The 72,089-nt window shown below is 46.6% G+C and overlaps 1 long non-coding RNA gene across 1 annotated transcript; it reads right to left on the bottom strand.

Moving 5' to 3' along the window:
* Positions 1 to 28,533: 28,533 nt before the first annotated feature.
* On the bottom strand, positions 28,534 to 63,338 carry LOC142766915 (uncharacterized). Its single transcript, XR_012884658.1, has 4 exons — positions 63,219 to 63,338; positions 45,908 to 46,059; positions 37,098 to 37,171; positions 28,534 to 28,620 (listed from the first exon to the last, which is right to left on the bottom strand). It is a non-coding gene; the product is annotated as an uncharacterized LOC142766915 (long non-coding RNA).
* Positions 63,339 to 72,089: the final 8,751 nt, after the last annotated feature.

The raw sequence follows: 72,089 nt of genomic DNA, 5'->3' as shown, positions 1-72,089 counted from the left end.
GTTTTGTACCGAAGGAACGCAGAAAAACCGCAGAATGTGTTAGAAGTATTATTCAAGATAGAAAATTGATTGTGAAATCTTGCGTACACAATTGTGTATGGCGTGCCCCAAGCGGCTCAGACCGACTGCTGGAGTTTCTCGTAGTTGGTAATTTTCTAATAAATATTTGGGTGTTTCGCCATTTCAGACTTGAGAAATCATGCGATAAACCGAGGGAGGCTTGATTCTGAGAGGGCTGAAAGGCTGCTGCCCCAAATTGCTGATGGCAACACGTCGGACATTGATCTGTCTGACGACGACGATGAGGAAGAAGGACATACAAATCAGCTGGTGAGTGTAGAAATGCTGTGGCTTCGTTTTTTTTCTATCCCAATTCATTACTTACCTTACTCTACGTTGCTTCGCTCTTGTACTGTGCTGCTTAGTTGGGTTTCAAAAAAAGTATTCGTTTTTGCGGCCAGTAACCCTAGAGTAGGTATGAGCTATTCTTTTGTGGATCAGTGGCAAAATGATAGGCGCGGATGGGAGTGCAACCCATTTTTCAGGGCAGTAATCAAATATTTGTCTTTTGCAGGCTGGTACCACAGGCAGTGATGCTCATCCGTCCGGATTAGTGAACAGTGATGAACAAGCAGAAGTAATCAGTCGACAAAAAAGGAAAGTGGTTTGGACAACTGCGGAATTTGACCGGCCCCCCACAACATTTCATCGCTCCATTGACACTGATGTCAATCTTGTGAGTGAACCACCTGAGTACTTCTTACGGTACTTCGCAGACGACATTTTTGAAGATATTGCGCGTTGTACGAACATCTACTCACTGCAGACAGGAGGAGCCATCCTGGGAACAACTCCAGAAGAAGCGAAAACGTTTTTCGGGATGCTAATGATAATGGGAACCCTGAAATTCCCACGCATCAGAATGTATTGTAATCCTGCCACGCAAATACAGAGCGTGTTGGAAGCCATGAGCGTGAACAGATTTTTCAGGTTGCGGTCAGCGTTGCACGTCACAGAGCCAGATGCGAACCATACTGGTACAGACAAGTTTTGGAAGGTACGACCGCTACTTGATGCTGTAATGAAGAGGTGCTTAGAGTTACCTGCGACTGAAAAAAACAGCATCGTTGAGCAAATGATCCCCTTCACGGGAAAAGTTGCGGCCAAACAATTTGTTCGGAACAAGCCAAACCCCGAAGGTGTGAAAGTGTTTCTTTGGTGCAGCTCCAGTGGGGTAGCACACGACTTAGAGATTTATCAAGGCAAAGGTACTGGCACATCAGCCGAGCACAAGCATCTTGGGCTTGGTGGCTCTATTTTCATGAGGTTGGTAGAAGGTCTCCGTAAACAATAGAACTTCAAATTGTATTTTGACAACTATTTTACATCTATTCCGCTGCTCCAGGAGCTTAAAAGAAATGGGCATTTGGGCCATTGGCACTACCGCAACAACAGATTGCAGGGATGCCCATTGAAGCCTGACAAAGTGTTAAAAAAGGAAGGACGCGGCAGTATGGATGCCAGGGTCACTCAAGGAGGTGATTTAACAGTTGTAAGGTGGCAGGACAATGGCATCGTGAATGTTGCGTCAACGTTTGTGGGTGTTGGGGAGGCAACAACTGTGAAGCGGTGGAGGGAGTGCACAAAGCAGCATGTTGACATACCACGCCCAGAAATTATCACCAAGTACAACGAATCGATGGGCGGAGTCGACAAGATGGATTTCTTGCTGTCCTTGAACCCACTAAAACAACGAACAAGAAAGTGGCCAGTGCGAGTAATTTCTCACTTTACATCATTCGCTCTTGTATATAGCTGGCAAGAATACCTGACCGACGCGAATGACAACTCCATCCCACGCAGGAAAGTCCTGGACTTTTTAACTTTTCAGAACAACGTGGGATTGGCGCTAATCATCTCTCCCAAGGATGGTGCCAAGAAACGCGGTCGACCAAGCAACGAAGCCAAGGAGCCACCGAGAAAAGTGCACAATGCTGAGCTTCGGCTTGTAAATGACGTACGGTATGATGGCCTACACCACTGGCCAGCACACACAGGCAATAGTTTTGCTCAGTTTTGCAAGTTGGAAAGCTGCAGGTCAAGGACGCGAGTCCGGTGCAGGAAATGCAATGTCTTCTTGTGTCTTTCGGCGATGAATGACTGTTTCTATACTTTCCACAACAAGTGAGACAATGTCTTCATCTTAATGGTCTCGTGCAAGGACAGCATGTGCTAATAACATCATTTTCTGTATGAAATAAACCAATTCATTGTCTGAGACATGCATTTGCGCCTCCTGTCTTGTGAGCTGACTGTGTCACAATGTACACATATGTGTACGCGTGCTAAAACTTAGGCAAAAGTGAAAACCTTTTTTTTGCTTTATTTGTGTCCCTTGGACATTCATTTGCAGAAAAAATATATGTGGGAATTTTTCTGCACTTAGTAAAATGTATGACTGAAGGGGATACATACTGAGCAAAAAAAAACAGACGAAAACGCGAAAGGAGAGAAAAGGACAGACAAGCGTCTGAGTCATGCGTCAGTGTTTTCTCTGTGGCCATAAATTATAAAGAGTTAAGCTTTCTTGGTTTTGTATGACGTGCGTGCTATTTCTGATATCACCTAGGTTTTTTTATTTGGTTTCTTGAGCCTTTTTTCTCTTCCCCTGTTGTCCTTCCTTGCTTTCTATTTTTTCCTTCATATATTGTCTCAATTTTGCAATAAAGCTTCAGTTAATAGCTGCGCTTGTCTGTCCTTTCTCTCTTTTTGTGTTTCCGTCAGTTTTTTTTCGCAGTATATTATGGATCATTACCGACTTGCTTAACTAGTCATTCTGCTGTTTGCTACACTTAATTGATAGCTTGTTACATGTGTAAAGAGGTTCATTGGGCGAACCGAACGGGCAGGTGGAAGATTCGAGATAGCGACAGGACGAGGAAGATGGAGGAGCTCGAGCGCCGATCTCGTGGTGCCTTACTTTGCGATGGTGCTTGTTGTTCCCTTTTGTTGTCACCATTCCTTCATTATAATTGCCCCCGTCGAAAAAGATCAAGCCATCCTGGCGATCTAACAGGTGGGAACGAGCGGGTGGAAGTACGGCTTCAAGCGGTCCACGTGAACAATGTCGTGTCCACGCCGACGATGGTCACCGAGTGGCTTAAGCGGTTAAATAGCGTAATTGACGGGCTATGTGCGCTCTACCACGCGGTATGGACCATGGTAATTTGAAAGTAGCTTGGTAGACAAACCAGGTGCACAGGATGGTACAAACAGCCATACAAGGGTTCCAGGGGCGAACTTTGCGGCGGGTGGGTGGTCGTCATCGCGGGCCTTTTTCTGGCGTTGCTGGTCAGCCGTAGTAAACTGCTTCGCTAGTTGGTGGAAGTTTTTGGCATGACAGGCAGATTCGGACACGGTTGTGCACTCGTATGCATCTGGTGCGTATGGCAGCAAAGTGTCAATTGTGTGCGATGGTTCACGTCCGTATAGAAGGAAGAATGGGGAAAAGCCGGTTGTGACTTGGACAGCGGTATTGTACGCGTAGGTCGCAAACGGAAGAACCAGGTCCCAGTTCGTTTGGTCAGATGCCACATGCGTTGCGAGCATGTCACCCAGTGTCCGATTAAACCGCTCAGTAAGGCCATTCGTCTGAGGGTGGTAAGCAGTACTCATCCGGTGTACAATATGGCACTGCGGGGAAGTGCTTGGATTACGTCGGATAGAAATACACGGCCCCGGTCACTGAGGAGCTTGTGAGGAGGGCCATGACACAACACAAACCGATGGAGGATGAAAAATGCGACGTCCTGAGCGGTCGCCGTAGGAGGAGCAGTGGTTTTGGCGTACCGTGTCAGGTAATCTACAGCAACGATAGCCCACCAGTTACCTGCTGTGGTCAACGGCAGTGGTCCATTGTCACAGGTCCCGTTAATTCGGGAGGCGATGCCGGGCTAATTCCAAGGGCCGAAGTATCGGCCCCCCGAACCGCACCACGAAAGCGTGGACAATTTAGAAGTGGTCCTTTTTGGCGCGCCAGCGGACGCCGGCTGTAGCCCAAAGAACAAGTCAGTGCCGAGAGTTGATAAACAAAACAAAATTATATTCTCAATAATGGCAGATCAAAAAATACACAAGTATGCACACTCCACAATAGTTGCATACAATATGTCACCAATCAAACAACGTACTACACAGTACAATCAGCCACACTCGAAACCACGGACACAGACAACAATACGCACTACAATGCAGTCGAATGCATTGAACAACCAAGACACTTAAGGACTAAAGAGATAGAAAACCTATTCAGTCCAAAGTCCTTGGAACAAAAGTCTGAATGATACTCTTCCGAGAATCACTCACTCAAAGTCCAGCGTTGTTGTTGTTCCGCTGCCCCCGAAGTTGCTCTTACAGGAAACCTCGCCGAAGTTTCTCTTCCAGGAAGCCTTGCGTCTTCAATCGGCCACTCTCCAAGCTTCAAACTTCTTCGCCGGAAACGCGTCGGCTTCACACACGCAGCTGTTGCCACGCGTGTTCACTCGATAGCGGTAGACACACGCTCTTGCCTGTAGCTCGAGCCTTCACCCCTCAGGGGGAAATCCTCTTCTTCTCCTGCTTTGTCACTACGGACAAAACCTTCGCCGACTACACGGCGGAATCCCTACGCGCTCTGGCGCTAACTTCCGTCTTCTCCTGATCTCCCATCTCGGCTGCTCGATCAAATACCTTCCGCGCAAGATTCCAGAAAGTTATCATTTCGTCGGTGCGATGCTAAACGAAGGCTGGGGGAAAGGGCGAGACGATATGGGGGCCGTCCGCGACGGATGACTCAACCCGGCATCACCACGCCCCTTTCCATCGAGAAATTTCGAGGGCTTGCTCGGCCGCCGATGTGGGGTGAGGAGGTTCGTCGGCGAACCAACGCTTCCGAGGGGAGAGGGACGCGTGCCCGGGGAGTCTTTGGATGCTTGTTTTCTTTTTTCTATCGTTGACCTCGCGGCGTCACTCCGGCGTTTCGTCGCGAGAATTCGGCGGCGCGCCCTTTTTGAGCGCTCGTTTTGTGACATCCATAAAGGTATATTCCGACGTAATCGAATGGGCGGTGAAGGCACGCAAGCGGCTGTAGTGGAGCTGCTTCTGCACTCGATGCCTGTTTTCGTCGCTGACACTCGTGGCAGCCACGAATAAACTGTCGAACAAAAGTAAACATCCCACGCCAGTAGTACCGCTTCCATAAACGTTCGTAGGTCTTAAAGACACCGGCGTGAGCGCATTGTGAATTGGATTGAGATGATGCACAGATTGTAGAGCGCAGCTTTCGTAGAATAACGAGTGGCCACTTCCTGCCGTCTGGTGAGAAATTGCGTCGGTACAAGAGGCCACCTCGAATGGTGAAGTGCGAAGCCTGGCGTCGCATTGCTCGAGTGGTAGGAAGTGTCGGTACCCCAGATAAGACGTCGAGAAGCGAAGTTATCCATGGATCGTCGTGCTGTGCAGAGGACATTGTGTCGATGTCAACAGCTGACAGCGCGTGTTCTATAGAAAATATAGAGGCAGCCTCAGTGGACAGTGGTGGTCGCGAGAGCGCATCAGCATCGGCATGTTGGCGGCCGAAACGGTACACGACGCGGATGTCATATTCTTGAAGTCGCAGAGCCCAATGATCAAGGCGACCTGATGGATCCTTCAGCGATGACAACCAACATAAGGCATGATGGTCGGTAAATACAGCAAATGTGCGGCCATATAAGTATGGGTGAAACTTGACAATCGCCGAAAGTATGGCTAAGCACTCTTTTTCGGTAACACTGTAGTTTACCTGAGCTTTGTTGAGCGTTCTGCTGGCGTAGGCGACGACATATTCAGGGGATCCAGGCTTGCGTTGAATGAGAACCGCACCGAGACCGACACTGCTGGCGTCTTTATGGATATCAGTTGCAGCCTTGGGATCATAGTGGCGCAATATAGGCGGTGATGTCAGGAGACCGCGAAGAGTGGTAAATGCGTGATCACACTTTGAAGATCATGACGAGATGTCGTTGGCACTGCTTAAAAGTTGGGTCAAAGGGGAAATTATGCAGGCAAAGTTGCGCACAAACGGACGAAAGTAAGAGCACAATCCTACGAAGCTGCGTAACTGTTTTACAGTCGTTGGTTAGAGGAATTCAGCGACAGCGCGTAGTTTAGCCGGGTCAGGAAGAACGCCATCATTTGATGCGACGTAACCGAGAATGGTGAGAGCCCGAGCAGCGAAGTGGCATTTCTTAAGATTCAGTTGGAGCTGCAACTCATATAGCCCGCTTGGTGTTACGAAGACTGTTTTTGGATGATTGGCATCTGCTAAGGGCACCTTTCAATACCCCAAACGCAAATCTGACGACGAAAAAACCTCAGCACCTTGTGAGCACTCAAGGGCGTCATCAATCCTGGGCAAAGGGTATACGTCTTTGCGAGTGAACTTATTTAGGAGCCTGTAATGAACGCAGAAGCGTATTGTACCATCCTTCTTAACAAGAACGACAAGTGATGCCGATAGACTTTGGAAAGGTCGGATAACGTCGCGCTTGAACATATCCTCAACCTGTTTGCTGATAACCTGACGTTCTGCGGCGGAAACACGGTAAGGTCGCTGTCCTATTTGCGCGTTGGAACCGGTGTCAATGCAGTGAAAAAGAACTGGGAGTTCGGCCAAGGGTGGGTTGAACAACGTCTAAGGATTCACGGAACTTGTAGAGCAGCTGAAGAAGCTCGAATGATTCAGATGGCGATAGCCGTCGGCGATCGATGAATCGAAAAGCTCGGAAGGTGGTACATTGGAAGGGTTGAGGGCCCCGATGGCGTCGTAGTCACCGGAACAATCTGGCGGCATGGTAAAAATTTGTTCTTTTTCAATGGCATGCGAAAATTGGCAGATCTCACGTACAGTGGGAATCGATGATATGCGAGGCACGAATCATAAATGTTGATATGTCACTTTGAAATCAGCACAACGTTACGACGTGGAGGTAAATGATGCCATACATGAATTCTGTGTCATGATTATCATGTTTGGATGTGTCGCTTACCTTCGTCATTCCTTCACGTCAAGTGATACTAAATTTAGTAGATGTGGAGCTAGCGAAACGGCCGTGAGCACGCTATGAGCGTAGTCTGTTGTCATGTTCTTACATGACACGCGTGTCAGGATTATCATGTATGCATTACTCATATGTTTTGTCATCCATTGACGTTCCGTAGCACTTAATTTGGCATATGTGGAGTTAGCAAAACTGCCACGAGCGCATCATGAAGGCTCCAATATACTCCATTGTGGTGTTGACGGGCGTGCACCCTGGGCACAGCGACACAACGTTCGCCAAACGCGAGCACTCAATCGTCTGACATCAGGCGCGGCCAGCGTCCGTCGGGCTGTCGGTGCAAAATGTGACATCCTACATTTTGCGCCGATGCGTTACCCAGACAACACTGGGGCTTTTCGATTTTCAGGCCTCCGGCAGCTCTCTGAAAGCCAGAGCTAGCTAGAGGGCCAGTCAGCTAGTTCCGGTCTTGACAGGAAACTGCGTCGTGGTCACGTGTGTGGGGAACCCGAGACCACCCGAAGCTGCCCGACGATCGCAAAATCGAACGCTGGGACAGCCAGCGTAAACGTAGACAATAACTGCCGTCGTGGCAGCAAACGAAACAATGCGCCGCGAGCGTATTGGTTTTTTACTGTATTGTCCGCTTGAAAATACGTAGCTAAGCTCGCCAAAAAGCTGAAATATTATCCTAGAGCGTACGCATTTAGGGTACGACTTCATACGCTCGCACGATCACTCGCCGTGTCGCGAATGAAACAGCCAGGGGGAGAACGCTGCCTCCAGAACGACGCAAAGTGAGCTGCCGCGATGCTGACGGCTTAACAAGCTCACGTCTCTTTAGTACATGTATAAGTCACTGCACAACACGACACAAAATCACGCGAAAGTGATCGTGTTCTCAAAAGAGCTCGAGGATATATAGCTGTTCAGCTATTGCGTTTTATAAGTCTCAAACACATGTTGACCAACTTACGTTTTTATCTAAAGTTTAGACATCCGCAGGTACCCGAGCCACTAGTGTGCGTCATATATAAGATAAACATCTGCATGACACGTTTTCCACCCATTTCAGAACTCGCCTTGGCCTGTTTTCCAGTCCTAAGTGGCACTTAACAAATGTTATGTATGTCAGCTTTGCCTTGACCTTCTATGTCATAGTAGAGTGTACTAGACTAGTACACTCTAGTGGAATAGTACACTATAGTCATAGTACATACGGCGCGGCATTATTTCGAAGAGGTGAAAAAAGACAAAGCCAACGATGGAATGGGCAACGAAAGGATGCACACATTTCTGAATCTTATTTTTTTCTCGCGTCGTATAGTATATGATCATACCACATATGCTGGATCAAAGTTGGTTCGCACGCCGTTTACTGCCAGCGAGCATCAACAACAGTCGCGATTTCGAGCCTTCTATCATCATCGAAGATCAATCATGTAATCAGGAGAGAGAGTCTAAAAGGTTCACGTACGCAAACATACGACGGAGCGAGCTATTTCGATCACAATCGTCTTCGCTAAGTGCACAGAAAGCAGGCAAGGGTCCACAAACGACTACTACGAAAAAAATCAACTCCAAAGTTGTCGTCATGCGTGCGTAAGAATGTGTAGTATACAACTATTGAGGCATGTGTGCGACGCAGTAAGCAGGCAACAGTTCGCCCCGTTGACCATAGGAAGTAGCTTCACGGGAAACATAATGAAACCGGTGAACAAGTAGCTTCAAGCACTCGCCGCCACTCGTAATCGCCTCATCTCGCAATGTGGAACAGGCTTTAGAAGATAACGCCACGCGTATTGACAAGAAAAGGCGCAGTCCTCAAGCTCCCACATTGCAATCCATCGAGTCCTCACAAAGATGGCGGCGAGCGCGCATCGTACCTTTTCGGTGTCTGCCAGCCTAAAACCTGCCCCAAACCTTTCAGAAAGCTTCCATGACTAAAATGTCCTGGAAGCGTCTGGCGACCCTCGGGCTCAATGCGGGTCGCCAGAACCGTCCAACCCGAGAAAAACGAACACCAACCGCAAGTGCGCCTCGGAAAGGGGGGGGGGGGTGATTGAGCAGCCAGAGAAAAACGAGCGCGCTCTGGCTGGCTTTGGCAGCCCGTGGGTAGCCAGAAGTGGAAAATCGAAGAGCCCCACTGCTTCTCCCTCTTTTCGTGATGGAGGGACGTCGGACGTGCTGGGGCGCTGGCGTCGATCGACGGGAGCGGTCGCATACCACGTCGGCTCTATGAAATATCGCAACTATTTGCGTCACATCAAGTCGTTCTCCTGCAAGCCTTCCACCACCGTCTCCAAGAACGTCAGCCGCAACCGTAGACATCACGTCTTGTCAAGGTGGGCCGTCTTCTGACCCCTTTTCGGTCACTTGAAGCTTTCGCCAAACCACCGTGGAGTTAAGCCTAACTGCAGTAAGGGCCACGCTGGCCCTGCCCGGGGTTTCTCCGGTAATGGCGACTCCAAATTAAGTCACCGGGTACGATCCAGAGTCCCTACAGATCATACAGATGGATACCGCTCAAACCGAGACACCTCTACCAACCGAGGAAGAGTACCTCAAGCACATGCTCCGCGTCTGGCGCGGAAGGAAGAACGCAGCAGTGGAGTTGAGAGACGCCAAGGCTCCTGCAGCCAAACAACAAGCAGCGTCTCGCCCTCAGCAAGTGCAGGGCAAGAACGCGCCGAGCGTCACCTCGCAGCGCGCCAAGCAACTCCAGTGGTGGCCGAAGAACATGCCGTGCATCAAAAGAGACGACATCATAGTGGCGCTGAAACCGCGTGAGACGCTCGACCTCAAGGCCACGTTTGGTCCTGGACAAGCCGGCGCTGCAGTGCGCAGCATCCTCGGAGCCGACGCAAGTGTGGGACTTGTGGTGTGGCCCCTCTGGGATCAAAATGTACTTGTGTGCACGCTCAAATCACTGGACGCCGCCGAGAGACTCCTCCGGAACATTAAGCTGCCAGTCGGTGGCCGCCAGCTAACATTCCGGGGACATCCCAAACTCTCCGGTGAGTTCTGTCGGGGCGTCGTGCATGTCTCTCAAGACGAAACGTCCGAAACTGTGAAAAGCAACCTCAGTGCTGAGCCAAATGTAGTGTCTGTGCGCAAGCTTGGGGACACCCCGGTTGCGGTGATCACCTTTGCGGGGACCAAGGTGCCACGGAGGGTGTTATACAACTGCGAGCGGCTCCCTGTTCGCTTGTATAAGAAGACAGTGCCTGCATGCCCACTCTGTGGCACAGTGGGCCATCGAGCAGATACTTGCCCGCGCCAGCAGCCCGGCAGCTGCACAAGCTGCGGCATTCAGGTACCTGCTGCTACTCCTGACGGCCCCACGGAACACCAGTGCATTCCGAGCTGCCTCCTCTGCGGCGGTGGCCACAAGACTGGAGCTCCCGGTTGTGCTGGACGGTACCGGCAGCCGGTCAAGTCGGGATCCCCACGCGGATCCAAGCCAAGAACAACGGGGGGGGGGGCACAAACAGGCTCTGACTCCCAAGACTGGCCCCAAGAAAGCACCAGCCGCGAAGTCGAATAAGCCAGAACCCAAGAAGACCAACACCGGGCACTCCACCAATGTAGAGTCTGGGACCCCGCCGGAACCTCCTGTCTTGGTCAAGGACTTCCCACCCTTGACACCCGTCCAAGCACAGGTGAGCTGTTGGGGTGGGGCAGTCTCCGGATCTTCCCCTTCTCCCTCCCCTACCGAAACCGCCCTACAGCAGCAGATAGGCGAGCTCAGGCACCAGAACCAAATTCTTGCGCGCAAAATTCAGGAATTAGAAGCCAAGCAGGTCGGGTCATCCGAGCCAGTGCAGGAAGCCGAGGCAGAGGACGGGGATGACGGCTCTTCCGTCACATCCCGCCTCACTAGCGTCTCGTGGCAGGACGCGGACACGGTAGTTGGACCAGCTTCCATTACCGGATCCATCGGTCGCATCGAGTCCCTAGAGCGTAAAACCAAGCAATTAGAGGCGAGCGTGACAGCCCTCCCCACTCAAATCATGTCGGCAGTCCGCGAGTCCTTTCAGGACAAGTTCACGGCAGCCTGAACGCAAGCACTTCCCGAAATTGTGGCGCAGGTCTCTAACTCAGTCCTTAAAGCCGTGCAGCCCTGGGTTATCGCCCAAATAAAAACACCACTCAGAGCGACTCCCCGCAAGTTTAACGCAAGCCGGTCTCCCGTCAGGCAGCAGAAGAAGGCTTTTCGGGGCCGGCTCCAGGTCCGGACCGGTCCTCTGTACCGTAAATAAATACTAAAAGATGACTAGCCGATCTAACAAACAAGCTAAATATCTACAAAAATTTTAGATTATAAATACAACTGCGGGGTTTTTAGAGCCTGGAAAAAACGGTCGCACTTCCAGCTCTACTTGCAGTCCCTCGGAAACATGCCCGCCTTGCTTGCTTTGCAGGAGCCTGGTTTGGACGTTAAATTCTCTGGCTATAGCACTTTCCAGGGGGGGGGGGGGGGGGGGGCTCGTCATGCATCCTGGTGAACAAGGCATATACCACGATTCAGGTCGATTTAAACTTATGTACTGAACAAGAATACACAATGGTCAGAGTACTGCCTCTCAGACGTCGCGATCAGTCAATACACATCCTAAATATATACAGCCCCCCGCATAAGCCACGCGTAACTTTTAGCGAAATCTTCCTCCGGGCGATCAAGTTGGCAGACAAGGACCCCTTAGTGATCGTGGGAGACTTCAATCCTCCCAGCCTTCACTGGGGCTATCACTACGAGAAGGCCAAAGGAGGTAAGCTGGCGGAGCTTATCTCCACGCTTCGCCTCACGCTGCTCACGGATCCGGCGTACCCCACTCGAGTGGGGAACTCGGTAACCCGTGACACGTGTCTGGACCTTTCTCTCGTAAAAAATGCTAAGGATGCTACCTGGGAGAACTTGGGCGATTCTCTAGGCAGTGATCACTGCCTTCTCCGGGTCACACTCCTGGAAAAGTCAGCTCATAAAAAATGCGGTCAAGCCAAGCTGACCGATTGGACCCGATTTCGCAATCAGACTATCCCTCCCGTACTATTTTCTGTAGGCTATGCAGAATGGGCTCAACACGTAAACAACATTCAGAAAAGACTTGTTACTACCCTCCAAACCAACGAAGAAATCCCCGCAGTTGACACTCACCTCCTACACTTGTGGGAGGCGCGCCGAAGCTTAACAAATTTTTGGAAAAAGCAGAAGACTAATCACAAATTACGTATCCGCATAGCCCAACTCACGGAACAAGCTGCAGCGTATGCTGCCCAACTCTCACATTCAAATTGGATAGCCCGCTGCGACGCCGCAGCTCGTCAGATGAGCTCGAAGGGGACATGGCGTCTCTTTCGCAGTCTCATGGACCCCTCTCAAACGAGAGGGGAGGCGCAAAAGCAGCTCCGGCGAGCTCTGCAAGGGTACCGAGGCACTCCGGCACAGCTTGCGGATGCTCTGTGCGATAGGTATCTCTGTCGTACGGAGGACCCGCCTGGGCCGGCGTACAGGTACTCTGGTAAGCGTAATCACCAACTCGATGCCCGTTTTGAGTTGCATGAACTTAAAGCGGCTATAGCTAAAATGCGCAGGGGTACGGCTCCGGGGCTGGACCGCATAACAGTAAAGCTGTTGGCAAACCTCCCTGACACAGCCTACCTCCATTTATTGGAATACATGAACGAGATCTGGGACGGCCATGCGCTCCCTTCCGAATGGAAAACGTCACTTGTGACTTTTATCCCCAAAGCACGCAAGGCCGTGAATACGGAAAATCTGAGACCCATATCACTGACTTCCAGTGCAGGCAAGCTTATGGAGGCGATGGTACGGGATCGCCTCTCCCCATACCATGAGGGCAAGGGCTTCTTTGCAGACACCATGTTTGGGTTTCGCCCACACATGTCTGCACAGGACGTCCTTCTCCAACACCATAGGGCCGTCATACAGCCCATAACTATGCAACACAATGATAAAGCCATCCTCGTCCTTGATCTGAAGGGGGCTTTCGACAATGTTAAACACAGCGGCATCCTGGCTAACTTGAGTTCCACCGATTGCGGGGCTAAGGTCTTTGCATATGTCAGAGATTTTCTCTCTAAACGCCAGGCACTTCTTCGGATCGAGGACGAGGAATATGGCCCATACATTATGGGAACACGGGGTACCCCACAGAGAGCAGTGTTATTACCGCTCCTTTTCAACATTGCTATGATGCGCCTTCCAAGCGAATTGGCCAGGGTGGAAGGCACACAACACGCAGTATATGCCGATGACATTGCAATCTGGACCACTGAAGGGAGCCTTGGTGAAATGCAGGAACGCCTTCAGCAGGCCGCATCCATAGTCGAGGCGTATGCCAACGATTGTGGACTCCAATGTGCTCCAAACAAATCAGAGCTTCTGCACATTAGAGCGAAGCCAAGAGACAAGTCAGCCATACACATCTTCCTGTCTGAGGTTCCCATCAGAGAGGTTGAGGAGCTCCGGATTCTGGGCCTGTTCATTCACCACAGACTCAGACCGGACTCCACTATAGCGAAACTCAAGAGAATAGGCGAACAGGTAGGGCGCATGATCCACCGCGTTTCCAACAAGCGGTATGGTGTGCGGGGCGGGGACGCGGTTTGGCTCGCCCATGCCTTCGTGACTAGCCGGATCCTCTACGCCGTCCCATACCTTCGCACTAACAAGCAAGAAAACGAAAGAATAGATGCCATCATTCGTAAGGCTACTAAACGAGCTCTAGATCTCCCGGTGGCCACTTCCAACGCCAAACTGAGGGCGTTAGGTGTGCTCAACTCCTACCAGAATTTGCGGAAGGCCCACCTTATGAATCAATATACGCGGCTCGTGCAGACGGCTCCCGGGCGCCGCCTGCTGAACCACTTATATATACAGCACACTTGCACTGCAGAGGAGGCGGAGCGTATTCCGGAACTGTGGCGGCATATGCTCTCGGTCTCTCCACTCCCCAGTAACATGGATAAGCACACGCACGAAAGCAGAAGACAGGCGCGGGCTCGGATACTTGAGAGGCAACACGGCTCCCGACATGGTGTATTCTACGTAGATATAGCAGGGCCTTCGCCCACGGGATTTTACACAGCCTGTGTAGTTCACCGGGAAAAGCATGTCAATGAGCTCTCGTTCCGAGCACAAAATCCAGAGCGCGCTGAGGAAGTCGCGATAGCGCTTGCTGCTGCGGACCCCAACTCGAAAGTTATCATCACGAACTCCCGGAAAGCATGTGCTCATTACTTGGTAGGAGAGATATCCCCCCTAGCCAGCCAAATTCTAAATCGGGCTCTCGCTGATCCAGCCACGACACGCATAATATGCGCGCCTGGCCATCAGGGCTTACGAGGTAATGAGGCCGCTGACGCGGCCGCCCGAGCGCTTACCCACCGGGCTCCTCACCTTGGCTCTTAAGACTCGGAGGCCAATACACCGCTGCTGCGGTTCAAAGAAATTCCGACCTATTATCGCGACACTCACCACCTTTACCCGGCTCCTGCAAAGGGGCTGAGTAAGGCGGAAGAGCGAACTCTAAGGCGCCTGCAGACAGGTACTCTAATCTGTCCTGCAATCCTAAAACATTTCGATGCGAACACAGATGGGTGGTGCCCACACTGTGGGGAAACGTGTGATATCTTCCAAATGGTATGGGCATGTCAGAAAAATCCCCACCTACCCCCTTACCCTACCCCTTCCCGAGAGGCATGGGAGACTGCCCTTCTCAACTGCTCATCACTAGAGTCTCAACGGGCTCTGGTGAGACGGGCGCGAGTAGAGGCCTCGTCATGCGGTGGCTCGGACTAAGGACGCCGACCATGTAGTGGGGTCATGCTTTGGCCCCGCACCTCTCTCTTTTATAATAAATGTTTTTTCATCATCATCATCATCATCGGACGTGCTGAAACGCGCATGCGTCAAAGCAACGCAGCGCGGCGCGCGCCTGCGGGTATATGGGAGGACTCGCGTCTGACGTGGCAACGCCGGCGTAACGCTACGAAATGAACGCCGGCGAGCTCTCGCACCGCGTCACGTCGAAATGTATTATCGTGACATGTACCGTGACATCTAATGTTTTACCGTGGCATGTAGTCATGTTCTCACATGACACGCATCTCATGATACTCGCACCAGTCACATACCTTCGTCATCCATTGGCATAAAGTAATAACGAATTTGGCACATGTCAAGCTAGCGAAACGGCCGCAAGGGCATCATCAGTGTGGCACGCAGTCATGTTGTTACTTGGCACACATGCCGTGATTATCAAGTTTGGATGTGTCATTTACCTATGTCGTCCATTCGCGCCGCGTAATACCGAGTTTGGAACGTGTGATGCTAGCGAAACAGCCGCGAGCGAATCATGAGCGTAACATCTAGTCATGGTAATACATGACACGCATCTCATGTTTATCATGTTTGCGCACCAGCATCATTCCTTCGTCATACACTCGAGTCCCATAATACCAAATTTGGTATATGTGAAGCTAGCGAAACGGCCGACAGCTCATCATTAGCGTGGCCTCTAGTCATATTGTTACATGACATGCATCTCATGATTGTCATGTTTGCACCGGTCACATACCTTCTTGTTGCATTCACGTACAGTATTACCAAATTAGGTATATGTGACGCTACCGAAACGGCCGCGAGCGCATCATGAACGTGGCTTGTAGTTATGTTGTTACATGACACGTATATCATGATTTTCACGTTAAGGTCTCTCGCTTGTGTTCGCCATGCAATCATGCCCTACTATACCAGTTTTGCAACATGCCGTGTGAACAAAACCACCGCAACAGCTGCAGGACCACGAACTGTTAATCATGACATTCATGACCTACTTCTCATAATTTTCATGTTATGACTAGTCAAATATGTTCTTCAAACAGTCATGTTATGCCATACTAAGTTTGGTATTGACACCATTATTGAAACGGCCAGGAGAGCTAAATGTCGTGGGCGGCTAGATAGATAGATAGATAGATAGATAGATAGATAGATAAGATAGATAGATAGATAGATAGATAGATAGATAGATAGATAGATAGATAGATAGATAGATAGATAGATAGATAGATAGATAGATACGCTCAAAGTCGCCAAAGTTCGCTAAGAAATGCTTCGCATTTAACAGTTCGACGGGATACTGAAGAATATTGATGAGGCAATGAGCATAGTTTCCTTCAGAAATGCAGAGGATTGAATTTAGGGCAGAAGACTTCATCTTCGACTAAGGAAGAGGCTTGATGGTTCAAAGAAAGCAGCTTCGTCCCTAATGCCGTCACAGAAGACGGGGAGCAACACAGCTGCTGTTGGAGGAATTGCAGTGCCTTCTTTGACGAAGAGTTTGTGTGCGGCGGGCTGAATGCGGTTGGTTGGTTGATCGTAAAACGAGAAGAGTTCAAGTTCCGATCTTGTACAATAAATAACGGCGTGGTCACGCGATAAAAATTCCCATCCAAATATGATGTCATGTGACCATGACGAAAGGACAATAAACGCAACAGTGTAGTGGTCCTTCGAGATGATCAGTCGGACAGTACAGGCGGCTACAGGCTGAACCGGGTCCCCATTAGCTGTTTGCAAGGACATCATATCAAGAGGCATAGTCACTTTTCGGAGATCGCGGCAAAGTTTAGCACCTATTACGGAAACGTCAGCACCGGTATCAACTAGAGCATATGCTCGAGTACCTTCTACAAAAACTCTGGAGCGGTGGAGGCTGCTGTAGATGCTGCTTCTTGAGGGCCTCAGCGTAAGTAGGAGGCTCGGTGACGGGAGACTGCTGCAAGGGCGCCGGCATAGCCTCGGAATACTGCTCCTGGACCACATGTCGGAGCATGGAAGCCAATGGTGGTGGGGGTCGCAGTGGCTGTTGCTGTGAGAGCTCCTGGCGTTGAGCAAAAGGCAGTAGAGAAAGCTGCCGAGCCACTTCCTCTCGCACGAAGTCTTTGATTTGTGCGAGAAGGTTTGTCTTGTCAGTAATGATATCAAGTGCAGTCACTGGTTGGATTGTCTGGAATGAGCGGCGCGTCTGAGCTCGTTGCCTCCGCAATTCACCATAGCTCTGACACAAAGTCACTACTTCAGCCATGGTGCTAGCAGAATTCGCTAGAAGCCTCTGAAAAACGTCATCATCGACGCCCTTCATAATGTGCTGTATCTTTACCCTCTCGCTCATGGAACCATCGACGCACCGGCAGAGATCGATCACATTTTCCATGTATGAGGTGATAGCTTTATCTGGCTCCTGTGCCCGTGTGCGCAGACGTAGTTCGGCACGTAGCTTCCATAAGGCTGGGCGACCAAAAATGGCACATATCACCTCCTTGAAGGCGGACCAGTTCGCGAACTTAGTTTCGTGGTTCGTATACCACAAGTTTAGCCACGTTGGTGAGATGAAAATTGGCAGTGCCCAAATTAGCAGCGTCATCCCACCTGTTGGGTTCAATGACTTTCTCGTATGACGACAGCCAGTCCTCGACATCCTGGTCTTCGGTGCCCGCAAAGATCGCCGGGTCTCGCTGGTGAACCAGGCTGAGGCAAGTAGCGGCCGCGAGAGGTACTGTTTGTTCGGCAGCGTCAACTTGCATGGTCGATGGCAGGGTGCAGCATTTTAGTTCCAGGGTGTAGCAGATGTGGTTACCCAGTAAGATCCACCAAATATAAAGAGGTTTATTGAGCGAACCTAACGGGCAGGTGGAAGATTCAAAATAGTGTCAGGACGAGGAAGGTGGTGGAGATCGAGCACCGATCTCGTGGTGCCTTAATCTGCGATGATGCTTGTTGTTTCCTGGTGTTGTCATCATTCCTTCATTATACTAGTCGCAATTTTCTTAAGAACCAACGTGGCGACTTTCGGGTAGTGTGTATTTGATATCGTGTAGTAGCCACTCAGTTTAACTGGCTTATTATCAACTTCTTGTAAACAAATGACATCAGGTTTGACTGGCACCGTATCAAGAAATTGTTGTAGAGCAGCCGCATGTTTGCAGAAGGTGCGGCAATTTCATTACCAAATTTTGAGATACTTGGTGCACGCTCGTGTTTTACTCGCCAAAGACAGTGCTATTGCTCTCCAAGGCTGGGAGTTGTTTGAAACGACGGATAGATGGAGACCCAGGCTGCTTTAAGGTCGTTTAAGAGTAGCGGTCCTTATGCTGGTGAAATATTCATCGACATACGGTTTTAAGTTCTGCGATTCGGCATACATTTGCTGCAGTAAGCTTTGCATGCTTTGCTATTGCTGCATTACATCTTGTAATGTTCCTTCCATAGAATTTGATTCGATCGTAACCTGACCAGATGAGCCGGTTGCTTCAGAAAGTGTTTTTTTTGCTAGATTCCGTACCGCGGTTAGCTTCTAGAAAGACCAACTCTCATTTTATATCTGCCATGCTCTCACAGAGGAGTTTGTTGTCCCTAATAATTTTTGATATTCCAGATTAGCAGTTATAGGAGCAGTGGGAGAAGCAAATCGTGCATTGCTCACCTCGTCGTGTTCGGGCGCTTCCTTGATCGCATAGCCTGGAGCCCCGGAATCAGGTGGTTTGTGTGAGTGCGAATGGGGAAGGGTCACGCGAGTAGAGTACTTCAGGGTATGCATCTGGATCTAGATCTGTACCCAGAGCTGAACATTGGGCAACTCCGGCAACTCTGGACAGTGGTCCAGTGCAGAGTGTTCATTATCAGAACTAAACCAGCGGGGCTGTTGAGGTGGCTTCGGTGAAGTGTCGTTCAGAGTAGGCTGGTGCACGCTAGCTAATGAGGTTTATTTCTGTGGAGGTTTCAGCCGTTTCCTGCAACTTCGGTCACCTGTAAAATGAGCCCCACCACAAGCTGCACACTTCGGAGAGTACTCGTGTCCGGCTGCAGGGTCCCGTTGTCCGCAAACGTGACACACTCGAGTGCCCGGCTGAGAGCAGACGTCCAAACGAGCACCAACCTGGTGGAACACTTCGCACAGCTAGGTCGTGACCTTGTATGAGTAGCAAGCAAGTCCTCCGCCTTTGTAATAAGCGTACCGAAGTGTAATTCCTCAAAAATTGTTATAATGGCCATCTTGATGTTTTTACACGTACGTGCTTGTAGAATTTCAACCCCTTGTGTGCGTATGCGGAGATTGGCTTTTAGCGCTTCAGGCGTCGTTTGGGGGGACTAGGCCATGAATAACGCCCTTAGTTGTCCCCTCGTTTGTCGCTACGTAGAAATTGACTGAGCGTGACTGGACGTTGATCTTTAGGGTGGTGATCCGCCTCACGTTGTCCACCACCGTTTGGTGTGGCGTCGAAACAATGAAGATGTTGGAACCTGGCTTGACTCTGAGCGAAAATTGTTCACCGAATATTTGTCCCTTGCAAGCTGCTATCACGGCATCTGCCATTAGTGGACTAGTCTGGTTCTTGACCGGTAGCTCTTGGTGGGGTCGCACCACTATCTTGAAGTCTTTTTTGGGAAAAGGGGTAGCAGCCTGTAGGCTGGCCTGTATTTAGATTTTTCCCTTGCTTCAGCAGTGAACAATTGTTGGTGGTTCGAGGTCTTCGAAAAATTCATGTATATAGCCTTCTTCTGTTTCAAGAGGGCTTTTTTCTGCCGCAGAGTGAGCACCGTTCACCAGGCTCCATCCCCTTAGTTTTGGCTGTCGGTCCCGGCGTTCTGATCGCTGGGTCCATTTGGCGATGAGATGAGTGCGCATACGATTTCTACTTGTGTTTACTCTGCATTACATCCGTTTGCCTCGTAACGTTGTGCTTGCTTTAAAGTGACATATCAACTTTCCTCATTCGTGCTTCGCATATCCTTGAATCCCCCGGTACGTGGTATCTACCAATTTTTATGTTACCATCTGCGTTATATTGCATTTGATACGAATCTAATTTTAAATGTGGTATTGTGTGCTTTTAGTGGAAGATAGCCAGCTACGACTGCAACTAGGGATTCTAATTACCACCCGTTCTCTAGTAGCAATGGGTGTACATATAAGGGGGAAGTCTAGAAAACACGTGAACAACAAAAATACAGGTGTTTTTTGTCAATGTTTGTTCGCATTGCTTTTGAGTGAGAAAAACTCATAGCGTTATTGTTTTCAATAGTTAGAATCATGCGTCTTTATTTCGCCCTTTTTTATATTAGGACACTCTTTAGTAACTAGTTTAATCTCAGGCTTTCCTTGTCCACATATCTTCTCATACTTTTTATCAAAGGTGGCCGAAAAAGAACTGTTTTTGAGTGCTTCTCTAACAGCGAGGCCTTGTACGTGGAGCTCGCACCAAGGTTCCACTGCAACAGAAAGTAAAAAAAAATGTTTAGCCTCGTAACCTACAGCCATTGTTCCGTATTTCAGTACTTTGTCTGAACTGCCACAATCACAGTTAAGTTAACCACATGCTCTGGAAGTGCACAAGAAAAATGAAGAATTTTCTAAAAAAGCTTTTCATTTTATGCTCACGAGTCCGTCTTCATACAACAACTCAAGGCTGTCCCGAAGGCCCATGATGCGACGGTGGGGCTAGGCCTCCCCGTCCTATACGCGAGATCCCCCTATAAAACGGGGATAGCATCGTTCAAAACACCAATAAAATTTTTCTTTCATCAATAGAGGAGTGGGCCCACGTTTTAATACAACTTCAGAGTAGCTAGTCAGGCTGCTGTTACGTTTAGCATTGTCAAGAATGACAAGAAGAAGAAAAGAGGAAGAGAAAGAAGTTGTCTTGAAAAGGTAATATAAAATGCTGGAATGGGGGAGAAGAAGAAAAAAAAAGAAGAGGGCGCGAGGCGAGTGAGGAACGTGAGAGCCGATCTTGATGTCATTTTCTTCCCCCGGCCAAGGGCACTCCCCTTGGTTAGCTTCCACTCCCGCCAAGGATTGGCCGATAGACTATTTGTTACGCAGTGGGGCGAGAAGTGTCCCTGTGGCGCTGGTGCCTACAGATGGGGGCAGTATTCCGATGAAGAACCCAAAGACGTTTCAAGTGGAGCTCCGGAAAGCCACTTCGCATTTTCAGGAGATAACTGAGGTCCGCCAGTTTGGTCGCGGAGGCATCCTGTGCTGTTCCACAGATCAGGAATGCATTCGTGAGCTCCTTCAATGTTCCGAATTCGCAGCGCATCCGGTAAGCCCATTTATTCCAGCACACCTCGCATGCTCGAAAGGATTAGTCCGCAGTGTAGACACAAGCCTGACACCTGCAGAAGTGCTCGATTTGTTTTTGGCGGCGGGTGTAATTTCAGTATACAGATGCACCCGTACAATTGACAACATAACATCCCCAACGGAATCGGTGATAGTGACCTTTTTAGGAACACTCCAACCTTCCGAAATTAAGGCATGGCCACTGACCTATAAGGTAGAGCCCCTTTCCCCCAAACCCCTGCAGTGTTTCAAGTGTTGGCGATATGAACATAGCGCCAGAGGGTGCCGATCAGTTCTTAGATGCCGTCTGTGTGGTGAAAATCATGACAGCCGCGAGTGCAGCTCTGAGAAAGAGAGGTGCTGCTTATGTAATGTGGCGCACCCTGCAGGCCGGTCGATCGCAAAAAGTGTAGTAGCGCTTTAAGTGCCTTCTTTTGTGAAGTTACATCTTGTCGATATTGTAGAATTCCTTGCTCCGACAGAGGTTGATTATCTAATTTACTGAGTTCCTTGCGAAGGCATAGTCGTTGTTAACTATACGTTAGGCAGTCACAAAGAATATGTTGGATCGTTTTTTCTTTGCCACAGTGGCCACAGGCTGCGTTGTCGGCCATCCCAATGCGGAAAGCGTAGGCGTTGGTAAAAGCAACGCCCAACCACAGCCTACATAACAGGGTCTGGTCTGCTCGGCAAAGCCTCGACGGGAATTGAAGACTTTGCGTAGGGTCAAGCGAGTACAGTGAGGCATGCTTGAAGTGTGGCTGATTTCATTGTGATGTGGATTGCTGGCGAGCAAGCGTGCGGAGCTTTCGTGCAGCATCTGTCCTAGAAAGTAGTAGTCGTAGTTTATGATCTTCTGTGTGGACTGAGCGGGCACCTTGATCGGCCCGTTCATTGCCGATGATTCGGCAGTGACTGAGCATCCACTGAAATGTAATTTGGCGCCCTTTCTCAGTCAGGTGGCGTATAACCTCTGCTATCTCTAGTACCAGCTGCTCGTGTGGTCAACGGCGTAAGGCTGACATTAGAGACTGCAGTGTCGCCTTCGAGTCACAGAAAATAGTTTACTTGCGTGTAGGTTGATCGACTACAAATTGCAACGCGGCACGAAGTGCTGCCGATTCCGTTGCCGTTGATGTTGTTGCGTGAGGTATCTTGAATTTAATTGTCGTGGCCAACATTGGTATCACTACTGCTCGTGTAGAGCTCTCCGGCTGAACTATATCCGCCAGTGCATATATATGTGAAGTCTTGGTATTTCTCATACAAGAGAAGTAGTGTGAGCTGTTTAAGAGCCGGTGACGACAAATGGACCCTTTTCTCGACTCCAGGTATGTTAAGATTAATCATTGGTTGAGTGAGGCACCATGGCGGAGTCACAGGTCTAGCCGCAGAAGAGAACGAAGTTGGGATCGACTCACCATGTGCGGTCACTGCTCTGCAGTAAGATGTGCGTGGTTGGACCACTGGTAGAGAGGCTAGGTGATGTCGAGGAGTTCGAGCAACGTGTCGTATATGTGTCCTCAGCACTTCCACTTTATTGTGGGTCTTGATGAGGTGGTCCCTTGTGATGATGATAGCTGCCGCTGTTGATTCACTTTAGGGCAAGCCTAAACATATCCGGAGTGCTTGAGCCTAGACACTTTGAAGCATTCGTATACTTCTTTTACTTGCGTTGGTTAACACAGGTAGGCTGTACCGGCACTAGCCAGTAAAATTTCTAGGCGCTGTAGTCATACTTTCACACTGGGCTTAAAGGGGTGGTGCCATCAAATTTGTGGCATGCATGTTCTTTGCTGTAAGCGTTCCCTTCAGATCCAGGAAATATGCTACACACGAAAATTCGTGTATTTTTGCTACTGTAACTGGAATGTGATCCGCTTCATCCGGATATCACATTTTGGCACATGGGTTCCTTCTACGTCTCCTACGGGCGATTTACGTGTCGACCACGCCAGCAGTGTCGTTAGGCTTAGTGACTATGACAACTCCCAGTAAACAGACGGCCGGCTTCACACCACACTTGCAACCGCGGTGGACACCCAAACTGAATATGATCCTCACACAATGGTGTGGACCAGCGTCCTGTCTTAGGAGAGTCGACAAGAGCTGCCCAAATTTTTCAAGAGCACCGAACTTGCTACCGCGGTCGCTCGCCAAGAGTAGGCGAGCAACGCACTCACGGTGGCCTCCGCTGACGCGGCGTCCCTGGCCGCAGCTGCTAACGCGGACGCAAGCGCCTGCTCCCCAATACTTCCGATGCCTGCGCCGCGCTCAGTGGGCCAACAGCGGGAGCACCGAAAGCCTTCGTGGTGGCCTCGACCCCGGCCGAAGCCGAAAGCAACGGTCTTCGTCGTCGTGCTGAAACCCCAAACTCCGCTGTCCCTCGCTGACGCGTTCCCCGTGAACGCGGCCGGACGTGCGCTCATCGCCCACCTCGGAGCGACTGCAACAAGGCTAATCACTGTTGTGATGGGGCGGGAACAAAATCTGATCCTAGTCTACACCTAGAACCCGCACATAGCGGACAAACGTATTGGCGAGCTTGCGGTTCCCTCACCGGCCGGACTAGTGCCCCTGTTTGGGTACTTGCACGCGTACACTCAAGACTCATGTAATGGTGTAGTGACAGTGCGAAGCTCCGACACCGAATATGTTCTTCGTGAGAACCTTTATTGGCCCGAAGGCGACGTTCTACTCGTGTCGTGACTGGGCACCTCGAATAAGGTGCGCCTCACCTTTTCCAGCAAGGTGAAGCCGAAGTACGTTGCTTACGATGCCCTGCTCATCTCACTGCAACCGTACAAAAAATTTACCCCATATCTGCATGTAAACTGCAAATGTCGTTGAAGACGATAGTCTTGCGTATGGAGAGAGTGAACAAAACATTTATTTCATGTTCTGCGCAAGAAAATTGGTGAGTGGTATTCTGGAGGCGATGCGTTAGAGTGCCTCGAGCGTGCAGTGGAGGCGAGCGAGCGCATCAAGTCACGTCGCACGTGAGACATGAGCGCCATCTGGCAGTTTTCTTGGGAAACGAAGCGCGTGGCTCTGAGACGGTTGTGCGCGGCCGTCTCAGAGATGATAAGGTGTAGAACGCAAGCCATTGTCTCGTCTTGCGTTGAAAACACTCGCCTTTTCGTGCAAGCGTTGCATGGTCAGTGCAGCGTGATAAGCGCTACGGTCCTTGAAATTACCTATGCATATCTTTTATAGTAAAATACGCACATGCAAAATATGTACGTGTTGTTATAGAGCCCCAGACATGCGCAATAATTGCTTTTTAAGTGGCCATTGCACAAGTATGATCGCTAAACCTTGAGCAACATCGGTGGGCCCTGCGGATGGGGTCGGCTGTTTGAAGTACCCGGTGCCGTTAACAGTGAACAACCATACAAATGTACAGACAGACAGACAGACAGACAGACAGACGGACAGACAGGTAGGTAGGTAGGTAGGTAGGTAGGTAGGTAGGTAGGTAGGTAGGTAGGTAGGTAGGTAGGTAGGTAGGTAGGTAGGTAGCTAAGTAGGTGTGTAGGTAGGTAGGTAGGTAGGTAGGTAGGTAGGTAGACAGACAGACAGACAGACAGACAGACAGACAGACAGACAGACAGACAGACAGACAGACAGACAGACCAAAATTTCTGCGTTGAAGGTCCCCAAGAAAGATTATCGTCTTTAAAGAACTGTTCCAGCCTGCGATCAGTGCGGCTCCGTTGGACATTGACTTGACGCCTGTCCCAGCCCCAAACCAGACTTTTGTGACAGCTGGTGAAAGGCGGTGCCATTCACGGATGTCGCCCGTGCTTCTCATGAGTGTACGCCCCGGTGCACTCTCTGTGCTGGGTCCCACATCACCGGGGAGCAGCGTTGTAAAGAACGTTACAGGGCGCCGCCATTCAAGCCACCCCCTCCTTCATTGGTTGGTCAAGCTGCCCGGAAGAACAGAAGACGTCGGCGCCGACAGAAATCAGGTTCTCGGTCATCACCACAGGTTGCTCAGCCTACTGCCATCAACCCTGCCCCGCTTCCACTCCTTGGCGCGGTGGCCCTGGGAGTTCCACGAGGAGGCATAACTACAGACGGACCTCCAGCCAGGAGGTCTACATTTGGGCAGCCCTTGCCCGCCCCACCCCAACCGAAACCGTTGTTGCATGGACTCAAACCCGCAGCCCAGGGAGATCCGTCGTGGGCCGACCGCGTCTGACAAGGATCTGAGGTGAGCGGCTCGGGCGGGGGAGCCTTTCCGCCTACACCCTCGGGAATCTCCCAACCTAAACCACCAACCCTTCCGCGACCGCGCGGAACGAAATTGAATTCCATAGTTGTCAAGCCAAGTTGCCTCTTTAACACAGGCGGTGGAGGCGCTTGCAAACCGCTCGTCCTCACCTAATCCGACTCACGTTGGGCAGGTGCCAGATGCGATGATAGTACTACGTCCGAGCGCATGGACACCGCGGCATGTTGACGTTCGCTTCTCACCTGGTTCTCTCTTTCTCCTGTGGTGCCCAGTTCATCGAGTTGGCTTATCAAAGAAGTTGTTGTCTAACAACATGGGTCCTTACCTTATCATCCGCCAGGTAACCGACGTCACCTATGAGATCATTCCTGCATCTGAGACCACGAGCCTGCCTGCAACCACACCCAGTGATGTTGTGCACGTCATCAGGCTAAAACCTTACCACCAGCCTACTGAAGACCGTAATTCACATGCACCGAGACGGCGCCTTTACAGCCGGGGGGGGGGGGTAATGCTACGTAGCTGACATATCAGCGGTCGGAAGACGACAACAAGGAAGTGGTCAGTCGGTTGTGCGCGATGTTTTTCATCTTAGTCGATGCTATACGCATCAGTGTGAATATAGATTCTGAATAGACACAGCTCGTGTCATATTTACGTAACAATATCATACGTGTTTGTTGTGTCTGACTCGTTGTGTGGAGAGTCCTTGCATTCAGAGCGAACCCACAGCAGGCTTGTGATAGCCTCGAAATTTGGTCTCACCATCCCTTTAAATTCATAAGAGCCTGCCCACCACAGGTAGACCAAGCCTAATGAAATTCATGAAATCAGGAAAGCAAGAAAGACAGCTGCAGTGTCATGAAACGCACACAGTTTTTCAGATAGGTAATTTCTAAAGTAAGTCAAAGCTCACACCATTTCCTTTTTGGTGCACAATGACATAAAAATCAAATTACTGCGCTTTTTGAACATACGTAAACACCGACAAGCTTTGTAGTTTGGCGGGATACTTCAGCTACGACGCAAAAACCTAGTTACAGTTTTTGCAGAATATTACAGAATGTTTCAACCCACAGCAACGTCTGATGATGCAGCACCCAGGGTGCGATGGAACAGAACATCCATTTCTGTTTGCCAATGAGCATCGCGTCATGGCTCAATATGTGGTACCGTACTGTAGGCCATTACTAACAACCACAAGGACTATAGGCCATCTTTGACAGTAACTTGAAAAACGCGAAAAAACGCACCATCACGTTTTCACCACATCTTCACCTTAGGTGAGCGCTGTCTGAACTTTATTTTCCTAAATAAACGCACAGTTTGCTCATGACTCCGAGGTTTCGAAAGAGCAGCTTTTTTTTACATTTCCAAACGGCAAAGGAAATGGAACAATAACAATCACGGTAGTGAATTCGAAAGTGTGCAATCGCTTTGCGCACACTGCAAAAATCTTCCTTCAAGGATTGATTAGGGCATGATATTAACAAAGAAATACAATTAGACAACGCAAAAATAAAAAATAAAACCCTAAATGAATTATAGATGAACATAGTATATTGGCACATAAATGTGTTGGTGTTTGAACCACCAAAAACGCCAGATTTGAAAATTAGCATTGCCTCAAGTCTCAGCTGCTAAATGTGCATGGGGCTGTTGACGAAAGAGTGTAATTATTTTGTACCGAAAAAAAAAAAACGCCAGGCCTGTGCGGTAAGTGCAGCACAGTCACAGCGAAAGGTAGAAGAGCGGCCTTTCAGAACCTTTAAAAACAATCATTGGGTAATTGCTGCAAGTACACTTGGTTGGTACCCACTAAGGCATTAATAATAAACATTTGGGTAGAAGGCGGGCATTCGCTATGCTATTTCTGGTCATTCTTCTGAGAATTGTGGTATTTGTTAAACACTCGCAAGAAATTTTGTGCAAAGTTTACATGCAGTGGCTGACGACGATGAGGAGTTATGGCTGAAGTGGGTATGTATGCGCCACAGTTATCTGGGGAACAAGAAAAAGCTTTATAATGAGTTGGAGCATTAAACAGCCCACTCATTACAATAATCGCATTTGTCGACGACTGGTTGTTCAGTCGCTGTTATAAAACGCTTTATAGGTCGTATTAACGTGATTGCTTTCCCGACATCAATCCTTCCTAAGGCAAGTTTGGCAAGTCACAAGCACCAGTGTAGCTCAGTGGTAGAATATTGGGCTGGCACACAGCGTACCCTGGTTCCAGCCCCACTGTGCCATTGGTCCTAGGTCAAGCCGGCCTAAAGCAAGTTTGCCAACAAGTTACAAGCCCCGGCGTAAATCAGTGGAAGAATATTGCTGGCACCCAGCGGACCCGGGTTCAAGCCCCACTGTGTCATTGGTGCAAGGTTCGTTTTATATTTTGTGTGATGTGGTTATTCACACCGGTGACGGTGGCGGCGGTGGCAGACATCAACTGCGCGTGACCCGGAAAGTGATCTCATAACAGCGTTCGCTGTCAAAAATGAATCCACCAGGCGGGTTGGCTTGTTGAGAGCACTTCACATCAATAAATACCTTTAGATACGAGATGGCAAGCGTTCAACACCACTTTCTTAGGATGCTTTATAGATTCTAATAATTTTGAAAGTAAAGGTATAACGTCATTATAATATCCAAGCCTTTTTTGCAGCCCCAAGAATCACCGGGAGTGAAGTAGCTGTAACCCTAAATTAAAATCCCATATAAAAATTGATCTCAAGATCCTATTAGTTAAAGTACAGTAGCGTGATCAGTGCGTATGTGTCAAGCAATCTACGAAATATTTATTGACCATTACTCGCTGCACAGGAAAACTTCTAAGCACTAATTTTGAGTCCTCACTCTTTTCTTACACTCCACTGAGCACTTACTTCAGTGTTTGGGAGTTAAACTTGTTTTAAAGAGCTAAATCTTTTTCGCGGGTAATGTTATGTTCAGTAGTAAAGTAGTTTGCTTTACATAAACGGTTGACTAGTCTTCAATGCATGCCATGCTACTTACTTGAACTATATAGTTGACACTTTATAATATATAAAGTTATACTTGCAAGTTTCGGCGTCCACAAGGTGCACCCAAAAAATGGCAAGCCAAAGAAATCTATTATAGTACTTGAGCTCTTTCATTACGTGCTCCCCTGAAAAATGTCAGAAAATACAGCCTATTACAACTCCCAGAGCATACATTAGGCTACAGCACGGTGACGTGCCATTGTGGCCACCAGTTTCTATGAGGTTTGAGGAGACGTAACGAAGACTCAAGCTCACTGATGACAAAGACTGCGGTATCACAATGCTAGAGGACTGGTCATGCTATTCGAATGTTGCTGGCTCGGTCCCTGCTAACGGTAAGTTTTCCTTTGCACTACTTTTCCTATATTTTACATTTGCATTTTAATTACTTCCTAAAATATCCCCTAAAATTTTCTTGGCATCTCTCTATTAGTTTCCATTATTATTGTGTCTAACAAAGAATACCAAACCTTTAATCTGACATTTTTTACTTCACATTATCTATCTATCTATCTATCTATCTATTTATCTATCTATCTATCTATCTATCTATCTATCTATCTATCTATCTATCTATCTATCTGTCTGTCTGTCTGTCATCTATCTATCTATCTATCTATCTATCTATCTATCTATCTATCTATCTGTCTGCCTGTCTGTCATCTATCTATCTATCTATCTATCTATCTATTTATCTATCTATCTATCTATCTGTCTATCTATCTATCTGTCTGTCTGTCTGTCTGTCATCTATCTATCTATCTATCTATCTATCTATCTATCTATCTATCTATCTATCTATCTGCCTGTCTGCCTGCCTGCCTGTCTGTCTGTCTGTCTGTCTGTCTGTCTATCCGTCCGCCCGCCCGTCCGTCCGTCCGTCTGTCTGTCTGTCTGTCCGTATGTCTTTTGCTAAAAAAACATTAGTAATCGGAACATACATAAACAGTTGAAGAATAACAGCACTCGTTAGCAGTATTTAAGACAGTCACACTCATGTAAAGATGTATTTGTTTAAACAGCAAGCTCAGTATATAAGTATATAGAACGGTTCAAACGTTGTTGACGTATCACTGCCTCGCTTCTAGGTGGTTTTTTGAGCACAGCAATTTTTCAGCAGGACAGCGAGCTGGCGTTTTGATGAGACTGTTGCCGCAGCAGATACCACACTTTAGTCAGTTGAAGAATGTTTTGAAATCGCCTGAGTCACGTTAATGTCTGATGAATGTTATGCACGCAAGAGTTCCTGGGCAGGTAAGTTAGAACCGCAGGGAGGGAATGCAACGGAAGCGTCTGATGCAAAGGTATGCCTTGTGACAGTATCTCTGCTTTCTATGCTGTCAGTTACATATTGAGCAGTTGCCGCATGTGTTGATGATCCGTACATAAGGGGAAGAATGCGCGTTGCTGTACGCGGTTTTGTGCTTCTGTCACATAAACTTCGTGTCGTTCCGCCATTCTTTCTTTTGTCACATATAGTGCGAGCACATAGCTTCGGGCTCCTTCAATGATTGATTGTGGCTGTACAAGGCATCTGCTTTTCAACATGCTGTACACATCTTATCATCTCTTTACCTCAAATGCAGCAGAGGTTGTAGTTACGTAAGCAAAATTATTGCAAAAAACGCCAGGCCTACGTGGTAGGCACAGCACAGTCACAGTGAAAGCTAGAAGAACGGCCTTTCAGAGCCCTTTAAAACACCAATCGGGGAACTACTACAAGCACACTTACTTGGTACCTACTAGGCCAATAGTAATAAAATTTGTGGGTAGTAGGCCGGTATTCGTTATGCTGTTTTTGTCATACTTCTGAGAAGCGCGATATCCTCTAAACACATGCTAGGAATTTCGTGCCAATTTTTCATGCAGTGGCTGACAACGATCAGGAGTCATGGCTGAAGTGGGTATGCACCATAGTTCATAGGGAAACAAGAACAACCTTTTGTAATGGGTTGGAGCATTGGATGGCCTACTCATTACGCTAATCGCATTGTGCGATGACTGGTTGTTCTTTCGCTGCTGTAAAATGCTTTATAAGTCGCTATAATGCGATTGCTGTCCTGACATGAAGCCTGCCTAAGGCAAGTTTGACAACCGGTTACAAGCACCGGCGTAACTCAGTGGTAGAATACTGAGCTGACACCCAGCGGTCCAGGGTTCAAGCCCCACTGTGTCATTGGGGCAAAGCTTTTTTTTCTAATTTCGCGTGACGTTGTTACGGACACCGGCGCCGGTGGCGGTGAACAAGATGCAACTGCGCATGACTGGAGTTGTGATCTCATAACAGCTTTCGCTGTAAAATGAGGTACAAATGAACTGCATAAATGTGACCGGGACTCTGCAGAAAGACCCACAATTTCCTTTCATGCACATGATATGCTTCCCAGAGACATAGGTGTCTCTGGTTACGTTGCTTTCTATGATGATGAGCTCTTTATTGCAGATGATTGACATCATTGCTCAGTAGTAAAAATCTCTATCTAACTGCTTAGTGTAGTCGTTCGTAGCTTTTATATGTGTAAACAAAGCTCGCTGAACCTAACAAAACAGGGTTAAGCACCTTTCGTAAGGGAAGCAAACGTATATAAACAAACGAAGCAAGCGCAATCTTAATTTATTAGAAGTAGCACAGCAAGTATGTATAAGTTATCAATGGCATACGTAAGTTCGTTTCAAGTATGATACGCGAATGCGGGTTCTAGTTCTTGCTCTACTTGTGTGAAAATGGGAATTAAATGGTTGTCCTGCCACTCTATGTTTTTTATTTTAATCAACTGTACACGTTCTTTCCTAATAAAACTCTTAACATTGATAAAAAGAAAGCAATGGATGAAAAGAAAAACGCAGGCTGATTAACCTGGTAGAAGTACTCGTTTGCTACGGTACGCCGTTGTGCGAAAATATAGGTTGTAAAGAACACATAAAGGTTGTTGCGAATCAACGAAGTTCCAACATTCCTGAAAAAAAAAACTTGTTGTGAAAGCACCTATTCCTAACTGGTTGAAGGTGCACTAGTACAAAAAACATAGCTTGATTGTGCTGTACTGTAAAGTTTACACAATACTTTCTGCTTTACTAAATGAGTTATAAGGCCGGTATTGCTCGTATGCTTGGAGTTGAAGCTAGATATATACGAGGCATATTTCTTAAGTAGAAAACATTCTTTTAAAGAAAAATGCTTTTTTAATTCGCTTATCACAAATTGGTTTTAAATTAACCCCTATCATCTTTCTTTACTTTTACGTCAAATTTTGGCACCTTTACCCAACAATCCACAAATGGAAACTCGACTAGGTTAAAACGAAGGCTTTTAAAGTTTCTTTGGGTATCGGTGAAGACAAATTTCTCCCCGCAAATTGACTCTTGGTTTCTGTTTTTGCAGAGGTTCAGTATGTCATCTCGTATTCTGTGAACAAACGATGTCGTTTTTGTTTTGTTGATAGCAGTGCACCTGGAATTCTTTCCACTATTTGTTCGCTGGTAATATTTCTCCGTGTTTCTTGCATGCATACAATTAGCGGCAGGCCAAGTAATGCCGATATAGCAGTATTCATTACCAAAACATGACAAAAATTTGAAAGCAGCTGTGTCGTCAAAATTAGTTGCCAGGTGGTAGAGTTCAGGGCAGAATAAATAAAGAAAGTGGCACAACGTAAAAGAAAGTGTTCAAAATGCACATATGAAGAAAATAAAGAGTGTCAGTGTTGCCTGTTTAGCGTCACTTAGCCATGATCTCGTTCTGGCGGACTCCGTAACTTAAATGGTATGCGAGGGATTACTCGTCAGCTACCATATCATAATAGGTTCACGTACAAAGCGACACCAACAGGCAAAAAAGTGTGATGCACATTCGCCGTTATAGCTACAGAAGCTGCTGACTGACATGCTTACGTAAAAGTGCATATATATACCCTGTGGAGTGTACGGGGAAAGGACCGCCCCCACACATTAGCGGTATAGTATCAGATGCGTTATTCGAAGGTCGCAGGTTTAATTCCTGCTGGTGGCAAGTTATCTTTTCGTTCACGTTTCTTCACGTTTACACTACAACTATTTCTGAAAACACCGCCCATGATTTTACTAGCGATATGGTTGGTTAGTATTGATTGGTATAGTTTTTTTACAAAGAAATTGGGCCCTTAAATTTACACTTTCCATCTTCTTGTAACCACTAAGGTAATTCGCAAATAAGCTTGCATTCAACTGTATAACCATATAGAATGCTATAAGACTGGGTATCCCCACTTTTCTTTAGCGTTTATAACAATACTCAACATTGGAATGCCTCGATGCCCCCTCCTCGCGCGCATCGAGGCACCCTACCCAACATTCAGCCATGCCGTGTTCGAAAACCACCGACGATACAAGGTTTAGTTCGCTGGAACCTGTGCTTGCGCATGCACAGAATGTTAGAAGGCCAGAAAGGGCCCACCTGCACCACTACTGTATAGCTGGTTACTCACACGGGCGCAGTGCAACTTGACGAAATTCTCAAACGCTCACCTGCATAACTTAGTTCTCCATCGCAAGCTTTGTTTTCTGTCAGGAATACATTGAGCCGAGTGGAATATATTGAGCCGCAGGCGGCATGGCTGCGGCTCAATATATTCCAGCCGCCTGCGGCTTGCAGTGGCTTTCACAAATGAATACTCTATTTCTATTGGAATGGCCAGCGCCACTACGTGCAAAAAGGGCAGCTATTATGAAACGATCGTCAATCTTCTGTGTGAGCGCACTAATTTCGTTCCATCAAGACGATAACTATGTGATGCACTCGATGGATTGGATTATCGCCGTTTATTAGACCAAATGATTCAGGACCACTGGCAGAGTCCATTCTGAATTTTTAGGGTTTTGAATGTGTTATTACGTTTTTTGCGGATAATGCGCCTTAGTAAAAGTGGGGATACGGCATTTCCACTTCAGGAGCGCTCACGTGGCAGAAATAAGAAATGCAGAAAGCCTTGGATAAATCGTGATCTTTACCGGCGCATAAAAATAAAGAATAAATTGTATCATGATTTCATCCGTTCGCGGAACACAGGCGCCTTAGCTGAGTACAAGAAATACAGAAACGTTTTAAATTCAGAAATACGGAAGGCTAAACAGAACTACTATGAAAAATTATTTGAAAGCATTTACAATGACCAGAGGAAGCTATGGGAGGTCATAAATGGGCTTACGAACAGAAATAAGGGTTGTAATAGGACACAGGACCTAACAATTAATGGTCAGATTTTCAGTGGTGAAAGGATGGCCAATGTCATGAATGAACATTTCATAAATGCGGGTTCCTTTATTTTAACGGATGAAAAGCAAGATAATGCTCCAACTCCTAATAAGTCTCCTTTGCCGTATTCTATTTTTCTCGCACCCACAGATCCGGTCGAAGTAGAAAGATTAATCAGAAAACTTAAAAACAATGTTGCATCAGGGATTGATGAGATAGGTTCTGTTGAGTTAAAAATGGTGTCACCATTGATATCTAATGTCTTGGCCTATATTATCAACCTCACCCTTACTAACGGTGTATTTCCAGAGCAGCTAAAAGTAGCAAAAGTCACTGCAGTACATAAAGGTGGTGATATCAATACTTTAGCGAACTATCGACCTATATCCGTGCTTCCAACAATATCAAAAATATTTGAAGGGGTTATTTCTGATAGACTTGCATCCTTTTTCATAAGCACCAAATAATAACAAAAAGTCAGTATGGTTTTCAAAAAAATAAATCAACAGAACAAGCTCTACTGTATATCAAAGATAAGATAATCGAAAATATGGAAAACAAAAAATATACCCTTAGGCTCTTCCTCGATCTTTAAAAGGCATTTGACTCCATACAATTCAAATCATTGATTCATAAATTATCAAGTTATGGGGTGCGTGGAGTTGCACTACAACTGTTTAAAAGTTACCTAGAAGATCGTTATCAATATGTAAAACTGAATAACACTATTTCTGCAAAGATAAAGTTGAACCAAGGAGTTCCCCAAGAGTCTATACTGGGGCCATTATTGTTCCTTGTCTATATAAATGATATTGTCGATATACCTCATTCTCCTGAACTTATAATGTACGCTGACGATACGAATATTTTCTTTTCATCAGACAATCTAATATCACTTGAGGTCAGTGTAAATACTTATCTAAGCAATCTTTCAAATTGGTGAAGGCAAAATGGACTGCGCTTGAATGCAAAAAAAACAACCTATATGATATTCCGACCTATAAACAAATCTATTAGTAACATAACTGTAAAATTCGAAGGAAATTGCATCGCACATGTTAGGGAACAAAAGTTTCTTGGTGTATGGTTTCAGGAGGAATTAAACTGGAACACACATGTAAATCATCTGATCACCGCATTAGCGCGAATAGTTGGTTGTCTCTTTAGAACAATGCACTTAATCCCATTGAGGTTAAAAATAAGTATGTACTATGCACTCTTCCATTCTAAAGTAAGTTATGGGATGTTAGTCTGGGTAACGACATCACAAGGGAATTACCATAAGTTAATAACTATACAAAAGAAAATATTGCGCTGCTTTGAAAATTACAGGGGGAACCTACAAGACTTGCGCACTGCTCCACTATTCATTAAACATTCCATACTCAGAATTGATCAATTATATCATTTTAAATTACTTCAGTTATTGCAAAAGACTAAGCTATACGAAGAAAGTTGCACCGAAAAACCACACTACAGTCTGCGAGAACAAAAGAAACGAGCTCCTAGAACAAGAACCAAGTAAGAAAAACAAAGTATTGCTTAGCAGGTACCTCAGGTTTTAAATACTCTTGCAGATCAATTGAACTTTAGGGCTAGTAGTGCGACTTTCAAGAAACAAATAAAGAACTTATTCATAACCACCGGTCTACACTATCGAAACTACGTAATGGAGTTTCATGCCTCTGCAAATGCTTAAATTGTTCATAAACTTCTATGTCAATTATACGAGTGTATACAGCGGAATTCATTGTATCCGCATTCATTTTGTGTCTGTTTTTGAGTTGTTTCATTGATATTGTTTAGTTGTGAATTTTAACGAGAGTGACCTCTAATTCTTAAATTGTGTTATGTAAACCTCTTATGCTATTTAGGTTTGAATTTTGCGTTTACAATTTGAGGTTGCTTGAAACCAATGTATTGAATATATATATTGTTTGTCAATACTGATGTCTAAGCTTTGCACTGTCACGGACTGCGGAGGGACAAGGGCCTTTGTCAGGCTGTTCGCCTTGAGCCCTTTGCCCCTGCAGTGAGCTCTGTATCCGGCTTACTGTAAATAAAAATACTACTACTACTACAACTACTAAAACTTTCAGCGGTACTGTAATCTTCCTTCCTTTCTTTTTCGTCATCTTGTTGTCCTTTCCTTGCTTACTTTTTTGTGTGAAGTCTTTTTTGTATCATCTTTTACTACCCTTACCACTTTCCCTAGTACTGGGTAGCCAGATAGTCTAAGAATTGGTCATGGAAGCCAGCAGGACAATGTTTTGTAGGCTGCGAGACCACGTTGCATTGTGGGTGGTAGAGGGGAAACACTGGTACATCTTGGGTGTGGGCAAGTGCTACTGTTGTCTCGAGAGGGAAGTGCCTCTTTGCACCCCCCTGCCTACGTCCATGGAACTGGCTAACCTTCCTGTCCTTCCACTTGTTTATTTGTTACTCCTTCATCCTTACAAGTGCCATTCGAATGTTGTAAGATATCTTTCATTACCCCCTCCCCCCTAATCGAGTGCGTTCGACCAAAAATAACCTTGTCCAAATGACTCTTATATGACAAAGCTTGTGGTGTATGCCCTCTCATTTATGTACGTCCTCGCTGGTAGTCATATAGTAGGGTTTCAAAAATAAAAGGTGTAGAAGGAATAGTTTGGTTAAGGTGTTCTTGCAACACCATTTGCTTGTTTTATATGTACGCAATTAATGAAAGGCTGTTCAAAAGCACGCTTTCTCAAAGATGCTTATTGTACATTCTTAGAGTGTCTTCTGTGAAAAAATGTTATTTGCACGTTATGGGGTACAAAATTTTTGCAGGGATGGAAGGCAAAAAAAATACAAAAATGGTGAAAGAGATGAAGACTGAAACATGAAAATTGAGAAAAAATGTTAGAAGATGGCGAACATTAAAAAGCAACCCAAACGGCAATCTGCAAATCGTATCACTTGCTTGCCAGCTTCACTGTTTCTTCAAATTGTCCAGGCGTGAAACTGGCGTTAGTTTTTCTTTAGTTAACCCAATATTTAGTTTTGGGTAACATGAATTTAAAAACCCATGCATTGCTGCATTATCATAGTTGATGTTTCGACATCCCTTTCAGAAAAAGTTGAGTTAGGTCATGTGAAACGTTCCGCGAGCCTAGTATTATCAGTAGCTGGCGCCATAAAATGAAAAGAGACTGAATGCTTAGTTGGATATGGTGGTTCGCATGGTGTTGCCCAACTATATAGTGGTGCGACTAAGCACACAGCAATATTTTAAACGTGTAATGCCTCTGCTCCTGGTGTTCCTTGGTGTCTCATTTATTCAAATATGATGCCATACGTGCACTCGCGTGCAGAAGTCACCGAATTAAAATATTTTATCATATTCACCATTCCAGTCTATCATCTTCATGCTGGGGGCTGGTTCCTTTAGCAGTTGAGCCTGTACAGTAATATTTTTATGCCTGAAAAAACCATGAACAAATGAACAATACAACAGCATTTGTGTCACTAACGCCCAACCTTTAAATTCACACTATTGAGAGCATTCAAGCCCATTCTCTTAAAATGTACATGGGCTTACCTATTAGGGCATTGAAGGGATACTATATCAGAATCTAAAATTTCACAAATATGCTGCGAATGAATTCACGGTATGCGAATGAATCAAAAATAAATCTTTATTGATGGAATTATATGCGGGCACTCTTTCTTTGGCATTTTTGTAAGCATGCACCCAACTTCTCCGCCGAAGTGAGTTGGAAGGTGTGATGTCACAACACCCTTGTTTGAAGCCAGCGGCTGGCTGCTGCGTTTTGATTTGGCTGCTGCAGCACAACGACATCGCATGCATTTGTGCCGTCTTTCCACTAACAGTGGTAAGTTAACATGTAATGGTGGAGATCATAACAGCGTGCCAGTAATGTAGGATTACGAACCCTTTGTGAGAAGCAACGCTAAGGAACAGAAGGCTGCGGACGTGCCAGTCACGCAGTCCATGCCAGCAACATTGTCGAACGTGCAGCTGTAGCAGCAAAAAAAGTTCAATGGATAAAATCGGTTGTTTCATCAACTTTGTTGAGGCAGAGAGGCATGTTTTACGCCTCACTAAAGTCATTGTAGTTCGTCGGTTTTGTTTATCTATGCAGTCGGCATTCAGCCGCATGGCTGTTAATTTTTCGTGATGAGGTAGCATATGTATGGAATACCTCAGCCGTTTCACAGATCTCCGCATACGACAGCTACTGTCACATCTAAGCTACTATGAGCCATTCACAGACTGAGTTAACTGTATTTGGTTGGCTTCCCCATGGTAGACAGCACGCTGCATTCGAAGACAAGCCTCATTTATGGACCTCGAGGTCCACCGGCTGCCAGGCTGCCGTGCAGGAACGAGACACAGCACGTCCGAAAGAAACGCTCTTTTGTGTAGCAATGAATAGAAAAAAAAATTATGGCTTCGTGCCCTCGAGCAAGCGGCAGCTCGTGAGGAACATTTGAGATGATGATGAACGGCATCTGCTCTGAAGGTGAAGACAAAATTACAGTCAGCATTTCAACCAGGAGAAGGAGGAGGAAGAAAGTCTATTAAGGAAAAAAAAAGAAGGAGAATGCAGGCAGTTGTGGTCGGGCGCTCAGTCCAGGGCTTGGCTGGCACGAGCGGCTCGCTGGACCAGGTCAAGCAAAGCTTTTTGGCTCTGCTTGGCTTCGTCCGTAGACCATGCCTCCCACTGCCTGTGTAACATGCGTGAAGGGTTAGTAATGTGTAGACTGTCGATGTGTGTGGGCCTTCAGGTGCGCTCGAGTATTATGTGGCTGAGTGTCGGTGTGTCTACGTTTTTTATGTTGGTGTGTCTATGGATATGTTTTTTTAATTGTGTGTGAAATATTCTACTTATGTGGTACAATATTAGAAATTATTGCTTGATGCGTGGGGTTTAACGTCCCGAAACCGCTATATGATTATGAGAGACGCCGTAGTGGAGTGCTCCGGTAATTTCGATCACCTGGGGTTCTTTAACGTGCACCCAAATTTGAGCACACGGGCCTACATCATTTTCGCACCCATCCAAAATGCAGCCACCGCATGAAAATGTGAAAGCTATTAGTTTGTATGCGTCTCAAATCCCTGATTTGTTGGCTATCCAAGTCTTTATGCAGAAGGCCATACTTTTTTCGTTGCCTCTTTCATTGAAAAAAGGGTGTCACGTGGACTACAAAGGGGTTCAACGTCAGCGCCTGCCGTCACTCGGTTGGTGAAACCTCGAGCTATACGGTTCGCCCTGACGTTCCCCTCTGAACCATCGTGAGCAAGGCACCATATAATGTGATGATCTCCCGTAATTACGCTCATTCAAAATTTTGCACACTAGTTTAGGTAGCGTACCACGGAGAAACATTTGGCATGTCGTCTGTGAATCACAGAACACCACCACTGATTGTCCCCTGCTTTCTGCGTTAGATATGGCTCTTGCTTCTGCCACTGCCTCTGCCACTCGCGTGAAACGTGTTTTTAGCGACACCGTTGTGGGGTGATTAGGTGCTACGATTGCCACTACATGTGACCCTCCACACACTTTACTGACGCCTGTAAAGACGGCTTCACGGTTATGTTTCTGGGCTTTGCGTAAAAAGCCTTCTTTCCTTCCCCCTTGCTTGATACGTCGGATGAATATTTCTAGGGATAGGTGCCACAGTCAAATGTGAGCGGTTTTCCGCATCTATCAGCACAGTTTCCTCGTCACAATATAGCGGGCGCAATTTGAATACTATCTTTTCTAGTATTCTTCTCCCGTGAGTGCTTGAATTCAGCCTTTCCTTTTGAGACAAGAGCACCGCATTCGCATACTCCTCAAAGGTATTGTATACACCCAACTTTTCTACCCTTTCAATTTTGGCATTTCCCGGAATCCCCAACGCGGTTTTGAAGGCTTTTCTTATGACAGTGTTCATTTGTTTTGTTTTCTGGTTTGTCAATCTGGTACGCCAGCGCGTACGTAACTCTGCTGATAACGAATGCATGAAAGAGTGCGATGGTTCCTTTCTATTCTGGTCCCGCTTTAATATTTGCTATCCGCCTGATCATCCGGGCCACATTCTTCGTGGTTCCTCATAGCCTTTGTAGCGTGTGTGTTGTTCGCGAATTTCCTTGTATCCGCATTTCTAGAACGCGTGTGACTTTTGCCTCGCTGATTAGTCTCCCATCCAGCAGTACTTCTATCGGTGTTAAGTCCCGTTTCCTTGCGTATCTCGCCCTAATTCTAATCACTTCAGTCTTTTGCGGGCAGCATTGTATCCCTGCTGCGGAGAGGAAAGCTTGTATTTTATTAACGGCCTCCGGACGCGTTTTCCTCACACTTTTCTTCACACAGAAAACTTATTACCGAAATTATATTGCGGCAATTTGGTCTACCGGTTACATCGGCCGTTCTGCTATCACTCGGACAGGAATATTTTCAAAGCTGCCGAAAAGTTTATATGTGACTCAAATAGATTTGGTAGGTGTATCAAGTACTAACGATTCTTCATCTAACCTTCTTAGTCCAAATATCTTCAGTCTCTGAGACATTAGGCTAAATAGTCCAACCTAAAATTAGTTATTTATAATTAACGTAACAGTAATATTCATCTCAAAATTACTTATCTCCTACTAAATATTATACGTAAATCTCGTATGTACGATCTGCCCGACTCATTGCCGATTCCCCAGAGTTGGTAGGTGCCAATAATTCAAGGAGCATCATCATCATCATCATCTCTATATATAGTCTGTTATTCTAGCTATTATTTTTTTTTCAAAAATTTCCTCAAGCATGAGGTAAGGGCGATTGGTAGGAGGTACTTATTATCTCCTGGCTTCCCTGGGTTTACTATTAGGATTCTCTAAGAGTCCTTCCAGTTGATTGATTTGTGGGGTTTAACGTCCCAAAACCACCATATGATTATGAGAGACGCCGTAGTGGAGGGCTCCGGAAATTTTGACCACCTGGGGTTCTTTAACGTGCACCCAAATCTGAGCACACGGGCCTCGACACTTCCGCCTCCATCGGAAATGCAGCCGACGCAGCCGGGATATGAACCCGCGACCTGCGGGTCAGCAGCCGAGTACCTTAGCCACTAGACCACCGCGGCGGGGCAAGAGTCCTTCCAGTAGTCGCCTCCATCTACCCATACATCTTTATTAAAGAAATCCATAATTTATCACAGGGCCGCATCACTAAGATTTCTGAGCATGGTGTTTGTTATATTGCCTCGTCCTGAAGCGGTATTCTTTTGTTAGAGACTGAGCTGAAGCATGAACCTCTTCAAATATTCTGGGTGCATCTAACTCCAGTTGTTCTTTCCCTGCATATTTGTCATGCATCACTTCGCATGTGTCCTGTCCGACATATATATTCTTGACTTCATTGGTAAGTACAACATCGTTACTCTCAAATTCATTCTCTAAATTTTTTAAAGCCCTGCTCGTCATTGTTTTGTTTCCCCTGGATCGATGATACTGCTGAGGATATGTCATGACGTTTGGGTGCCTAACGTCTCTCTAAGTGAGTCACTAAACTGCCTCCAGTTACTGTTATTTAAGTGACGTGCGTAGTCGTTGGCTTCCTGTGACAACTGAGCTATCCTTATCTTCAATTTATGATTAGGCTTTTGTTTCCCCCATCTCCTTGTGAGGCTTCTCTTTGCGTCCCACAAATGTAGCAGGTGTTTGTTGGCTGCTGGGATTTCCACGCATGCTTCCAGCTTCTTCGTCATTTTCCTGTGCGCCTCCTTGATATGTGTTAGTCAGTTATGATAACTAATATGTGAGGTTTAACGTCTCGAAACCACTCTATAATTATGGGAGACGCCGTAGTGGAACACTTCAGAAGTTTTGACCTTCTGGGGTTCTTTAACGTGCATCTAAATCTGAGCATACGGGCCTACAACATTTGCGCACCCTTCGGAAATGCAGCTACCGCAGCAGCGATTCGATCCCGCGACCTGCGGGTCAGCAGCCGCGTACCTTAGCCACTAGACCACCGCGACGGGGCGTGTTACACAGGTATAAAGATTTCTTATTTCTCCGTGGTCTCCCATGTTCTCCCTAAATTTATTCCAGTCAGATATTGTGACTTTATCGATTCGTCTTGTAGTGGTGGCAATAATTGTTATTCCGAGAGTGTATTGGTCGCTTCCCGAGTTTTCTCCGAGTTGTGCCCATATGGCATTCCCTTCAGCATTCCTAAAAATTCCGTCGCGTGTCTTTAGTTAGACTGTTCCTGACCCGTGCCGGTAGGTCTAGTTGTGTGAGTTGACAGAGACCATACCTTTCAACAAGGTAAGCAAGAAGCTTGCCCTTGGGGCTGTCCTGCTTATATCTCCCATTTCTGTGTGGTGCATTAAAATCCTCCATACTGAGAAGCCTGACTCTCTTTTTCAATAAACCCATTGCATGAGCTATGATGTTGCCAAAGTCAGGTCGTCTCTCTTTAGGTGGGCTATCTATACTGAACCCCACTGTTTGTGGACCTCCACGTGTTTTGGGCCACATCGTTATTATGTGGTATTGCACTGCTTCATCGCTCACGTAGCTTACGCTCAACGCTATATTCCTTTTGGTAAATGTCACCACTTGTGGGCGTTTTGGGCTATTATATTGTATGTACCCTCTCAGAATTGTCTGAAATTCGCCTAATTCCTAAAGGCAGATTATATCAGGGGGGGGGGGGATTTTAGATGCTTCACTAAATTGCTTGAAATGTCCTATTTTCTTCAGTGAGCAGCATTTCCACTGCCATATTTTCATTTGTTCGGTCTTTTTCTAATACGGTGAATAGCCACTATTAATATTATCGGTATCTGGTATTCAAATTTTCTTATGTGTGGTGGGGGCACCCAGGCTCTGACAAGATCTATTGCGGAGATACTGCGCCTGGCTCATGTCGCTTATGGTGCGTTACATCTGGCCTAGTTTGGTAAAAACAAGTTGGATTTCCTGAACTAAGAGTGCTATTGACGGTGTTTGTGGTTGTTGCGTTGCCACGGGATGCGCGGTGGTCTGCAAGATAACAGGTTAGTTCGATAGGCTTTGTGTGTTACTCGACTAGCTTGCGCCATTCTACGCCTATACACCTAATCTCCTGTAGTTCTGTTTTGAGGTGTCTGTTTTTAGCTACGACTTTTTGTATTCTGAGTGTTCTTTGATAGGTGGTGTAACGGGTGTATGTTTGGCAGTGGGAAATAAGGCTTGCGCAAGGCTTGCCGCGTCCGATGATGGGTTGCTATGTGCTGGGCAGGCCCCTGGTGGCTTTCTCGGCACGGCTTGCGCGTTCGTAGTGTCCTAGGAGATTGCTTTCGGCAACGATGTCAAACTTGAACGCCGCTCTCCTGGTTGAAGTCTCTCCACAGCATGATTTTTCGACAGCGTGCGCGTTCTGGAACAGCTCCTTTGGTCGCTCCTTGTCCATACTCCCATTCCGATTCCTCTTGCTCCGACTGAAACCAGCGAAGTCTTGGCTTGTGTGGTTTATTGGGTGGTTTCGCTGCTTGTTAGGAACAGGCTTGAGGCGTTTCAGACAACTGCGGTTTCTATTGACATGGATTTCTGAGCAAATTGCGCATGTCGCAGAGCAGTTTTGGTTTACTTCTGGGTTACGCATTTCTCAGGTACGGCACACGGGTGTGTCTGACTGTGGGCAAACGTCGGTGCGGCAGCCACTTTTCCCCACACATTCAGCGAAATTGGAGGCTGTTACGAAAAACACTGTGCTCCTTCTCACCTCCTCTGCAGTAAACATATCTCGGAAGAACGTCCCCGAAGGAAGTCAAGATGGCACTCTGAAAGTCTCTTAACTACCGAGTGTCGACCAGTCTTACGCCTTGGGTGAGAAAACAGATGCTCGCTTTGATGGTCTCGGACGGGGTGTGTGGCTCTATGCCATGATAACACCTTTTTTGTTCCTGAACCTGCCGAAACATAAATGTTGACCGGTGTGGTGTGGTCTTCGGCTGATATTAAAAGACGTGAGAACTCTCATCGCCATCGCGACGGCCGTGTTTGGAGCTTACGTTAGTGCTATGTTGGAGCCTGGAGGATGTGGAGAATAAATTGATCACACCTGATTGTTGCCTTGAAAGCCTCCACTTTAGCGTCGGAGATCGCTTGAGAGGTCACATTCTTCAGAGGTAGTCCATGGTGATGTCGAAAAACATTTTTCAGATCGACCATGGGTAGTCCATGGGTAGCTGTTCGTGGAAAGTCTGCTGTCTGAGGAGAAGTCCCCTCTTTATTGAAATTTGTGCTATCTAGCCTGTTTCTTCTTCACCTTCAGCGATTGGAATATTTGTCATTTCTTCTCAGGGTGGTCGGTGTCAGTTGCGGTGGGAAAATTTGCGTCCATGTGCGCGGACGCCACGTTGCAATTCTGAGGCAGTGCTGCTTCATTCCGGTTTTGCGTGGCAAAGCCCGTGACTTCTCCACGAAAACCTCTTTTGAATGGTCATTCGGATGCTGTCTGTGACTCCTCAGTATAGTCCATAGACATCAGCAACCGCAGCAAGGCTGTGGTTGTCGTCTTCGGGCGAGCGTCTCCCGCCATTGCCGCCACTTCGCCGCCACTCCTCTGCTAAGCCTCCATGGGTGGAAGTAGAAGTGTTCGTGAAAACAAAAGGAAGGACCCTGATTTTATTGAAACTGGTATCCAATGTTGCTGGAGCACGTTCCCTACAAGCTTGTAGCGAATTCTGGATGGTTCAAGGGTATGACGACACAGAAAATACGAGAACATGCAGAGCTTGATGTGCACGCATCTGCACTCTTCGGCGTTCCAGCAACGTCACTGGTGTCTTAAGAACCTGTTTTGTTTTTGTCGCATCTCGCTTTCAGTTCTGCGCCTTTTCCGGAAAGGGCGCATTTAAACCAGATAGCTTGAGTTTTATTGATCTTTATCAGATGCAAAGTAGATATTTGAATATACCGTGTAACGATGTCCCTCCGTACACCCCTACTGCGCATGTCCGTGTCCCGCGTCTTGTGTCGCATGCTCGCGTCCTGAAACGCAATCAAGCGCGTCTCTTGCGAGCCCAGGAAGACACCCGCAAAACTGTTTTTGCCCTCCCCCTCTTTTGCCTCTGAAGGCTGATGATGGCAGTGTCTGCAAGTAAAAAAAATTGCCCCCACCACCCCAAGAAAATCGTGAGAAATCTCGAATGCTTTCCTTGCGCTGAGAGTACATGGCGTATAATTTTGATGACGTAAATTGATGACGAGACAATGATTTATATTGTAACCTTTTATTCACTTATTAGATGCCAAGCAGCTCTTTGACTTATCTGTGTGAACCTGTCCTTCTATCCGCACCGCTCCCCTAGCCGTAAGTGTTGACGTGGTGTCAAGTAGCTCAAGCCCTCCTAACAGTGTGTGATGACGTACTAGTAGTTAAATAATTTATCTGTTTCATAACACATATTTGTCATTTTTTGCAGTTAAAACTATTTCTCTGTTTCCTAACACGACCCACAATGTTATCGTTCCGCACACTTTCAAGGGATCAGATCAACGCCCTGGTATGTCTTGAAGAGCGCTTTTTTTAAAGGTATGTCTCCGAAAATCAGGAAGTATGGGAAAAGCCTCCAACCAGCCACGCAAGCAACAACAAAACTTGGTGATTTCGAAGGCTAATCTGGTTGTTTTTAGGCTGTTTCAAGATCTTATACAGTTTATGCATGTTGTTTCTGGGCCACTGCTAGGCTCTACCTAGTTTATGTTCGCTTATGTTAGCAATGTTTCTAAGCGCACACTGCTTTCAGGTAAACTACAGGCCATCACAGACACAATTTGGATGCCCAAACTCCGGCGACACAGGTACGAGTACGCTCGAAAAAGCATGTGCAAGCAGACGTACAGTGCAGGAATCTGGAACTTCAGAAATATACCTGTAACCGCAAATGGTACTCTCAATATAAGATGAATAAATAGTCACAGTCCCTATTCCGACAGTAACGAAGGTATCCAATATACAAAAACAAAATATACCATAAGAAAAAAAAATGACTTTAAACAAGCAAAAATAATTTCACGGGTGGGGAATCCAAAAACATTATCCGTGCCAGAAGGTAAATTTTGTGCGGTAAGGTCAAGCAAGCTTTAATAGAAAACGACGAAGACAACAAGGATACATGCAAAAGTTCATGCTTTTTACGTCCCAAAGCTTACGCACAGTGTCTCATTCCAGACGGCCTGGTAGAGCAAGGAGACGCTGGTGTCGGTTAGGTTCCTCGTTCTATAGTAGATGCATGTCGCATTGTAGTCTTTGCAGGTTAGTGGTTTAGATGATGCGAACAGCCAGATCCTACGGCTCGTGCGCAAAAACTGAAAATAATTTTTTTCTTCAGGATAATGAGGATTTTTTGCACAAACCTTCATGAAGATGGTGCCTGAATAAAAATTGATGAATTAGAACTTTACTCCAACTATTGTTGTGTGGGTGTGTGTGAGCTTGGCAGTGGGAGTGTGTGTGTTTTTGTTTGTATGCATGAGAGAGCATTATAGAGAGAGAAATGTAACACAGAAATGTACGTATTTCGGCTAATTGGTAGCCCAATATTACTACTTCAGCAAAGGTTTCCTTCGTCACTTATCTGAAGTTAGCGTGGTAGTACTACAAATTGAAAAAGAGGATCGTATCATGACGTTATTTCGACACATCGTAGTGATCGTGACGTTGTCAAAATAAGGCGTCCATACTTTTTCCATGGCTTACGCACAGGTCTGTACTATCAGCGATGTTTTTAATAGCAATACCTAGAAATACTCTGCATGAAGGTTTTGGCTTCAGGGTATGTCAAATCAAGAAGATACAGAGGATCCCTAACATGTGGTAGAATAAAGGATATGCATGGTATCGTGCATCTAGCCTAGTCGGCTCAGTTGCGGTGGCTTCGCCAACTCTTCACTAGGCGATATGCATCTGTAGCCTGTGCACTCTGTTCTCCATGTGAGATTCTTACAGTGCACGATGTGAGCCAACCGGAATTAGTTTGTGCGATTTCAGGTGCGGCTTTTCGTTCACTCTCTGGTCAGAGTGATCACGTTATTTTATTTACAAATACATGTCGCCTCAACCTCCTCTTTTCATTGTTGAAGCACATCGACGCTGAAAAGTTTTTGTGATTGAGCACCTCTGTTCACACTTCTCTAAATCTTGCACTGATCTGTACCTTTTCAACAAACCAGTAAGTTTTTAATGAAATAGGTACGGCTGACATTTAAAATGAGCTTTAGATTATGATCTTGTCACATATGTTGCAACCTTTGTGTATCATATGCTTTAGTTTCTAGTTATTTTATCATCCTCCCAGCAGATGTTCATGCAAACTTCATGGTAACATCAGAGAGTGTTGGTGCCTGTTGGCGAAAGTGAAGAAAAAGAAACGTACATAAGGCAGCATTGTTCAAGGAATACATACTGACAAAGAAAAACGTGAATAGTGAAAGCCGAAAGGTGATTAAAATTGTCCATTTCAGTGTTCATTATTAGGATGCCAATATGAAAGATGGCAATGTTCTGAGACGTGTTCTGAGAAGCCAATGTTCTGAGACGTTGCCAACTTATTGAAATATTTCCCTGAAACAAAACTGCCAAGGTATTGGAATGTTTCTGGGACAAGAAAGCATTAGCGATACCTCTTGTTTCTTTCATTACCCGATTTTTATTTTACTCGTGGACTTAAAAAAAACTGCATAAATATTGAGGCACAACAAACACTTCTACGTTACTTCCAACTACATTTTATAGGTATTGAAACATTCTGATCTTTAAGGCACTCGTCGTAAAGTCATCCTTAATTTGTCCAAAAATAAAAAAGTCACAATCGCTGCAACACAATGTATGCGTTGTATGAATGCGTTGTATGTATGTATGCATTGTATGCATTGTATGCGCTAGGAAGAAATTGGAATGTCGCACGCAATCAGCTCGATACTTGCAGATTTTTCTTAAAACACAAAGATGGATGCTCAAAAAGAACACACAGATGTACATCGATTAGGTATGAACTAACATTTGTCACAGTTGTTATTCCTTTGTGTCCTGCAAGTGTGGACCACGTAGAACCCGAAACTTGCAGGTGTTTCACTTCCTTTTATAGTGCGGTACTTACAGTGACCTCTCTTTGTCCCCTGCCATGCAGTGGCGTCTGACACAAGGCTTACGCAATGTTGGATTTTTTGGTTCGTGCTACATTACAGATGGGCAGAGAGAAGGACCACTTTTTGTGTGCTTGTAAAGAGTGGTTTTAGATTGAAAGAAAATCTACGAGCGGGCCTAGTAGAAAACATGCTGAATCTGTGCACCACTTTGGCAACAGGTGTATTTATATATCTCGGCATTATTGTGCCGATAAATGCATGGAGCGTCGCCGAGTAGTCGCAGCGGCACGCTGCGTAGTGCGAGGTCACACTGGTTCTTTAAGTCTTTGGTGCGGCGCGTCTGCCAATCTTCATCAACCCTATCTTATTTTAGCTTTTATCTCTCTCTCTCTTTCTCTATCTCTCTCTCTCTCTATATATATATATATACATATATATTATAAAAATAGAGAGAGAGAGTGCTAATATATTCGAGATCACGCCATTTGAGAAACCAATCGGCCCAGTGCAAATAGAATTTGACGATATCTTCCAATAGAATGCTAAGCACTTGCCCTCTAAATATTTGATTGGCTTATTAGAAGACCACCTGTCTCAAGTAGGTACTAATATAGTAATTGCAACAGATGCATCTATGAATGGCGAGAAGACAGGTATGGGTATTTTTTTCTCTCTCATTGTTATGGTCATTTTCATTGCGCCTCCCAGATTATACGCCAATATTTGAAGCGGAATTAACGGCCGTTATACTAACTCTTCGTAAACTTCCTGCGACTAATTCGACAGCTGTGACAGTTACTGACTCGTATTTCGTATGTTCATTTTTATCATCGTCGTTGGCATCAGCGGTACTAGAAACTTTTAAATCATTAATCCCAGCAAACATTCGTCTAATGCGAATAATATGGGTGGCAGGCCATCGTAGTATATTTATAAATGAGATGGCTGACACACTCGCGCGAGCATCCCTTGATTTTCTGATTGTCCCAACCATGCCTCTTACAGCTTATGTAACAGCAGTGAGGTTCAGAAAACTTTTCCTTCTCGAAGACTCAGCAAAAATAACGATAGCGAATCCAAATTTCTCGCACCTGCACTTCATATAAAATAATAAATGGTGTCCCACGCGTAAATTGGAAGTCTCTATAACAAAATTACGTTGCTGTGTACCTCCTCTTAAATACTACTTAAACAGGTCTGATCTGGTGCCATCCCTTCGGTGCTCAAGCTGTAATGAACCCGAACATATCAACAATTTTTTTCTCACATGTCGCCGTTTCAAGAATTAAATATTGTTTCGAAATTTATTTTAAATGCTGGGAATATTGTTACGGGAGAATAACTTTACTTTATAAAACGAGGAATAAACTCGGTGGTGGACAAGATGGCGCCCAGTTGGCTCACAGATCTGACAACATCGTCCTCCTCTTTGTCTTCTTCGTCGTTCTCATCCTACCGTTACATGATTTCCCCGGCGGCTGGAGCACCGACCCGGTGCTAATCAGGAGGCACTGGAGTAATACGGTTTGAGTCGCGTAACATGCACTACGTCAGTGTGAGGGTGAAGGATGGCGGGGTCCGTAGGGGTGATTTCGTATGTGACGTCAGTTACTTGGCGTAAGATACGGTAGGGACCTGAATAGCGTGGGAGTAACTTCTCCGAAAGTCCAACGCGGCGCGAGGGGAACCATAACAGAACGAGATCTCCGGGTGTGAAGTGGACGTCACGATGGCGGGCGTCGTATACGCTCTTCTGATTGTCCTGGGAGTCCAGTAAGCGTCGTCGAGCAACTTGGCGTGCCGCTTGGGCCTTCATTATTGCATCACGAGCGTACTGAGACTTGTCATTTAGTCCGGCCGGCAGGAGGGTGTCGAAAGGTAGCGCAGGGTCACGGCCGAACAACAGAAAAAAAGGAGAGAACCCAGCGGTGTCGTGTCTGGAAGAATTGTACGCGAATGTTACAATATCACTTATTACTCCTAATATTTTGCCTTTTGGGCCACTTCATTACGACACAGCGACAGGAACATCTGCGGGGCTCTCTTCAAATTCCTATGTAACACAAGAAGATTACCTTGCTGAGCCATTGATCAGCTCTTGATTTTTACTAGTCAATCTAACATTTATTATTTAGCTATTACACTGTAATGATTTAACCTTCAGAAAAGTTTCATATAACGATTACACCTCAGTTGTCAACAAATGTTATAATTTCTCTTCTTTCTGTTTTTTCCATTGTGCCGATTTCACAATCAAAACCAAGTATTCCTGCTCCCCTAGCCTGGAAAACCTAAAGGTATTGACTTGCATTACCCACCGGACCGGCTTCCTGGCCAATCTCCCTTAGTTGGTGAGAGCCACAAAAGAAAGGATCAAGCAAGCAAGCAAGCAAGATCTCTCTTGAATTCTGCTCCTGTACGGCTCGTCATTCGAACTGTGTACCAATAAACCCCCAACGCCTACTGAGGACTTAACATAGTGGTGAACGTGCTGGGGTATAGCAGCCAACCATGGGACCCGTACTCCTCGGGTTTCGCTAGTGTCGTCACCTCGTCGGCCTGCCTCCTTCCTTGCCCATCATACCTGACGAAGCAGAAGCTCGAGAACCAGCCCCCAGCAGCTCTTGGCCGTATCCCAAAGAGCCACGAACCTTCCCTGGAAAGGCCAACGACGACGAGGACACATGGCTTAAGCATAACAAGCGATTAATCCATACTAACAAATGACATGCTGCCTCCCAACTATCACGTGTGGTTTTCTACCTCACTGATACTGCTCTTGTCTGGTATGAAAACTTTGAGGATATTTTGACAACATCGAAATGCTTTGTTGAGGAAATCGAGAAGTGTGTCGGCAACTCAGCTGCAAAAAAGAAGCTCGCCGAGCAGAGTCTTGCATGGAGAGCCCAGCTACCCGATGAGGCCTGCACTGCGTATACGGAAGAGATTTTAGGCTGCGTAGAGACGCCGATTTCAGAATGTCGGAAAAGGACAAGGTGGGGCAATATGCTGAAGCGAATTGCAAAAGATGTGGTCAACTTCCGTATTAGCAGGAAAAGCCTGACTTATGTGTCTGTTGCACGGCACTGTCGTACGGTCGAAACCCTGAAGCAGTGCAGAATAGCGCCCAAGTTTGGTCGCCTGGCAAATGTCACCTCAGCAGCCAGCATAGAAGCAGCCTCAACAGTTGACCTTTCAGCAACCATTCATCAGATCATTCGGGAAGAGTTGCTCAGACAACTAGAAATGACACGTGAACAGGCTGCCGCCACGTCTCTATCCTATTTCCCGCAGGACACCACTACCCCACAGCTTACGGTTTGTGAACATCCATCTATCGACGCAGTGGATGTTGCAAAGCCTCGGTGTATTCAGCGGTCAAGTCCGGTTTTTTACGACCGATCACAATATCCTTAGCATTTTCGTTCCGAACGCTCATACCACACACGACCACGGATGTAATTGAATCTCGGGCTTACGCGAAGGCTCGCAGATGTGCCAGCAAGCCTGAACACTTCGAAGAACAGCGGTGACATTGTCCAGCACCTGTGTGCCACAGCTGTGGTTTCACTGGTCAAATATCAAGGTATTGCGATCGTTCGCACATTCCACTCTGTGATCAGTGGCCACGCTTGGCTGATAAGCCTGCTGTCTTTCTAGGACACTGGCACACCGACTCAAGATATGATAGCAGCTTTTGGCACAGACACTGGCGCAATCACTCTCCTACATCTGATCGAAGTGTTACGCCACCTCCAGCACCTCGATCTCACTGGTTTCCACCGCCCCGGCGCTACCCATCATCACCACACCAGGAAAACTAAGTAACATGGCCGGTGGGGGTGAGGTCACTGGTGACTTGCTGCAAAATGAAATACCTCCGCCTTTGTTGATGATCAAGAACAAGGTAGAAGTTTTTGTTGATAGTGTGCGTGAGATGGCCTTGGTGGACACTGGTGGTACAGTTTCGGTTATGAGTGCTGCTTTTCAGCATCATTTAGGACATAAGGTGACGTTTTTGTGGGAGAAGGCGACAAGATTCGGCGCTGTTGGTGGTAACTCAGTGCGTCCCTTGGTGTCTGTACCGCAGAAGTGTTCCTGTGTGATAATGTGTTTGTGACAGGGTTTACAATTCTTCCAAGGATCTCACACGACATAATCCTGGGGATTGATGTCCTTCAAATATTTGGCGCCACTGTTGATTGTAGAAATGAAGAGGTGTACATATGTGATGCTGCCCCTGGAGAACTGTAGGAGAATTTGGACAGGGAGCACGGCACGCCCCGGGTCTGTAAATATAGCGTGTTCCCGGCATTCTCTGCACTATGTGTTCCTGTATACTCTCCCCACATCGAAGACAATGACAGCGCGTTTGACGCATTGGTGGAGCCCTTTCATCTCAGTTGCGTTAAGAAGAAGACATTGGTGCCCCGCTGCATAGTGTCACTCGTTCAAGAACGCACAGGACTATGAGCGGTAATTTGTTCAGCTGAGTCGGTGGTTCTACAAGGAGGACTGAAGCTTGACATGTTCAAAACATACTCTTCGATGACAATGGCTGCTCTAAGTGATGCTCCTGGTGGGGCCTCAGCCAATACTTGTGGAGCCGATTCTAAATTGCACCTATGATAGACAAGTCACTACAGACAAACGCCGCGTGCTTCAGGACGTCCGGTTAAAGTACGTGGTGGTATTTTATTTTTCCCATGACCATGAGCCCTCGACTTCCGCGTCTCAGACTTTCGACACCATAAAGACGGAACAGCGCAGCCCATTCGTCGAAAACCCTAACGAGTGTCGCTGTCCAAGCACAAGATAGTTGACGAACAAGTGCGTGATATGCTGCAGAAGGGTGTCATTCGAGAATCACCGATTCCTTGGGCGGTTGCCGTGATTCCAGTCAAAAAGAAGGATGGTAGCTGGAGATTCTGTGTGGACTATCACTGTATAAACTTCGTCACAAATAGAGGTGTCCCGCGCTCTCTTACACATTGATGACGCTCTAGACTGCCTCCATTCAGCATTCTATTTTTCTTCCATAGACTTACGCTCAGGCTACTAGCAAATACTTGTGCATCCAATGGGCAAAGAAAAGAAGGCCTTCGTTACTCCGGACGGACTATATGAATTCAACGCGATGCCTTTTGGTCTATGTAACACGCCCGCTACATTTGAAAGGTTCAACGACACCATTCTGGGCAGCCTGAAGTGGAACATCTCTATGTGTTATCTTGATGTAGTGGTGTTCTGGCGTACATTCGGTGAGCATAACGAACGGATAGAAGAGGTGTTAGAAAGTAGCTAACGTGGTTGCTTGAATGAGTCGGTACGACATGATTCACATGAAAAACAGCGCCAATAACGAGGGACAAGAAAAGAAGACAAACAGCAAAACTGACTATTGGAATGTATTGGAATGCATTGGAAATGCTGGCTTGGTTCTCAATGCGAAGAAGTGTCGTTTCGGAGCTCGACAAACACAGGTACTGGGACACTTTGTCAACGAGGATAGCATTAGGCCCGACCCGAATAAAACAGCGGCTATTTGAGCTGTTAAACAGCCTGGCTAGGTAAATGAGCTTCGCAGCTTCTTGGGTCTGTGCTCTTACTTTCGCTGATTTATTTCCGCCTTTACTGATGTTCCCATTCTCCTGACCTGTCTTCTCCGCCAAGGTGCTATTCTAGAATGGCCTCCTGATTGTGAATACCTGTGCATCCAATGGACAAATAAGAGACCAGCTTTCGTTACTCCGGATGGACTATATGAATTCAACATGATGCCCTTTGGTCCATGTAACGTGCCCACTACATTTGAAAAATTCATGAGCATCATTCTTGGCGTCCTCAAAAGGAACATCTGTATGTGTTATCTTGACGACGTTGTGGTCTTCTGGCGTACATTCATTGAGCATAACGAACGGGTAGAGAAGGTTTTGGATTGTATTGGAAATGCTTGATTGGTTCTCAATGCGAAGAAGTGTCGTTGGGTGCTCGACAAACACTGGTGCTGGGACACCTCGTCTACGAGGATGGTATCAGGCCCTACCCGCATAGGACAGCGGTTATTAGAGCTCTTAAAACACCTGGCTAGGTGAAGAAGCTTCGGAGCTTCTTGGTTCTTTGCTCTTACTTTCGCGGATTTATTCCTGTCTTTCCTGAAGTTGCGATTTACCTGACCTGTCTTCTCCGCCAAGGTGCTTGTTTAGAATGAACTCCTGATTGTGAAATTTCTTTCAACCTACTGAAGTTCTTGTTCACGTCACAGCCTATCCTTCGGCACTTCGATCTTTCTGCGGCGACTGAAATTCACACCAACGCAAGCGGCATTGGCATTGGTGTGGTCCTGCTAATGTGATTTGACAAAATGGAACATCTGATCGCATATGCCAGTCGTATACTAAGTAAGCCGGAACGCAATAACACTGTGACCGAGCAAAATTGTCTCGCACTCGTCTTCGCTCTGCAGTGATTCCCCTCATACCTGTACGATCGTCCTTTCCAAGTAGTTACGGATCATCATTCTTTGTGCTGGCTTATCAACCGTCGAGATTCGTCAGGCCATCTAGCACGCTGGGCCCTCCGGCTGCTAGAGTAGAACTTCAAGGTATATTGCAAGAGCGGCAGGAAACATGCCAACGCGCCCTGCCTTTCGTGGTGCCCCTTGATGACGCAGTTTGTGACGCTCACAATTTTGATCATCTGATTGCGTCTGTGGCACCAACGTTCTCGGATAAGGCCATTTTTGAAACTGAGCAGCGGAAGGAAGCGAGCTTGAATCCGTAATTCGTGATCGCACAAGCATTAACTCCGGAAGGCCACTTTTGCGTTCGCGATTATTTACTGTACAAGAAAACCATCTCAGGCACCGGTACCCGCTTCCTGCTGGTGGTTCCAGAGGTACTATGTTCATCTGTTTTAAACGCCATGCATGATGACGCCACTTCAGGTCACGTGGAAACGACACGCACTCTTCATCGTACACAGTAACGCTTCTACTGGCCACGTATGCACCAGTCAGTTGAGTTGTACGTGGCAAGTTGTACGCAATGCCAGGCGCACAAATATCTCCCAGCAGCTACGGCCGGACATCTACAACCTGTGGCACCTCCCAGTTCTCCGTTCGAACAAATTGGCATTGACCTGGTGAGGCCTTTTTTCGCGTTCACCGAAAGCCAACAGATGGATTGTGGTATGTACTCGGTACCGCGAAACGGCTGCCCTGCCATCCGCGTCTGCTGGTGAAGTGTCGTCCGTCCTTTTCCATTCTATTGCACTGTGTCATGGGCCTCCCCGCGTCATCATAGGTGACCGTAGACGTCAATTCATGGCAGACGTTGTCGAACGACTTCTTCGTATGTATGGCTCAGAGCTGAGACACTCGGCGCTCCACCCGCAGACGAATGGTCTCACTGAGCGATCAATTTGAACATCGGTGACTATGTTTTATATGTACATTGCTTCAAGTCATGAGAACTGGGAAGATGTCTAACCGTTCGTCACATACGCATTCAATACTGCCCTATATGAGATCACCGGCTACAGCCTCTTTTTTCTCCTCTATGTTTGACTCCCACGTTATAATCTGGATACAATATTTTTCCTGTCTGATCGGGACCAAGCAGAAATCTCCCTAGCAGAAACTCTTTGTCTCTCCAAAGTAGCAAACTCGCCGCGGCAGTGTAGCGGCTAAAGTACTCCGCTGCCGACCCGCAGGTCACGGGATGGAATCCCGGCTGCAGCGGCTGCATTTTCGATAGAGGCGAAAATGTTGCAGGCCCGTGCGCTCAGATTTAGGTGCACGTTAAAGAACCCCAGCTGGCCGAAATTTCTGGAGCCCTCCACTACGGCGTCTCTCACACGGTGGTTTTGAGATGTCGAACCCCACATATCAATCATACATCATCGCCGAAGAAGCTCGTCGCCTTCCCGTTTACGCACAATAGCTTCGCAAGACAGATTGAAACTTCGCTTTGACAGCAAGCACCAGCAGATCACGTATAATCTGGGAGATTTTGTGTTGGTGTGGAAGCCTTTGCGCTTGCGCAGCTGGTGTCAAAAACTAATCGCGCAATTTATAGGATCTTTTGTTGCCCAAGACCACCTCAGCGCAGTCGACTACCACATCGCACGCCCTACATTAAGTGGGAGATGCTCCAGCAAGACAGAGGTCACGCATGTCGCTCGCCTGAAACCTTTCAGTCGGCGCGACACTGCATGAAACGTGCAGCGCACTTCCTCTGTGAAGGGGGAAATGTTACACCACGTATATACCGGACTAAGAAGACGGAGAAGAAGCAAAGAGGGTGGAAGAAGATCTCTCTTTCATCCTGGTCCTGTACTGCTCGTCATTCGAACCGTGTACTACCAATAAACCCCAAAACCCCAAACGCCTACTGAAGAAATAATATATATATATATATATATATATATATATATATATATATATATATATATATATATATATATATATATATATAAAGCAGCACGAGCTGGCCGGATATATGAGCGTCGTCGCAGCAGCAACCAGGCAGTCCCAGCTCGCACCTCGCGCCAACGTGTCGATGCCGCTGTAGTAGTGGGCATTCCTCTTCACTATATATTGTCCCCCGTCGAAAAAAGAGCCATCCTGGCGACTCACGGAGAACAGAGTACGAGCGGATCGTGATATGGTTTCAACCGCTGTACGTGAACGGTTTCGCGACCCCGAAAGCGCTGGTCTGTGGATGGCGTCACGGGTTCGATGGTGTAGTTAACAGGTGAAGTCTGCGAGATGACGTGGTAGAGTCCTTGGTATTTTGAAGCAAGTTTCGAAGAAAGACCTGTAGGGACAGCTGGAACCCAAAGCCACACAAGGGTTTCCAGAACAAAGTTATGGTACGGGTGGTTATCGCCAAACCGAGATTCTTGTCTCCATCGGTCGATGGTTGTGAACGACTCGGCGAGCTTACGGCATTCCTCGACGCGGTGGGCAGCTTCAGAGATGGGCGTAGACACGGAGGAATCACAGTGGTAGGGAAGAGTGGTAGCTAGTGTGGTGGAAGGGTCTCGGCCATATAACAGGAAAAATGGCGAAAAGCCCGTAGTCGCTGGTGGAGCAGTGTTGTAGGCATATTTCACAAAAGGCAGAATGAGGTTTCAATCGAAGTGGCCTGAGGCAACATACTTAGATACCATGTGTCCAAGAGTACGGTGCAATTTTTCCGTCAATCCATTCATTTTGGGATGGTAGGTGGTGGTAGTCTAGTGAATGATACGGCATTCGGCAAGGAGTGCGTTGACGACTTGAGAAAGAAACACACGTCCTCGGTCGCTGAGAAGTTCACGCGGTGCGCCGTGACGGAGAATGAACTTCCGCAGGAGAAAAGATTATGCGTCGCGTGCAGTGGCGGCAGGCAAAGCGGCTGTTTCTGCGTATCGCGTCAAGTAGTCTACAGCGACAGTGATCTAACGGTTTCCGGAAGCCGTAAATGGAAGAGGCCCGTACAGATCAATTCCAATGCGGTGGAAAGGTTTGGCAGGGCAAGAGATTGACTGTATCGGACCAGAGGTGTGATGAGGCAGAGATTTCCGTCGTTGGCACTACGGGCATGACTGAATGTAGTTGCGCACAAAGGTGTATATGCCTCGCTAATAAAACCGGGAGGAAAGGCGAGCATATGTTTTGAAGATGCCCGCACGTGCACACAGAGCGTCAGCGTGGAAAGCTGAACATATTGCAGCACGAAGATGGCGAGATATGACCAGTAACCACTTTCGGCAGTCAGACTTGTAATTCCTGCGATAAAGGAGGTCATCACGGATCTCAAAGTGAACCGCTTGACGATGCAATTATTGATAAGTCGGCGAAGTCAACGGGTCTGAAAGGAATCGCCGAAGAGCGTTGATCCAGTCATCTTTACGTTGCTCAGGCGCCATGTCGTAGTTTGCTAGAAACGCAACCGTTTCGTCAATGGCAGATAGACAGGCAGAGCTTTCTGATGACCCAGGTGAACGCGATAGGGCGTCGGCATCAGTGTGATGTCAGCCAGACCTGTAGACAACACGCATGTCAGACTTTTGCAACCGCAAAGCCCAGCGAGCTAAACGGCTGGAAGGGTCCTTCAACGTTGATAACCAACAAAGTGCATGGTGATCGGTGACTACGTCGAAAGGGTTACCATTTAGGTACGGTCTAAATTTACCTAGAGCCCAAATAATTGCCAGACACTCTTTCTCTGTTACAGAATAATTCTTCTCCGCTATGGTGAGGGTATGGCTTGCGTATGCGACTACGTACTCCTGGAATTCCCATTGGCGCTGCGCGAGCATGGCGCCGAGTCCAACACCGCTTGCATTGGTGTGTACCTCAATCAGAGCAGTCGGGTAAAAGTGGCGCAAGATTAGCGGTGAGGTTAGCTGGTGGCGCAACTTTTTGAAGTCATTATCACCGGCGGGTGACGAAGCGTAACTTTTCGAGTCATTTCGTACTTTTCTAAGGGCTCAGACAATTGCCAGGCACACTTTCTCCGTGACGGTGTAGTTTGTCTCGGCTCTCGTGAGCGTACGGCTCGCATATGTCACGACATATTCAGGGAACCGGGTTTGCGCTGCGCCAGAACTGCGCCGACGCCTACACCGCTGGCGTCCGTGTGCACCTCCGTTGGGGCCGTAGGGTCGCAGTGGCGTAAAATGGGAGGAGACGTCAACAAATGGCGACCTTCAACGCGCCAAAAAAGCCCGACAACTTGCACGTCTCCGTATAAATGTCAACAAACGACCGACAGCCGCCGTTACAATCTCCGACGACGCTTCGTGGAATACCAGCCCGGTGAATGTGTTTGGGAGTGGACGCCGATACGCCGGCGTGGACTAAGTGAAAAGCTTCTGCGACGGTACTTCGGACCATACAAGGTGGTTCTACGTCTCGGCCCACTTGATTACGAGGTTGTCCCTGACGGAATCACGAACTCTCAACGACGCCGATCGCGACCAGAAGTCGTCCATGTCGCGAGCCTGAAGCCGTTTGATGCGCGTTAACAAACTGAAACAGTGTTTTTTGTATTATTGCTGGATCGTAATTTATTTATTGTACTTTCTTGCATTAATGTTGTACCTTCATCTATAGTTTAAGCATTGGGACGATGCCTTTTTCAGAGGGGGCAGCGCCACGTTTCATTTCTCAAGTTTTGTTATCGCCCCAATACACTGCACAACTCTCAGTGCAAACCGCGCCTCCAATTTCGGAGAAGCTTCAGGAGTGTAGTAGACCATTTTGATAAGATCGCGCTCACTCTGCGAAATGCACAGATTATTCTGTAACCTACGTCAACGCCAGCGATAACGCTAGAACATTCGATGGCAAGAGTATAAATGCCGACGCACTTCATCGCTTGTCAGTAGTTGATCGACGGCCGACGCTCCGTTCACTGCTATCTCTGCAAGACTGCTACTGTAATCATACTTTTCGTTTACCAGGCACAGATTCGCTCAAATAAGCAGTTATATGCTAACACAGTCTACAGTCTTTGGCAACGTCAAGACCTCGTTGCAATATCTTACTCCAACGCAAACTAATGACTTAATGGCCCTTTTATCGCAACGCCAGACTTGTTTTGACGTTTGTTTGGATGGCTTTGGTCAAATTACGGCGGCCACTCATCGCATTGCTACAGACTAGTCTCGTATCATTCGCCATCGCCCTTACCGTGTGTCGTCTTCAGAACGCAAGGTTATCAAAAAACATGTTAATGACATGCTTGGACGTAACTTTATGAGGCCTTCAGCAAGCCCCTGGTTTTCTCCTGTTGCCCTAGTTAAAAAAATGACAGGTTAGTGTAACTTTGCGTTGATTACAGAGTACTAAACAAAATTGCCAGAAAGGTTGTATATTCTGTGCCTCTAATTGACGATGCCCTTGTCCCCTTACAGGGCGCAGAATACTTTTCAAGCCTCCACCTACAATCTGGCTATGGGCAGATCCCGATGCATTAGCCTGATTAAGAGAAGACAGCAAACGCTACTCCTGATGGCCTTTTCGAATTCAATGTGATGCCTTTCGTGCTCTGTAATGCCCTAGTCACATTTGAGCGAATGATCGATACGGTGATGTGGGACCTAAAATAAAAGACCTGTCTTAGTTACCAGGACGACATCGTCATCTTTTCATCCAGCTTCTCGCAACACCTACAACGTCTAGACGAGGTGCTCACATGTCTAGCCAAAGCTGGTCTACAGCTAAATACCAAGAAGTGTCTGTTTGCGAGCCGCAGCATCAAAGTGTTAGGCCAAGTTGTCAGCAAGCTTGGCACTGAGCCTGATCCAGACAAGGTGGCCGCTGTGTTGCACTTTCCTAAGCCAACCTCGCTAAAAGACCTTCGCAGCTTCCTCGGCTTAGCCTCTTACTTCCACTGGTTTGTCCGTGATTTCACCAGTATCGCGGCTCCTCTTCAAAACCTCCTGACCACAAGTGCATCATTTATTTGGACAGACGACTGTGAAGCTGCTTTCCAGACCCTGAAACGATGTCTCACGTCAGGGCCAGTTTCTCGTCATTTTGATCACACTGTCCCAACTATATTGCACGCTGAAGAAAGTGGGCAACGATTCGGCGCTGTCCTGCTGCAGCGTTACCAGGCTTCGCAAGAGCAAGTTGTGGCTGACGCGAGCCGTGCTCTCACTCCAGTGGAACAGAATCACAGCATCACTGAACAAGAATGTCCGGCTATCGTGTGGTTCGTGCAAAAATTTCGCCCCTCTTTTTATGGCCGCTGCTTCACGATCGCCACGGGTCATCATGCACTCTGTTGGTTGTCCTGCTTAAAGAACTTGTCAGAACGCCTCGGTGGTTGGGTGCACTGACTGCAAGAGTATAACTAGAGCGTCACAAACTGCTCAGGTAGAAAACACCTAGATGCCGACGCATTCTCACGCTGTCCGCTGTTGCAAAATCCTGACGCATCTATCTGCTACGCAGCACCTCCCAGCCAAGAGACCACGCAGATGACCAGTCTTAATCCTGTTGAGATCACTGCACCGGATGACCTCCTTCGATCCGCAGACTTCACCTCGCTCGAACGTGCAGACACATACTTCCGTACAATCATTGATCGGCTCACCGGCTTCTCCCATGCTCCCAACAGCCGCTTACGACGGCCACTCATGCGTTTCAAACTTCATGATGGGGCACTACTTCGGCAAATTGACCATTCTCTCGGTAGCCGATGGGTCCCGGTCATAACTCGTTCACTTCGACTCCAAGTTTTAGAAGCCTTTCATGACGACGTGACACGGCTGGCCACTTGGGTTTCCATGAAACCTGCAATCGCATTAAGACTCGCTGCAGTTTTCGAAGGCTTTCATGACGACCCGACGGCTGGCCACTAGGAATTTCATAAAACCTACGATCGCATTAAGACTCGCTGCTTCTGGCCTGGCCTGGCCACCAGTGTTTCCAAGTATGTAACTTCCTGTTCGTCATGTCAGCACCGAAAACGTTGCACATTTCTTCCCGCCGGCCCTCTACAACCTCTCCCGTGCCCGTCCGCTCCATTTGACTTTCCTTGACCTTATTGTGTGTTAGATCTCAATATTTTGTGTAAAAACACGGAAAAGCGAACCCTTAGGTATACACTTCTTTCCTTATATATATATATATATATATATATATATATATATATATATATATATATATATATATATTGTCACGGGGTTGTGACGTTGAGTTGACAAAGAAGCAGAGAGTACGTTGAAGATTAAATTGTTTATATGGGCGAACCTGTGCCCGGTAAACGGAGAGTCAGATCACCGTAGCAGGCTTGCACTGATAGCGGCGAACGGAGCATCCGCCGCCGATAAACTACTGACAAGCGGCGAAGTGCGTTGGCATTTACACTTTTGCCATCGAATGTTCTAGCGTTATCGCTGGCGGTGACGTAGGCTCTAGAATATTCTGTACAGTTCACGGAGTGGGCGTGATCTTATCGAAATAATCTAGTACAGCGTTGAAGCTTCTCGAAAACTGCAGGCGCGGTTTGCGCTGAGAGTTGTGTAATGTATTGGGGCGATAACAAAACTTGAGAAATGGGACGTGGCAATATATACTGTCACCCTTTAGCCATCACTTAGCCTTTGCGTCAATAAACACCATGTATCATTACCACCATGTGATTGCTGGCCACTAGGGGGGGGGGGGGGGGGGGGTTAGAGGAGATTGAAAGGTGAAAGTGCAAAGGAAAGCCGGGTGCTTCGATTAAGGTGCACGGTAAAGAACATCAGGTGGTAAAAATTTGTGCTAAGCCCCCGACGGCCACGTGATTCTTGTTACTATGTTAGCATTGGCACGCAAAAGTTTAGCAAATAATATAAGCACTGATGCAGCGCGAAAGTCGCTGAAAGTGACAAATAAACATGCCATTGTATGAGATCAGCCGCTTAAGTTACGGAAGTCATTCCGTATTTTTCTACATCACCATTGACCGTCTTGTAAGGTTCATTTTATCCAATGGTTGAAAGGTTAGAGTGGCGCAAACAACTAACCTTTTCCCATTAACGTGGAAGGTTCTACCTATATTAGCCTATTCAAACAGATAAAACCACCGTCCAATGCTTTATTTATTTTTTTGAACTGAATAGCTTTGTGCTTTACTGGTGCGCAGTTTTCTCATACAACGATACGAAACTGCGACAATGCACACCATAGAAACATCTTTAGAGTAGACATTCGTGTTAATGTCTGCAAAAAGCTATTTAATACAGCTGGAGACAGCTTTGCTCTGAAAAATAAAGCAAAACAGGCTGCTTATTAGCTCGGCACTGCACATTTTCTTTGGCGTTGAGCGCGCTTTCTTCGGAAAAAATAAACAACTTGCGAGGCGGTTTGATAGGGGCTGAAACTTTCAGCAGGCTGGTGACACATCGTTTCGGCCAACACTTTTTCAATACATTGTGTTTTGGCATTAGTTAAGGTTGCATCAAGCAGTCATGACCGAACTTCTCTACTCGCCATTCAGCACCTTCTACACCCCTGCTTACCGAGGTCGATAGACCTCAATAAGCAGGGGCGTATGAAAAAAAATTTAGGGAGGCGGGAGGGCATTTCCTTGGTTTTGGGAGAGGCAACTCCTTTAAATAGTGTTTTCCTCTGTATGCCATGGCGCAAAATTTTAGGGGGTGGAGGGCGCGCCGGGTGTGTCACCCCTCGTTCGACGCCCCTGTTGGTAAGCAATGAAAGGTTAACACTATTCACCATTACCGCAGCATCTCTTTGATGTGTTCATTCTCACATACAAGATGATTATCTCCAAAGTGTAAAAATACAATTACAACTATATAAAGTTCATCTGAGCTTCTCAGTACCAGAAAGCAAGAATGCAAAGTGGAGAGGACAATAAAAATGTTCTTACTTCTTCTAGTTCCCAGAAGTGTATGGTAGCGCTAGTAAGCCCTTTAGAACTTACGAAGACGAGGAAAAAAATTGCTACGAGAAAGGTATGCATTCGCCTTCGATTGACTTCACGACATGCAAACTCCTGTATTGTATAAATACCCCAATCCCTTATATATAACACCTGAATGGTAGATAAGCAATATTTTTCGTCAATTTTTGTTCCATTGTGCTGTCACCATCTTAGCGCATGCATCGTATTATGTGTTTCAAAAGAGTACACGGAAAACAATTAAAAGAAGGGTATTTGCTTCAGGTGGTAATATTACAAAAATAACACCCATTTACGACAATGGGTTAGTGTGAACGAAAGGTAGAAAAATGAAATTTAAGCAGGTTCACGTAACGTGAAAACTTTAGGAAGTGTGCCGCAGTGTTTTGCCTGCCCTTCAGAGACTCAGAGTGGTTTGAGACTATGAATAGTGGCCTTGGCAATCAGCCAGGTTGGGGTTAGGCAACATGACATCGCTGCATCTAATGGCATATGGTACTGCCAATGTCCCCATCACCAAGGCACGTGATGGAAAATGACACAGCAATCTATTTTCTGTTGCTCCAGCACGTAATGATGATTTCGGTGACACTTAAAGCCGATCGTGTTATACTCGTCCATAGCAATATGCATGATACATTATGCTTGGCAACGGGCTGCGGCGTACTTCTTGTCGGCCGGCGCTTGAGCGCCGTGCCCTGTGTTCTTCGTGCAGCGCGTCCACCGTACAGTATACAGCATACACCAAAGTCTTTTATTAGATAGTAATATACACAACCTTCTTTCTCTCACTTTTCTTTCCCTTGATAAACTTTAAACACAAGGCTTGCTATGTCGGTACACCCTCTCCACATCAATGGCCTCCTTGTAACCTTCTAGTGACTCCTTGTCACCTTTAATTTTTTTTACCACACCATGATGCTGTACCATGCTCGGCCTACTCCCTGCTATTTTCCTTCCTCTTTTCCCTAACTTATTTTTAAACACCCCCTTACTTCATAGTACTATACACAGCTATGCTTTCCACTACACAACCCTTCGTCCTTTACAGCCACTTGAAATGCAACAGTACGTAAGACTATTCTATACGCTGCCGGCTATGCTATGGTTTGCCTTCTACTTGTGCAAAAACATCGTTGGCGTAAACTTGAAAGAAGAGAAAAGAAGAGACTCGGAAAAGCGCAAACTCGCAACTGACTGAGTGGGCGCTTTTCCGAGTCTCTTCTTTTGTCTTGTTTCAAGTTTGCGCCAACGATGTTTTACACAGCATACGTTACTGTGCCTTCTACATATTTCTACCCTTCTCACCCTCACTAACCTCTACCACCCCTTTGATCTGCTTCCTAGTCATGGCTATGTTATACAATGCTGCGCTATCTATTGTTTTCGTTGCGTGATGCATTACACCGCTATGTTATACATAGTGGTGTATCGGACATGTGTTCCAACGGCTGTGCGATATGAGGTCTTCGTAAGACCGTACATGAATTTATTATTGAGAACTGACAGACAACCACATCAAAGAAAGTATAGAGTATGTTGTTAGAAGTAATGTCATACAGTTCTGAAAAAAGAAAAGTGGATGAAAAGATAACTTGTCGGGAGTATGCACCGAACCTGCGACCTAAGATGAATGCGTCCAACGTTCTACCAACGGAAGTACCACGGCGGCTATCCCCCTGTCCACTTTATGGGGTATGCACTTGTTTTTAAGAGAGGGAGTAGGATGCCTCGATGTGTTGCTCCAGAACAGAGTGGAGCCACTTCTCTTGTGGCCATCTAGATGGTTCAAACGGAATCGCCTGACATACAGAAAGCGATCACTTTCAGCAAAACGCGTGATACTTTGGCTTGGTGTACGCCTTCAGGCGGTAGGGTTTGACTATATAATGCTGGTAACAAATAGATTAGGCACTAAGTATTACAAAAGAAACATTTGATTGTGAAATAAAGGTATTTCATGCTTATTTATCAGTTTGTTTATCTCACTGGTTGCGTAGATCCCGTCCTCTCACGGCCAATCTAAAAGACGCGTGACAAAATCGACTTGGTATGACAAGGGCATGTGAAAAACATGAACGACTGCTTACAAAATGAAAATCTCGACATGTCCTTAATGTACGCCACGAAATACGTGACATAGTTGAGGAGCTACAACAGCCGTTCGGTGATATTCATGTCCACCAAAATTAACGTGGTATGATAAGAGCTTGAAAGTATACACGACTGGTCATAACACGAAAACTATGTCATGCATGTTATATAGGCCATGACACACAAGACCCGTCATGGAGCTCTCACGCCTGCTCTATTACCTTGATGTGTACGACATAATAGCAGCGCATGGCAAACATAATTAGCTGGTCATAACTGGCAAATGACCTAAAATGATTTCTTGGCAGGGTTGGTACGACACTAGTCACATGAAAACAGCGCCAAAAATGGAGGACAAGAAAAATAGGAGACGAACAGCAGCATTGACACGACAATTATGTCATGCATGTCATGTGCGCCATATCACACCTGACGCACAATGTTTGAGTAGCAATTTTATCAAGTTGTTAAGTACCGAGGTATACATGGCAAGATAAGGGCGTATGCCTAACATAAATAGTATGCAGCTTGCAAGACAATCTCACTCCTAATTTGCCTGCTTGTACTTAGTTTATTGTGGATTAGCTGAATCCAACATATCCACACTGTTTTGTGGCCATACGCTATCATCCAATTGACTAGGCAAACAATATGCTCCAATGACTGGTTCAGAGTTACAAAAGTCTGGATTAACTTAACCTGGGTTCGTTCATTCCAGGTTAATATCTATTATCTCATTCTGGCTATACTACGTCATTGAAATAGCTATAGAATTTCAAGTTACAGGTAAAACATTTTATCACGATTAGCTTAATTTGGATTAACTTACCTTGCTCACTGCCTCTCCGTATGCATGCGTATGCATGAACTTAATCTGTCTTTATCCGGATGGCCAAAACAGGACCCTGGAGTATCCGGGCAATTTTTTCAGTCTTACAATAAATTGAACATCACTTCAATGTACTTCAATATATCTCCACAAGGAAAGCCTTCCGTTTGCATTTTTCATTGCTGGGGCATTTGGGATTGACATTCACTTGAATATTGTAGAAAACGTAGGAAACATCAAAATGAGCCTTTTTCGGGGCACTGTCACGAATGTGACATTTTGAATAAGCCTTCGTTGACCTTTTCGGTAAGGGCCACACAATGTTGCAGGTGTAAAACTACGCCGCTCGTTGAGTTCACTTAAGGAGCGCTGTTCCTAGCACCGACCTACAACTCCTAGACGAGTGTACATGCCGATATTCATTAGATCAGCAATCTGTCCCACTTTATCGTTTCTTCTATTTTGTACTTTGTGCAAAAGCCACAAACCATTAACCTAGTACCTCTTGGTTTAACGTATAAACTGTGCCTGCTTATCCTATTTCTTTGTTTGCTTACTCATTTTGCGTATGAACAAGGTACGCATGCGTAAAACGTATCTTCATAGCTCGAGACACACTTGCACAGGAAATTTTTGTACTCGATGCAGTAATTATGTAACTTAAATGGTAATGTGTCCCAGAGTTCCACATGGTATATCCCCCGCAGGGGCGCCTGCGCAAGTAGGCATTTGGTGTGTAGCGACACCACGGACCCGAGCTAACGGGGGGGGGGGGGGGGAGGGTTGGCTGCCTCCCACGCCTAGCCGTGCGTGGCTGAGCCGTGTCCTTTAAGGCCCCCCGGCAGAGGCAACACGCCCCTTTGGCCCCGGTTTCACGTAGGCGGCACCTCTGGGCTGACCCACCCAGGGGAAATCGGCAGTGGCCTTTTCCTATCACTCTCTCCCTACATCTTCGTCTTTTGTTCCCACTTTACATCTTTCCTGTCTTCTCCTCACTTCATTTTACTTCCAATTTTTTCTGGCGGCAAGGGTTAACCTGGTGTAAATATCCAAACTTGGGTAGATATATTAGGTTATGGCAGTGGCGTACTACTGGCGTTGTGCAGACATGTTTACATGTTCTGCCACGTCCCCTTGTTGTGCTCCGTGGTGGCTGGTAGGTGCCATTACTGAAGGAGCTGCACTTTTCTATGGGATCACGAAACCCCTTATTTATTGATCGCCCCTTCAAGAGGTGGCGCACCGAAGTAAATGTAATGCCGATTTCGGAAAAGCAAGACAATTTCCCTAAGTACCACGTTATTCATTGTGAAAACTCGGACAAAAAAGCTCGCAACATCTCCCCATTCCTCGTGTCCAGGTGCCTAATCGAGACTATCGGAACTGGCTCTAAGGCTACAAAGATGGAAAGCGGAGACTTGCTGGTAGAAGTTAAAGACAAGACACAGTTTCAGAAACTAGAAAAATTTGTAGCATTTGGGGACAAGCCCGTAACCGTCTCTGCGCACCGAACGATGAACACTGTCAAAGGCGTTGTGTCAGACGATGACCTAAAAGACCTAACAAATGATGAGCTTCTGGCTGGCTGGAAGGACGAAAATGTCATTCACGTACAGCGTATCGTAGTGAGAAGAGAAAACAAAGAAACTCCAATCAAGCACATAATTGTGACCTTCGTGTGCTCCACACTACCGCAAGAATTAGTTACCGGCTATCTAAAACTGTCTGTGAGACCCTACATTTCTAATCCGTGCAATCCGCGGCGCTGCTTCAAGTGCCAAAGATTCGGACATGCTTCTCAGAGTTGCCGTGGGCAGCTTACCTGTGCACGGTGTGGTATCACAGGCCACTCAGCAGATGATGACTGCAAGGCCGAACCCCACTGTGCGAACTGCGATGGAGAACACGCGGCGTATTCTAGATCCTGCATAGCATGGAAAAAAGAAAAAAGAAATTATTACCATCAAAGTCAACCACAACATCAGTTTCCGCGAAGCAAGGAATCGGGTCTCCCCTTTCTATGCAACAAAATCATTTGCTGAAGTGGTGCAACAGGGGGCAGCACCACGACAGCATCAAGTGGCCGCCCAAGCTACGCACAGCGTGCTGGAGCGACCGCCGCTTGCCCCTACTGCGGGAGCAGCCGAGGCTGCTCCGGCCTCAGTCGACAAGGCCCCACCACGGGCGTCGACATGCATTGGCACGAGCCAGGGCAACGGGCAGACTGCGGGAACCCCGTCGACGTCCGGTGTAGAGGGTTTAAAGGCTTCGTATCTTGAGCCGAAGCCCACAACGCCCAGGGATCGCTCGGCAGAGTGACGGTCCAACGCTCCTCATGAAGCTATGGACACAACCGCCAGTCAAACGGCGCCTGCAGCGCCGAAGGATCGGCGAGTTTCTCTCGACCGCTCCAAAAAAGACAAAAGACAAATTACAGGGCCTCCGAAAATCCCTGTAAAATAAGTTTCCTTTTCCATAACCTGAAAGGTTATGGTACCATTTTGTTTTGACTTTAGTATCACACACATGTCACCGAGGTTTTATCGCCAACAAATCAATTCTTACTCCACTTTTCTGCTCAAGTTCACTGTCCAAAATGGCTTTTCTTCTCCATTGGAATTGTAGAGGGCTCATTCACAGCATAGGTGACTTAAAAGATTTGCTAAGTAGTCTCTCTCCAATGGCTGTGTGCTTACAGGAGACCAATCTGGGAGAAAAACACACCAACTTCCTCAGAGGTTTTACCGTAGTACGGTGCGATCGCGTGCACGCTAGCCGGTTGTCCGGCGGCGTGGCTATTGTCGTCAAAAGTGGAATTGCAGTTAGAGAGATCACCATCAACAGTCACATCGAGGCCGTGGCCATCACCATTTTAGCTCACAAAACTATCACCATATGTTCCATTTATATCCCCCCACGCACGCATTTTTCAAATAAATATATAGAGCATATTTTGGGCCAACTGCCTGAACCGTTTGTTATTGCAGGGGATTTTAACGCGCACGGAATGCTTTGGGGAAGCAGTACAACTGACACCAGAGGACTAACCCTCGAAGATTTTATTCTGAACAATGACGTATGTCTTTTAAATACTGGTAGCGTCACCTACTGCTCCCTAAACACAGGTGCCACTAGCTGCTTAGCTCTAGCGCTGTGCTCACTTTCGCTCTTTTGCGACCTAAAGTGGAGCGTGATAGATAATGTCTACGGCAGTGACCAGTGGCCTTGAGAGTAAATAAATGAAATGAAATGAAATATGCCTGCTCTCATAAAATCAACACAAACCCTCCCCACCACTCAATCCCGACCACCGCGTTGGAAACTACTCTGGCAGACTGGCCACTGTTCACTGAAAAAGGTGCCCTAGAAAAAGAGATGCTTGATGGCCTAAGCATAGAGGAAATGAATGAGACAGTCACCGCCTGCATACTTGCGGCAGCCGAACAAACTATACCACAATCCTCCGGCATTATAAAGAAAAAACTTAAACCCTGCTGGACAAAAGAGTGCACACAAGCTAAAAAAATGCAAAACAAGGAGTGGAGCGTTTTTCGTAAATATCCTACAGGAGAGAACCTCCTAGCATTTAAAAAGGCGAGAGCAAAGGCAAGATTTATTTGCAGGCAGGCTGAAAAACTCTCGTGGAAAAAGTACATTTCATCCAATAACAGTTCCATCACATCTAAAAGATTGTGGGATCAAGTGCACAAGTTGAACGGCAACTACAGTTCATATACCATCCCCATTCTCTCAACCCTTGGCATCCAGACAACTTTAGGCGAACAGGCAGGCCTACTAGCGCAGCACTTTTGCGCTATTTGGAGCTCAGCAAACTATGCGGCAGCTTTCCTAAAACATAAACAATTTACAGAAAAACAAAAGCTTCCTATTACAGGTTATCACGACAGATCATACAACTTCCCCTTAACCCTGCAGGAAATTAACAGAGTGCTTTCTCAAGGTAAAAAAACAGCACCTGGCTCAGACAAAATACATTACCAAATGCTCGCTCATTTGTCCCAGGAAGCGGTGAAGGCATTGCTGCACTTCTTTAACGCTATTTGGATCACTGGCAGCATGCCAACAGAGTGGAAAAAAGCCATTATAATTCCATTTATCAAAGCCGGAAAAAACCCTACATTACCAACAAGCTACAGGCCCATAGCACTTACAAGTTGTATAGCGAAATCTTACGAAAGCGTTATTAATATTAGGCTAACATACATCCTAGAAACCGATAACTTGATAGATGTCCATCAATGTGGTTACAAGAAAGGATGTTCTACCACCGATCACCTCGTTCGCCTTGAACATACAGTACAAGAAGCTTTCCTGTACAAGCAGCACTGCTTAGCAGTATTTTTCGATCTTGAAAAGGCATATGACACAACGTGGAAGTACGGTATCTTACGAGACCTGGCAGATCTTGGAATTCGCGAAAGGATGCTCAACTGCTTGTCCGACTCCCTATCGAACCGAACTTTTCAGGTTCGTTTGGGTACCACACTTTCAGGAACTTTTACTCAAGAGAACAGTGTGCCTCAGGGCTGTGTCTTAATCACATCTCTTTGTCATCAAAATGAACTCTGTGAACCAGGTCATACCATCTACTCTTATGCACTCACTATATGTGGATGATCTCCAAATAGCGTGCCGGTCATCTAACATGGCAACGTGCGAGCGACAGATTCAAATAGCACTAAACAAGCTAACACATTGGGCTAACAAAAACTGCTTCCGGTTTTCTGAGGAAAAGACGGTTGCTGTAGGGTTCTGCCAGAAACGAGGCTTACAACCAGACCCCGTACTCAAAATAAACGAAACAGTATTGCCAATAAAAGAAGAAAAGAAGTTACTGGGAGTCGTATTTTATAAGAAGCTCAATTTTCTTTCGCACATTAATAATCTCAAGGTGAAATCCAACAGCGCCCTCAATATCCTCAAAGTCTTGTCCCGAAAGCACTGGGGTTCCGACCGTAAGTGCCTCCTGCTCATCTACCGCTCTTTAGTACGCAGCAAATTAGAATATGGTAGTATAATCTACGGTTCAGCAAGAGACTCGTACCTTAAGCGCCTATACTCTGTCCATAACAAAGGGTTACGCCTCGCAACAGGTGCCTATCGAACCTCACCTATTTCGAGCTTATACGCCGAAAGTAACGAACCATCCTTAGAATATAGGAGAACGAAACTAATGCTCACGCATGTCCTTATAGTTCGTTCTTCACCAGATCATATATGCCACAGTATTGTCACACGCTGTGACGTACGACAACACTACGCCAACAAACCAAACGTAATTAAGCCACTAATACTAAGATTTGAAGAAACATTTCACGCCCGAAATGTTCCTAACGAAGCACTCTCCATCGCCAGAACGCCACCCAGTTTGGCCCCATGGAGTGATTTCTCCAAATTCTTAGATTTTTCACTCACACATCTAAAAAAACAAAACACCCCACGTGAACATATACTACGAGAATTCCTTACATTACAACAAACGTACAACACTTACGAAGAACTTTATACTGATGGTTCGAAGACATCTGCTTATGTCGGAAGCAGTGTGGTAGGAGCAACACACGAGCAAATAACTAGACAACCGCAGTTCGTATCCATCTACACCGCTGAGTGCTATGCGTTATGGCTGGCAGTACGATACATTATAAGCTCAAAACATAAAAAAAGCTGTAATATTAATAGACTCGTTAAGTGCGCTGAAAAGTCTCAATTATAAATCTCAGTATGAGCCATTCATAGGCGATATTTTAAACATGCTATTCCACACGCCTGTTGACCACACCATACGCCTCTGTTGGGTCCCGAATCATGTCGGGATCCCAGGCAATGAAAGGGCAGACCAACTAGCTGCAACAGCAAAAGAGATGCGCGAGTCAAAAACCAACATACCTGCC

This window comes from Rhipicephalus microplus, chromosome 7 (assembly GCF_043290135.1).
Source record: "Rhipicephalus microplus isolate Deutch F79 chromosome 7, USDA_Rmic, whole genome shotgun sequence".
Taxonomy (NCBI): domain Eukaryota; kingdom Metazoa; phylum Arthropoda; class Arachnida; order Ixodida; family Ixodidae; genus Rhipicephalus; species Rhipicephalus microplus.
Note: the sequence above shows the minus strand (reverse complement) of the source record. Positions and strands in the feature narration are given on the sequence as shown.